The sequence below is a fragment of the Urocitellus parryii genome, chromosome 16 (genome assembly GCF_045843805.1).
Source record: "Urocitellus parryii isolate mUroPar1 chromosome 16, mUroPar1.hap1, whole genome shotgun sequence".
In the NCBI taxonomy this organism is placed as follows: domain Eukaryota; kingdom Metazoa; phylum Chordata; class Mammalia; order Rodentia; family Sciuridae; genus Urocitellus; species Urocitellus parryii.
Genome location: NC_135546.1, coordinates 22,468,028 through 22,540,116, shown reverse-complemented (window position 1 = coordinate 22,540,116; position 72,089 = coordinate 22,468,028). Strand labels below are relative to the sequence as shown.

The following is a 72,089-nucleotide window of genomic DNA, read 5'->3' as shown; positions in this document are numbered from 1 at the left end:
ATTTTCATTTTGTAGACCCTTTGGTTCTACTTAATAATTTACAATATAATGTTTGTTATTCTTATTGGATTATACGATAGATAGCATGTGTCATGGTCTCCCAGAACCCTCTGCAACCTAGTAATTATAAGATACTATAAACTAACCCTGTCCCTCCTCAGATCTTATAGCTCCAAGAGCCCATGCCACCACAACACAATTTTGATTGAATTAAATCTCTAGACTCTCATCTACAAGTCCTGTTCAAAAAGTAAAAACACAATGTTCTCTTCATATGTGAGCCTTTTGGGTCAACAAAACACCACTCACCAACATTTCATTTAACTTTATTTGGGAAAATAAATATTGAAATATAATGATAAGTTCTAGGAGAATAATATTCACAACATTCTTTATTCCAAAGTGTAAATATCTAGGTTTCATGCTTATCTCCACATTATTTTATGCAGAAAACTGGCTTCGTTTTACATATTAGAGGTTGAACTGTTTATATGGCCAGGAGGGAAGATTCAGTCCTAGAGGTCTAAGGAAAATACTAAAGATCTTCCCTTTTCTTGATTGAATGATGTCTGCAATCCTTGATGAAACAGATAAAGAATGCTGATTTCTCAATGCATCTGGCTGGGTGGCTCACTCATTGGAATCCCAATTTATTTAGTCATCTCAAGGCTCTCACTCCCTCCTCTAGGATCTGACCTGTTATTGGGAGGACTTGGTGTTCTTCAGGGGATCACCAGGTCATGCAAGATGTTAGAATGAAGTTTTATTTGTCCTAACTTGTACTTATGTGGCCTCACTTTCAATACAACTTAGAACAAAACTTCAGACTCTCACCTGTGGAGAGGATGCTCTGACCAGCACTTCCCAGTCAGGACCCTGAAAAGCTCTTTGGGACTCCCTAGTACATAGGTTCAGTGTTGGGGTTTTCATAGTCTTTCAGTACACTTGCCTGTGTCTTTCGCTTTTGCTTTCTCTCTTGTTTTCATAGTATTACTCAAGGAAATACTGTCTTGTGTGAAGAGAGTGTCTTTCTTATCTATTGGATCTGACCTGCCAAGTTGAGCAGCTGCCCACAAACTGAATGTCACAAACACATGTATGTGTTATCTAATCAGTAAGTAGTGTATCTTTCAACGGCATGATTTTTTATTGCATGGGGGAGGAAATTGAGAATGCTTTGAGTGCACACAGCACTATTAATAGTATAACACTGCTATGTAATGTTTCCTTTCTGCTCAACTTGTTAGTATTGTTCTTATGCTACTTTGTAAAACAAATAGAAAAGAGTTGTAAACCAAAAATTTTGTGATTATAGCTAGTTGTGCAGACTGCCTTTGGCAACTCTATTTACCATTGTTGTTTTGTATGGACTCAAGGTACTCTTTTATCCTTTTATTTAACCTTAATGACATTACAATTCATTGAAGAGTTTTTAACTCATAAACCTTCTCGGTATACAAATTTTCCCTTGTCATTTTTAAAATTTCTTACTCTTTTTAGGTATACATGATAGTAGAGCAAATTTTGACATATTATACATGGAGTAAAACTCATTTTAGTTAGCATTCCATTCTTGAGGTGTACATGGTGTGGACCTTCCCTGGTGGTGTATTTATATATAAACATTGAAAAGTTGTGTCTGATTCATTCTACTGTCATTTGTACTCCTATTTCCCTTTTCTTCCCTTCAATCCAACTTTGTCTAATCCACTGAATTTCTGTTCTTCCCCCCGCTTGTTGAGTGTTTTAGCATCTGTATATATTATGTATTATATGTAATGTCTGTTTCATTCTACTATCATTTCTATCCCCATATTCCCTCCACTCCCTGCAATACTCTCTACTTAATCTAAATAACTATTTTTCCCCACCCCCATTGTGAATTAGCATCCACCTATTGGAGGGAACTATTGGCCTTTGTGTTTCCGTGTGTGTAAGGGGGTGGGGTGGGGCTTATTTCACTTAGCATGATATTCTTCAACTCTATCCTTTTACCACCAAATGGCATAGTTTCATTCATCTTTAAAGCTAAGTAATATTCCATTGGTGGGGGAAATTATATATATATATAAAATCACATTTTACTTATCCATTCATTTGTTGAAGGAAACATAGTTTGGTTCTCTGGTTTATCTATTGTGAATTGTGCTGCTGTAAACATTGGTGCAGCTGTTTCCCCTCTAGTATGCTGCTTTTAAGTCTTTGGGTATAGTCCAAAGAGAGGGATAGCTGTGTCAAATGATGTTTCCATTCTGGTTTTTCAAGGAGTCTCCATACTGCTTTCCGTGGTGGTTGCACCAATTTGGAGTCAATCTCATGAGCAATGTGTGAGTGTTCCTTTTTCCCCACAACCTCACCAATTTATTGTTGCATGTATTATTAATGATTGCCATTCTGACTGAAGTGAGATAAAATTTAAAGTAATTTTGATTTACATTTTCCTAATTGCTAGATAGGTGGAATGTTTTTTCATATATTTCTTAATGGCTTATATTTCTTCTGTGAAATTGTCTGTTCAGTTACTGAGTCCATTTGTTAATTGTTTTTTGTTGTTGTTGTTTGTGTTAATTTTTTGTTCTTTATATACCCTAGACATTAGTGCTTTTTCTGAATTACGTGTGGTAAAGATTTGTATAAAATCTGTAGGTTCTTTCTTCACATTATTGTTTCTTTTGCTGAGAAGCAGCTTTTTAATTTGAATCTATCCCCTTTATTTATTCTTGATTTTTAATTTTTTTTGCTGTAGGGGTCTTGCTATGGAAGTCAGATTGTGGACCAACATTCACCACAGATTTTTAAATGGTTTCCCAAGTTCATGAATGTTTCACTTTTACTTTTTCTCTTACTATCTTGCCTTACAGATCTACATGTTCTAAAGAGTCATGAAATGATCTAGCTTCACATACAAGATTTTCTGGTGACCATTATTTTTCAATATGTAGCTGCAGATTATTTAAAAAATATATCTACTATTTCAGAATTTGAATAAAGCACATACATGCCTTGTGCAGCAAATATTCCATCAGTAGATCAACATCAAATTGATAATATATATATATATATATATAAAGCCTGGACTCAAATGCATGCACATCCAACCCAGAGTGTGGCCCATAACACTTATTCTATATTAGTTCTACACTTTAGAACCTCCATGAAAGCTGTTATAAATCCAAAGCCTGAGACTCACTCCCCAGACATTCTTCTTTTTTTTTGGGGGGGGAAGTACGATGACGAAGATTGAACTCAGGGGCACTCAACCCCTGAGCCACATCCCTATGCTTATTTTATGTAGAGACAGGATCTCACTGATCTGCTTAGTAATTTTTTTTCACTGAGGCTGGCTCTGAACTCATGACGCTCCTTCCTCAGCCTTCCAAGCTGCTGTGATTACAGGCAAATACCAGCATGCTAAGCTCCCCAGAGAGCCTTCTTGAACTGGTTGGAACCCAATTGTTCAGTATGTTTTGGCCTAATCCTCACAATTAGAGATGAAATTATTTTTCTTTCTATGGAAAATCAGGGCTACAAAGGGATTGGACTCAACAACACCTAATTACACAGCATGTCCACATTACAACAAAGGTGTGGTCTGCAATTCTCTACTGCTCCAAAGAGCTCTTCTTGGCTCCACAAAGTTGAGAGTACTGGCCAACCCTGTGCCATGGCTCATTCAGAAGCCTCCAAGGAAGTGAGTGTATATGAGGGACAGTATTCCAGGTGGCACGTTGGTGATTAATGGGCTATGCCAGGGAGTAAGGCATAGCCCAATTCACCAAAGGCACAAAACTTTCATGCGGCTGGTCCAGGATGGGGGCTGCATGAGGGGATAGTTTTCCTCCACCCTTGAAGTGTCTTTCCTAACTCTTCATATGCTGAAATACTTGTTCAATGACTTGCACTTTTTTCCTGTTTTATGTTTCCCTCTCATGTGGCTTTGGAGGTCTCATGCTTTGGCAATTATTGTGACTTTCTTCTTCAGTTTTCCAATTTCCCTCAACCCATCCCTGTGGAATTTCTGTCTGTGGATATTAGTTTTCATTGTATATATTTCCATTTAGTCCATGTTTGCAATTACTTCTAGAAAAAACAAATGTCTCATTCATTATCATGCCTGTACTAACCCTTCACATGTCGAAAATGGCAGTGTTCAAGAACTATCTTCTAATTTCTACAAGTGGAACATAAATTAGTCTGCTTGAAATGACTGTCCTTTCTTTTGACTCCACATAACAGGGATCCTTTTTAATATAGAGCTTTAATGCTTTTATGTATATTTTTATACAGTACCCAGGAGACTGAGCCTGCTTTTTACATGGTTTTCTCTCAGAGAAGGTGGAGTTGATCATGTAGGTTTCTTAGAGTGGACTCCAGCTCAGACTCTGCCTCGACTCTGACTACATTCCATCTGCCTATGATTTCTACAACATGTGACCTATAGGTCTTCCTCTTCTTTTTTAAATTTTAACATTTTACTTAGAGCTTGAGCCATAGAACTGTTACTTTGGAAAGGATGACTTACCAAACCATCACTAACCAGAAGAAGGTGTTCTCCATGTTCAAACTAGTAAAGAGGGGCCATCACATACTTCAGGGCTTCAGGGAAATTATGGGGGTGCCAGGAGTCCCTCACATCAACGTAGAGGCAATATAAGTTGTTGGACACGTTTGGACTAATTTGATTTTAGGACCAGAAGTAGAGTAATTTAAATTTCCTTATCAACATGAGAAAATAATCTCAATCAAGATCCTCTCCAGATGTGTCCAGAAAACTTTAAGAGTTTGAAGCCAAGATCTCCTGGATTGCTGTCATCCATCAGAGAAGACAATAAAATTAAGAGAGATGACATGTCCCACTGCTGCAGCCACAGTTCTGTGTTCTCCATTTGTTACTTCGTGCCTTTCTACAGACATTAAAATTACAAATCTGTAGAGACAGAACTTAAACACATCCTTTCCATAAAAGTGTTTGTGCTCTGCTCAGCTTATTCATGTGACAAAATACGTCTGTGTCCTCAGATGCAGAGTAAGTGTGGATTCTAAAAAGGGCATTGGAGGAGGAAATTCCGTCTACTAGTGAGGTTTCCCAGTAGCTTCTTTGCTTCTCAAAGAAGCAAAAATCTTTAAAAGACAATATCCTCATTGCACAATACAGAACATGGTCCTCTGAGCTCATTAGGACTGTTGGAGCCAAGAGGACCATGTTTTGTATGGTGTAATGAGGATATTGTATTCTAAAGATGTTTGCTTCTTTGAGATCCTGCTAAAATGAGTCAATTTTTCTAATAGGGAATGTCAGTTTTACTTCTTTATTTTTCAATTTAATAACTTCATGGAACATAACTTACATATGGTATGTCATGTAGAGATTTTAAACACTACTAATTTGTATACTTATTACCAGGGAATTAATAAATTTTAATATTTTGATTGATAATCTTGCTTTGTTCATAATTCATAGAACAATTATGGTTTGAGTAATTGTATATTTGGAAATCTCTAGAGGGAATTGAGTTTCTATGTTCAAAACCTCATTTTATAGAATGGAATCTCACATGGTTAAGAACTTTCAGTTGGTAAATGTCAAACAAGGGACCGTGATCAAAAGGAATTACATTAAGTCTTTTAGAAAATCAAATAAATGTGCTGGTAAGTTCCAATTCATGGTGCCAAATTATAGGCTTGTGAATATAATTCACAAGAATTTGGAAGAATATTTTTATGTATTAGTCCATTCTGTTTTAATCACTGAAAACATTTTGCAATGTATAATAATGGAAATGTGTAAATTTAATTTTGCTTAGAGGAACATTCTGGACACTTGAAAATCATCCTGCCCTGGTCACTTTCAGATTTTTTTCCAAAATTCAATTTTTTATGTCATTAGCATGCACAGATAAACGTGACCCTAAGACACACAGAGCAAGATAAAGAAGGAAAACTGAAAGCAGAACTTGACTCTTCTATCACAATATCAGTCAGGGAAAATGGACCCTCCTGCAGGATCGTGTGGATTTCTCAGTAATGAGAGCTTGGGGTCTGCAGAGAAGTGCATGGGCTCTCTCATTCCTGAGGAGGTCCACAGAACACAGTAGAGGAGAGTGTGGCTGTGGAGTCTCTAATCAAGACCTCCAGAGACCAATCAGGAAGCAGACCTGATTTTATTGTGCAGTTACCATGTATATGTACTCAGGCAGTGCCTAAGCAAAATATAGCAGCCACCAATGCAATGTCTGCTAACTGTCCTTGCAGTGAACAATCAACAAGTTGGACTCAACACATGGCCTCATGCCCAGAGCTGTGCCAATGGGGTAAGCAGTTTGCCACTCACACGCCTAGCATGGGGAGTGGCCTGCCATACAGACACCCTTAACCTATGCCCTGTATGCAGTACTCCATGCACTTGTCCCCACAGAGAAACATTTCTGGGGCTTCTTCTTTCTTGACTTTAAAGAACAATTTCTCTTCTAGTTGCTTTTCTCAGGAGAAATTTAAAATAATAGTAATATAAATATCATAGATGTAACTGTGAACCCTGAGCTGTATTTTCAAACACTGACATTTTGCAAAAGCAACCCATGGTTCTCATATCTACTTCTCACAAAGAGCTGCCATTCAGCCAAGTCTTGCCCAGGGTTTGCTGGTTGTGTTACTGGAGGGTGTGTTTTGCAGCACAGGGGCTGGGTGATGGTGTTGCCCTCTCTAAGGTGTCAGTCATTTCTCCCTAGTGCTATTTATAGATTCCCAGCACACAAGAGGAACAAGTAAGAGGTTTCTGCTGAGGCTGACATCAGTCCACTTGCGTGAAGCAAGACCAGTCACAATTCTCCATCTCCCTTTTGTCTGTTAGTGAATACCAAGAGGACACGGGGAGGGTTGGCAGTAGTGGTGAAGCTGAGCTGTGAGATGAGGACAACCCCAAGCTGTGATTTTTTTTGTGTGTGATTTTTTTTTAGAAAATTTCTTTTTCATGTGTGATCTGTTTTTTCTAATCTCCTCACTTGGCCTTTCCTTCTTCTTACCATATGTGAATTCTTCAAATGTAACATATTTCAGAAATCTGAGTTAGATTCCCTGTGATTTACATATCCTTCCACCCAGAATGCCCACTCTAGGGGGCAGCTTGGTTTCTCCAGTGCATAAAGGACATGAGTGCCCAGTACAATAGGGCACCCATGGACCAAGCTGGAAGTATCACTCTTTAGACCCTTGTTTGAGAGGTGTTTCTCAGATTACCTCCTTGATGTCAGAGAGCTTGTGTTATGTCTCATGATCTCCTGGACTATGTTGTGCCAGGCATAATGTGCACAGCTGGGAAGGTACATAGCTCAGGATTTCTGTCATCTATGAATCATTCCCATTTCCCAGGATGCTTCCTAACAACAATGGAGCCTCAGCAGGTGTAGCGACCCCTTGCCCGCAAGGAAGACGCAACTCGGGAATCTTCTTTCAGCCGTTTATTCAGGTCCCTGATACTTTTCCTCTTAACCCCTGGATGCCCCTCCCAGCCTTAATAAAGCACCTCAAGCCCCAATGCGAAGCTGCCACGTGGACTTTTCTCACAGGGTGCCAAGTCACAGCGTGCCAACTCATTCTGATAAGGAGTTGTTTGTCACAGACTACAGGGGAAACCAGCGCCATCTTGTAATGGCGGCCACAGTTCACAGAAACGGCTCACCACAGTTCCCCCTTTTTTGTTTTTATACGACAATACAGGCGAGAGTAGAGGTCCTATCCCACTGTGCAGAAGTGGCTGCATAGTATGGCTCAGCCCTAAGGAGGCGCCTTCCCCAGATCCGAGGCCATATCAGCCGACGCCTTTTTTCGTGGGGCGGGGCGTGGATAAGGTGGGGTAAGGAAGGACGTCAAACCCGCATGCAATAGGACATGCTCTCCTTGAGGTCCACTCCAAGGATCACTCAAGTGCAGTGCCTTGCCTCGCATCCTGTACCGTGACGATGGTGGACAGAGGGGGATAGCTGAGGCTGAACTGTGGCTGTGTACAATGACAAACAAGTTGACAGCACCCTGAAAGAAAGGCACGGACTTTAAAGCGATAGAGAAGCACTAGTGTGGAAACCCATCTGCGTGCAATGGCAGCAAGACCGGCAGAGTGCAAGGGCTTTCCAACACTAAGAGAACAGCGAGGAAAGACATGTCGATCCCAGTGCAATGTTATAATAACTTGGGGTGCAACGACCATGTCAAAGATTTACTGTTTAAGATGCGCAAGCCAGACTTGAGGTGAGTTGCCATTTTCTAAAGCTGCAAGAGCTTGTATGATCATAGCCTTATCGTGAGCATTGCGGGCCTTGAGGCGACAGAGAAACCACAAACAGAGAAACATACCAAAGCAACACATTGCACCAAAAACGCCTACCCCCACCCACTCTTTAAAAAAGGAAAAAGCAGAAGATATCCAATCGGTGAATTGTCCCAAGGTCACGGGATCGACACGGGTACTATTCAAGACAGCTATTTGGGTTAGTTGAGACTGGATCATGTCTTCCGCTTCCATGGACCAGTTTCCGGCCAAATATTCGCCAATGATGCGGGAAGCATTCCTGGAATCATTAAATCTGACAGAGGTTATGCATAAATGTGCACGTTGGTCAACGCAACCCAAAAGCACCAAGTCAGCTAATTCTTCTATCTGAGCTTGGAGTAAACCTATTCTTTGGTTGGCAGCTAAAATCCCTGACAAAATATGTTGATTGATTGTGTTTTGGGATTCGAGTATGATGGAAGTTTGTTGAACAACTCGATTAATGGTGGCAGCAGTTTGTACTTGATTGGCCATGGCCACTGCGGTCGTAACCGCTGCAGCAGCAGATACCGCCACGGCTGTCACTATGGCTGCTGTAATTCCAAAATCCCTGCGGACTCGAAATAGCTCAACAATGGGGAATTTTTCAGGATCTGCAGTTACCGGGATTGGGACAAAAGTTGGAATTTTCATAACCACTGCTACAGTCCAAGAACCATTCCAACACTCAGATAAGAGACAGGTAACCTTAGAACAATCTAGCATCCCTGACGAGGTGTCATTAGCCAAAAGGAACAGGAACGGGGATTGGACACAGACCATTGCAGGGGGTAATGTGGCACTATATAACAGAGAGTTGAACGAAACAGATGTAAGTCTATTTCCTCGTTCACTCTCCCCAACAGTGCCAGAAACATTAGCCAACCAGCTTTTGGCTCCTAGCAATTGAGCCAATGTAGAAATATCGGCTGAAGCCCCCCTTTCATTGGAAATCAGCCACTGAAACCAGGACCAACCCACTCCTGTAGAAGAGTTGGCACTGTTATTAAAGTCATAAACATGCCTCTTAAGAGAAGGAGAAAGGGAGAAACCTTTAGCAACTTGATGTTTCTCCCAAGAATGATCCTGACAAGGCGTAAATGTTGGGGGAAAACCAAGATTAGGGGTACAGTAAGGAGAGGCCTTGAAATGAGTGGCATGATAGATACTATTAGAAGAAGAAGGCACTGGGATTAGCACCTCGGAGATAATAGCCAAGGTAGTTATATTTAAAGCAGAGTTATTTGCGGGGGTCCCTGAGCCTGATTGCTTCCCCGAAACTACTTGGCTCAGTACGGCACTGATAATGCTCCCCGAGTCCTGACTGGACCGCAATGGGTCCTCCCAGTTAGTCAAATTTTTGGTCTTAAGGCTAATGCAATTAGCGTTCCCAAGGCTGAAGCAAAAAACTCCTGTGAGATTAACTTGAGATTGATTAAAAATGCTCTCTATGTCCCCTCTAGGAGAAGCACAGGGAGCAGACATCTCACATGAGGTAGAAAAAAGAGTAGGGAGAACACTAGAATTACCATGAACCGGCATCGGCATCGGCCATGCCCGTGCCACTGCCCACCACTGCATCGGTGTCGCCTGTACCATCGGCATCAACATCAGAGCCAGAGCACTTAGCAGGATGAAGATCCTCATCACAGGATTGCTGTGGTATCTCTTGTTGCTGGTTGGCTGGAGTCAAGACTCTTCTTGTCAGGCGTTCAGGGACCCACAGCGGTTCCGTGCGATCCTGGGGAAAAACACATACAGATCCTCGTGCCCATGTCAGCACGGGGTCGGGGCCGTTCCATTGGCCCGTAAGAACATCTTTCCACTTAACATAGCCAATCACAGAGGGCTGAGGGGACACATGTCTATCGGCCGCAGAGCGACCATGAATATCCAAATTCAAAAAATTAATGGTAAAGAGAGCTAAGGACAGGCGTTCTTTAGGAGTGTGTTCAGCTCCTATTCCCCCTTTTTGTTTTTGTAAAGTTTCCTTTAAGGTGCGATGAGCACGCTCAACAATGCCTTGTCCTTGAGGATTGTAAGGCAGACCATGAGTAAGTTGCACTCCCATAGTAGAACAAAAGGATGTAAATTGTCTGCCAGTATAAGCAGGTCCATTATCAGTCTTAAGGGATGTAGGAGCACCCCATGCTGCCCATGCCTCTAGGCAATGAGTAATAACATTACGTGCCTTTTCTCCCGATAAAGCAGAAGCGTGAATAATTCCAGAGCACGTATCAACAGAGACATGTACATACTTGAAGTTACCAAAGTCAGGAATGTGTGTCACATCCATTTGCCAGACAACCAATGGCTTTAATCCCCGTGGGTTTACGCCATAATGAGGGGGATGAAGAAATGTGACACAATGAGGACATTGTAATACTATCTGACGAGCATCTGCTCTTGAAATGGAAAAACGCCTGCGTAGCGTTAAAGCATTAACATGGAAGTTTTGGTGAAATAATTTAGCCCCCTCCAAGGAGGAAGCCAAGCATATCAAGTGATCTCTAGTGGCTGAGTCCGCACAGGCATTGCCCTGTGATAACGGACCAGGAAGAGAGGTGTGAGCCCGGATGTGCATTGGATAAAAAGGAGCAGCGCGGCTACAGATAAGCTGTTGGAGTTGAGTAAAGTAAACAGATACATTATGGGCATCACTAATAGCTCCCACGGCTTCCAGGACTCTTAGTGCTTGTACCACATAGATGGAGTCCGAAATGAGATTAAAAGGAAAAGAACACTGCTTAAAAACCTCAATAACAATTTGTAGTTCTACCCATTGTGGATTTCCTGGAGCAAATTGATGCTGGACAGGGGGAGAATCATTAATTACATAAGCTCCCATTCCAGACTTGGAACCATCAGTAAAAATATTAACAGCCCCCGGAATAGGACTGGGTGAAGTCACCTTAGGGAAAATGATGGGATGCTCTTTAACAAAATTGAGTAATGGATGGGAAGGGTAATGATTATCAATATCTCCTTGAAATGAGCAGCATAGAATAGCCCAGTTGTCTAAAGTAGCACACAAAACATTAAGTTGAGCTTTAGTGTAGGGTATGATAAGAGAAGAAGGCGACTGTCCGAAAAATTGAATGCTTTGTTGAATCCCTTTAAGTGCTAACGCTGCAACAGCATCAGGATAGTATTCTAAGGATTTTCCTGGAGACACATGTGGGTGGATCCATAGTAAAGGCCCATCTTGCCACAGTACTCCAGTAGGCTGCCGCATAGTGGCAAGCACACATAACTGGAAAGGTTTATCACTCTGGAGCCTGTATAGAGTGGCATGTTGTATAGCCTCTTCTACTTTCATAAGGGCCGCTCTAGCCTCTTTGGTGAGGCTACGAGGGGAAGTAAGATCTGGATCACCCTTAAGAGTAGCATACAAAGGCTGAAGCACAATATTAGGAATATGTAAATATCCTCTTATCCAATTAATATCTCCCAGCAGTTTTTGAAAATCATTTAGAGTTTGGAGATCCTGAGTTCTTATGGTGATTTTTTGTGGTTTTAATTTGTCATACCCAATTGTTGCTCCCAAATACTTAATAGAATCCCCCGTTTGAACCTTTTCAGGTGCGATATGCAGTCCATATTGAGCTAACAGGTTTATTAGGTCTTTATAAGCCTCATTAACCCTTTGTTCTAATTTAGCAGCCAATAGTACATCATCCATATAATGAATGATCTTAATGGAGGAATACTTTTGTCTGAGAGGTACGAGTGCCTTCCCCACATACATCTGACACATCGTAGGACTATTAGCCATGCCCTGGGGCAACACTACCCACTCAAACCTTTGATCTGGTTCCTCGTGGTTACACGAGGGAAGGGTGAATGCAAAACGCTGTGAGTCTTTAGGATGCAAAGGAATAGAAAAGAAACAGTCTTTAATGTCAATAGCAATAATATGCCAGCCCTGAGGAACAGAGGAGAGCAGAGGCAGCCCTCTTTGAATGGGCCCCATAAGTTGCATTTGAGCATTAACCGCTCGTAGATCATGCAGTAGGCGCCACTTCCCTGACCTTTTCTTAATGACAAATATGGGAGTATTCCAGGGAGAAGTAGAAGGTTGGATGTGACCCAAGTCAAGTTGTTCTTTAACTAGGTCATGGGCTGCCGCCAATTTAACCGAGGGAAGAGGCCACTGAGGCACCCAAACAGGCTCCTCGGTGAGCCATGTTATGGGTATTTGAGCCCCAGTGGCCCCTAGGAAAAACCCAGACCAAATCTGTTAAGCTTTTGATGACCTTGCATAGGATGCCTACGCCCCTGTAGGTGTTTTCCTAGTCCTAGACCTGGCCTATACCCCATATCTAGCATAATTTGTTGAGACACCGGGGAATAGTCATTGCTAAGAGTAAACCCCATGTCATTCATCAGATCACGGCCCCATAAAGAAACAGGCAAATCAAGTACATAAGGCTGAAAAGTACCATGATGTCCTTCCGGGTCCTTCCAAGATAGATGTCTACAGCTGATTTGAGGGGCTTGGGCATATCCAAGTCCTCTTAGGGATTGATCAGAAGTCTGCACTGGCCATCCCTTAGACCAGTCCTTAAGGGCTATAATGCTACGGTCCGCCCCTGTGTCCAGCAATCCCACAATAGATTTACCTTCTATGCTTAACTCCAAAGTGGGGCGATTGCTCATATTCAGTGACAAATAGGCACAATTTCCTCCGGTGGCACCAATCTCATCTCCCGTCCGTGACCTTGAGTCAGAAGGGAAGTGGGTATGCAAGCTAGGCAAAATTAGTAATTGAGCAATCCGATCCCCTGGAGAGATAGACACAATGCCCCTTGGAGCTTCCACCATAACCTTTACTGTCCCTACAGCATCAGGGCTAATGACTCCAGGGAAAACATGAAGACCTTGCAAGATAGAGGATGCACGTCCAATTAGCAAACCTACAGTGCCAGGTGGTAAAGGCCCTTTAAACTCAGTTTCTACCAATTGGACTCCCATCTTAGGTGTCAATACGAGTCTGGAGGTGGAACAGAGGTCCAATCCTGCGGCGCCTGTAGTGGCTCTCCGCGTTTCATGGGATGGCGTAGAGACGGCCATGTCTCGGGTGCGGGTGTGACATTCTCCATTGCCCCATATATTTGTGGGCCCTGGGGTCGGGGGCCCCGTTGGCCGTTTTTTGGCCCAGCTGAAATAGGCTGTCCATGGATGTCTCTCACTGATTGACACTCTCTTGCCCAATGTTTCCCCTTTTTGCATCTTGGACACAACCCCGGTAGACGAAGGCCATTGGAAGGGCCACCGTAAGGAGGTCCAGTAAAACTGTCTTTTTTGGGACATTCCCGTCTGAAATGACCAGATTGACCACAATGGAAGCATGTTCTGGCACCAGGACTGCCCCCTTTGGCAATCCGAAGGACAGCAGCTGCAAGGCCTGAATTAGTTAAAGGTCCTCCAATCTCTCTACACACCTTCATCCATGCTTCTATGCCCTTGTTTTTATAAGGAGTGATTGCTGCTTTACATTCCTTGGTGCATTGTTCATAAACCAATTGCTTGATAAGGGGCATGGCTCTATCAGGATCCCCAAAAATCTTTCCAGCGGCATCTACCATCCTTGCAACAAAATCTGAAAAGGGTTCTGTAGGGCCTTGTAGAATCTTGGTCAAATTACCAGATACCTCTCCTCTATTTGGAAGTGATTTCCATGCCCGAATGCAAATGCTGTTAATTTGGTCATATACCTCAAGAGGAAATCCTGTCTGTTGATTAGCAAATCTCCCCTGCCCCAAAAGCATGTCCTTATCCCAAGCGGGGTGTCCCGCCGCATGGTTTTGGGCGGCCTGCTCTATTGCGCCCTCTAGCATAAATGCTCTCCAGTCCAAATATTTACCCGGGGAAACACAAGCCCGAACAAGGCTAGCCCAGTCAGAGGGAGTCATGCAGTATCTAGACAAACTCTCCACCTGAGTTAGTGTGAAGGCGGCATCCACCCCATAAGTACGCACGGACTCCGCCAGGGTCTTCACAATTTTGAAATCTAAGGGTTCATGGAATCTTCCCCTATTGTCATCCTGAAAAACTGGATAAGCAAGACCCATCTCAGCATTAACAGCCCTCCATGTTTGGGCATGGAAAGCTCTCCCCGAAACACCCCCACCATACGGCGGTGGATCTGGAGGATCATTTTTCTTGAGCCCCTGTTTATTTCTGTTCCCTTCTCCCATGCCTACACTCCCTAGCTGACAAGACAGCCTCCCAAGCTCCTCCTCCTCATCCTCCTCTTTCTCTGACCCACTTTCGCATGGGGGTGTGCGCAGCGCACTGAGATCTGGATACAATCGTCTCCTCCCCTGTTTCACATTCCGTACATTCCCATCCTTCTGAGATATCTCACTTCTTGCCAGAGACAGCCGCCTCCTCCCCTGTTTCATGCTCCGCACACTCCCATCCTCCTGAGATATTTCACTTTCTGCCGTTTCTGACTTCTCCTCATGTAATTGCTCTAAAACTTCCTGTCCTTTAGTAAGTGCTTCCTGACATCTGCCATCTGTGAGGCAACTACGGACCATCTTCCAAAGGGGTATCACCCCACCCTCTAATATGCCCTGCTCAGAAGCAAAGTCAAGGTCTTTGCCTAATTTATCCCAGCTAGGTATAGTAAGGCTGCCCGAGAATGCAAACCACGGTGCGACAATATCTACCTTCTGTAAAAATCTCTTTAAAGTACTACGTTTCACTTCCAGGCCCTTGGAACGTAACAGGTCATCTAGGGCCAGGAGGATCGGACTTGAAGACGCGGCACCCATGACACAACAACAAAAGACGCACAAAAAACAACAAGAGATACCACAAAAAACAAAAACGAGATGACACAACAAAAGAAACACAGAAAACAAAAGTGAAAGTACACAGTGCAGCTGCAATAAACATGAGGCTCTCTCTTTCCTTGTAGAGGAGCTGACCCCGCTTTGGACGCGGATCCCACGTATTGGGACTATCCCTGCTTTCATAGCAGATCCCACTCACCTGGGAGTAACCGGTGCACCACCCCTGACTGACTGAAAGTTCTGGTTCCCGGGTCTCGGCACCACTTGTCGCGACCCCTTGCCCGCAAGGAAGACGCAACTCGGGAATCTTCTTTCAGCCGTTTATTCAGGTCCCTGATACTTTTCCTCTTAACCCCTGGATGCCCCTCCCAGCCTTAATAAAGCACCTCAAGCCCCAATGCGAAGCTGCCACGTGGACTTTTCTCACAGGGTGCCAAGTCACAGCGTGCCAACTCATTCTGATAAGGAGTTGTTTGTCACAGACTACAGGGGAAACCAGCGCCATCTTGTAATGGCGGCCACAGTTCACAGAAACGGCTCACCACAAGCAGGGACATTACTATAGATATTTCTTCACAACGCTACCATGGTGCATTTACACAATTTTAATCATACTTGATGCACATCATTTAGTGATGATTGTGGTTCAAAACTGGAGCTAGCAGAATGACCAGACTGTGCTTTATCCTGGCAACTACCTGTATGAAGATTAGTTCTCATTATTACATGAAATTATGTCCCTTTCTTTGAAGCATACTATCAGGAAAGGGTCTAAGTTCTTCCCAATACTGATACAGAAATTTACCATCAGAAAACAATTTTCCAACAGTTTCAAGGCAATGAACAACCCATCCATGAGTTCTTGACTATTACTGAAAATTCATGGCAACTGCACACTCCAGTTTGTATGACTGCATTTTCCTCAGCTACACTGATCTTAAATATATCCAATGGCCTGGAGACACACGTGACTAAAACATGTCATTTATTGAGTGTTAGAAAACTTAGATTGTGTAAGATTCAAATGCTTAAAATTAATTGAAGCAGATTGTGTGTGTCACAGAAAAGTGATAGAATGCAGTTTTTGGTTTTAAATTTCACATTTGTTCTTGTTGTTGAGACAAGGCAATTTTAAAAGCCTCCTCCTTTCCTTTGTACCCCAGATTGAACCCAGGGCATTTACTCATTAAACTATCACCCCAGCCATTTTTTTATATTGGGAGAAAACCTTGCTAAGTTATTGAGCTTTGGCCTTGTAATCCTCTGACTCCTGAGCCAATGAGATTGCAGGCATTCAGCCTCACCTGTAAGCATTGTAAAGTTATTTTTACATGCTAATATAGATCAATTTAAGCTTATACTATAAAAATATTTATATTATATTTGACTTACATAAAATAAATTCATAAGAATTGGCATATGCCATTTATATATTGATCTCACCAAAAAATAACTAAGGCCTAGTGATTAAACGTGAACCCTAATATATTTTTGGGGGGTTACCAGGGATTAAACTCATGGGCACTCAACCAGTGATCCACATCCCCACTCCTATTTTGTATTTTTATTTAGAGACACCATGTCACCAAGTTGCTCAAGGTCTTGCTGTTGCTGGATTTGAACTCACCATCCTCCTTTCTTAGCCTCCCAAGGCACTGGGACTATAGTCTACAATTTTTAAATTTATATTATTTTTTCTGGATTTACCATGGGAGACTGTCTTTTTCTAGTTATTTGTCATATTTCACAAATCCTGTGTTTGCACTCATATGTTGAAGCTGAAAAAGTTGATCACAAAGAACCAAAATGAGAAAAACTTTTTATATCTGTTATAAGAGACAGATGGCAAGAAGTGCCAAAAAGCCTTTAAGAGGGAAAAGTAACTCTTAGGTTTTATAGCCCATAGTTTGAATCGGATAAGTAATTATTAGACTCTGGACATTCTAAAAAGACTTCACAGATTTCAAACATCAAAATGATATTTTAGAAGGTAGAAATTGCACAGATTTGATCACTACACATGTTTGATTAAAAGGCTGCATCCTATATGTAGATACCAATTAAAAATTAAACAATAATTAAAACTTCAAGTCAAGTAGAAAAAAATAAAACAAGGATGGCTGGAAATACAAACCATCCCTCAATAGTAACCTTAAATGTTAGTAGCTTAACACACCAATCAAAAGACATAGGCGAGTAGCCTGGATTTTTAAAAAAATCCAACCATATTCTGCCTCCAGGAGACTAGGGAAAAGATAGACTGAAGGTGAAAGATTGGGAAAAAACATACCCCTTACATGAACCTTGAAAGCAAGCAGATGTCTCCATACTTATATTAAATAAGGTAGACTCCAAGCCAAAGTTAATCAAAGTAGATAAAGAAGAACATCTCATACTGCTCAATGGACCATATGCCAAAAGACATAACAATCATAAATATATATGCCCCAAACAATGGGGCACCTATGTTCAAACAAACTCTTCTCAAGTTCAAGAATCAAATTGACCACAACGTGATCTGGGGTGACTTTAACACACCTCTCTCACCACTGGATAGATCTTCCAAACAAAAGTTGAATAAAGAAACTATAGAGCTCAATAACACAATTAATAACTTAACTCATATATATAGAATACATATCAGATTGGAGGAGGAAGCCTGGCCCCACCCCACGCGCTAATCTGGAGGAAGCCTATCAACTATTAAAACCCATAATGAAACTGTTAATTATTGAATATTAACAGTTTTTCCATTTTGTTTCCATGATCTTCTTTGCATTTTAATTTCACCTTAATTTTTTACTTTGCAGTGAACAATTCTTTTGTTAATACTTTCATTTAGATTGTTTTCCCTATATTTGTGAATGGATTGTGCCTCAATTTTAACACTGCTCATTGCTACTGTATATAATTTAAGTGATTTAATGTTGACCATTTAACCCATGATATTATTCAAGTAATTCTTATGTTTCATTAGTTCATGGAAATTGCTTAGAAACATTATAGAAATAATAGTATCATCTGCATATGCTATTTGATTTTGATGTATAAAATACCATTTAATATTCTCAAACAATATTTATAAGTTAGAAAAGCATACTTTTTTTTCTTTTCCTAAAAATAAATTGATAAATACTTCAGTTCACACCATTAAGTATGAAAACAGTTCATAGCTGCCATTCAGTGGATTGAAAAAGAATTTTCCTCTGGTCATAATTGCCCAGAGGTTTTACAGTAATTTAGTAAGTGATTTGCCAGAGCTTTGCTCTATCAAAGTGATTTTTGGAAACTTCCCATATGACAAAGTCCCTCTTGGTCATGAAGTCCAATCATTCTTTTTGTTGTTGTTCTCAGTTTCCTAGGGGTTTTGAATATCTGCATCAACATCTGTAAAAAGATGGTCTGCAATTTCCCATTCTTATGCTGTGTTAGCTGGTATTTCTCACCTTAAGGAAAGAATTAGTCAATTTTCTTCTTCTACATTTAGACGTGATCATGAATTATTGGTACTGATCCTAATTACATGTTTCATAGAAATCACCCGTGAAGGCTCCTTTTTAAAAATGTGACTACTGTTTGGTTTTTTGGTGGGTCAATTTTTAGAGCTAGGTTTCTGCCACTTTGGCCTCAAATTCCTTAGCCTAAATCCTCCTCCTTCTGTGGCCTCAAGGTAGTCAAGACTAGTGGCATGTGCTCCCATATCAGCATAACTGCATGAATTTTTTGAGCAGCTGTAAAGTTAAATGTTGATTTGTAGGTCTATTTTACATTTTTTTATATCTGGGTCTACTAATGTATTCTATTGACTTCTGAAGTAATTTTCAAAGTTGATGATTATCTAGCAATTTATCTGTATTTTGTTGTTTTCCAGGCTCGAGATTTTCTTGGCAATTAACATGGAATAATGAGGAAGCATAATGTGGGAAAATGTGAACCTGGCGTTTTCCTAATTGATCTAAAATGCCCCATGAAGGATGGAGAGTGTGCACCCATAATCCTGTGAGACAAATAAAGCAGAAAAGCTAAATTATCATTTTATGTAGCCTAATACGTGATCTTGTGTAAATTTCATATGTCTTTACACACTTGTTTAATTTTAGGGCAGAATCTAAGTATTTACCATATTTAAATTAGGTTATGAGGGGTTTATATTAAATTTTGGTGAGTTGTGTAAGTTTCTTATATTTTGGATGTTGAGCTCTTTCAGACATGAGGCTAGAATCGGTTTTCACTAACCACGTCTGCTTTACATTTCATTGATTGATTCCTTTGCTGTATAGAAGCATTTTTAGCTTTATATATTCTCAGCTGTTTTTCCTTGTACAGTCTCTGCATATTCTATCTAAAACCATTGCCAACACAAATGGCAAAAAAATTCTCATTTCTTCTGGAATTTTTATGCTTTCAGGTTATATCACAATGAGATATAACCACACGCTTGTGGGCTCAATTCTCAAAATGTTGGTAGGTAACACATACTGCAGAGGATATGCAGAAGAGGAAACATTTGGACATCCTTGCCAGGAATATAAATTTGAATAGGCATTAAAAATACTATAAAGGGGTTTTTCAAAAAATTAGAACTATAGATGCCATATGACCCAGACCTTTGGAATATGCCTGTATTTTTAAAATTCTTCAGAATAGTAGAATACACAGAAAATGTACACGTGTATACAGAAGGGAGCTTATTATATTTTATCACATAATCATGGGAGTAATAGTCACCAAATGTTTGCCTACAGGATGGCAATACTGGGAAACTGGTAACAGCTCAGTCCAAGAAGCTGGAAGCTTCACAATATGAGGAAGCAAATGAAGAAGCTGTGGTCCAAAACAGAGGACTTAAATGATCCTGGTAGGTGAAAAAACAAATAACCTGATCAAAGTGGGCTAAAGACCTGAACAGATACTTGTCAGCATAGGATATACAATCAATAAATATATGAAAAAATGCTCATCATCTCTAGGAATCAGAGAAATGCAAATCAAAACTACTCTAAGATATCATCTCACTCCAGTCAGAATGCAGCTATTATGAAGACAAACAACAATAAGTGTTGGCGAGGATGTGGGGAAAAGGTACACTTATACACTTCTGGTGGGACTGCAAATTGATACAGCCAATTTGGAAAGTAGTATGGAGATTTCTTGGAAATATTGGAATGGAACCTCCATTTGACCCACCTATCCCCCTCCTCAGTCTAAGTAAGCATAAAGGTTTAAAAACATCATACTACAGGGACACAGCCAGATCAATGTTTATGGCACCATAACTCACAATACCTGAACTATGTAGCCAACATAGATGCCCTTCAGTGGATGAATAGATAAAAAAATTGGCATATATACACAATGGAATTTTACTCAGCAATAAAAGAATAAAATCATGGCTTTTGCATGTAAATGCATGGAGTTGGAGAAGATAATAACTGGAGTTAGCCAATGCCCCCCCCCAAAAAAAAAAAAAAAAAACAAATGCTGAATATTTCCCTGACATTAGGGGGCTGACTTACACTGGAGTATGCAGGGGGAGCATAGGAGGAATTGATGAATTCTAGATAGGGCAGAGTGGTGGGAGGAAAAGGAAGGGGGACAAGGATTAGCAAGGATGGTAGAATGTGTCATACATCCAAAATACATGTATGAATACTTGAATTGGGTGTCAACATGTTACATAAAAAAGATACAAAAATTGTGGTATATATGTGTATTAAAAATTGTAATGCAAAAGAAAAAAAAGAATTGCATTAACTTACATTAGGTAGAGGAAAGTGAAAGGAGGGGAATGCAGGGGATGTGGGAATAAGAAAGAGAATGAAACAGACATTATTGCTTAATGTATGTATATATGTGACTGTATGACCCATGTGATTCTACAATATGTATACTCAGAAAAATGAGAAATTATATCCCATCTATGTATGATATATCAAAGTATATAAATGCATTCTACTGTTATGGATAACTAATTAAAACAAATAAAAAATTTTAAAAAGACACAGGTAGAGCCAATGGTGCAAGTCCCCAAAGGGGACTTCAAGAAGCTTGGAGCATAAGTGAGTGACTGCTTCTCTTGCTTTTTTAAAATCAAACCTATTTAACACCAATATATATGTTCGTTACAGGTATTCCCCATGCTTTCTGACTCAGCCTTCTGGAAGCACACTCACAGACACCTGCAGAGATCTTCCACACCAATTCTCTGGGTATCTCAATCCACTCAAATGGACAGCTGCCATTAACCACTTCAACAATTGAAGGAAATAAAATCCATCTTTAGGAATATCTACCCTCCCAAGTTAACTACAACACTACCCACAACCTAAATTTCCAAAGAGTAACTCAGGAAGAATAACCTATGGTATATTACAGATAATAGAGAAAGAGAGAATTATTATTGTGTTGACACACAAATGTATCAACATACATATATAACCTTTTCAGTGTTTTTACAATTATTTTGAGACAAGGTCTTTTAAGGTGCAGAGGGCGTCACCAAGATGTGAGGCTGGCCTCAAGATAGTGATTCTCCTCCCTCAGCCTATCAAGTCCCTAGCATGACAAAAGAAATATGCCTCCACAACTCACTTATTACTCAACTTTAAAATAAGGATGATGTATATGGCAGTGTTGCCAAAATGTGAAGGCCAACCTTAGTAGTTTGGTAACATTCTGTCTTAAAACTGAAAAATAAATGTTGGTGGATCTCTGTCACTGGTAAGGCAACCGTGGGTCCAAATCCCAGAAACAAGAGAATATTCTCCAATAACACAGATAAGCTGGAGGACTTTAGGATAAGTGAGATGATCCAGATGCAGAAATACATTGTATACTCTATGTTCAGAGCCTGTAATAAAATAGAATGGATGTGTAGGAAGAGCCAGGTTGTTATCATAGAGCTTCATCAATAATATCACATCATACAATGGATATTCCAAAAGACAGCAGGATTGTGTTCTTAGTGCAGAATTTGATAATTATGAGAGATGATGGTTTTTATCATCACATAGCAATTGCAAATACCTATGGGATTCAGTGTGATGTTTATATATAGGCAGATACATATATTCATAATATCCAAACACCCTCTTCTGCCCTTGATGCCCCCCACACACTCCTCAGCCATACTAATCATTATTGTACTTGCACATGATATTATATTAGTTAACATATGAGATGTGACACTATTGTGTATTTCTTCACTTAGCATGACATCATCCAATTTCATCTATTTTGGGAACCATTAGAGGAGTTTTTATTAATGGCTGAGTAATACACCATGGTGAATATATAATGTACTTTCTGGTGGATATGTTCAAATGCTTACCTACACAACTGGCTTTTCTCTATGTCTGTATTGTTAAACATACTGTTATTCAACTTGAATTTATGTAACAAAATAAAGCAACAACTACAAAAGAATGAAGAAACTGGGAGTGGGGGCACATACCTGCAATCCCAATGGCTTGGGAAGCTGAGGCAGGAAATTGACGAGTTCAAAGACAGACTCAGCAAAATAATAGGGACCTATACAACTCAGTGAGACCCTGTTTCTAAAAAAAAAAGTTAAACATGACTGGGGAAGTGGCTTTGTGGTTGAGTGATACTGGGACCTATCCCTAGTATACCCCCCCAAAAAAATAAAGAAACTAGAAAACTATGCCCTAACCTGATTTTATCAAGTGAAAAGAAGCCAAGGCATAAGAAAAACATATTCTTTAAGTTTGTTAATATAAAGGTAATAAGTTATCTCTTTGAATTTTTCACAAAGTGCAATATTTTGAGAGCATTCAGTAGGTTATATTACATGAAAAACTGCTCTTGTGCAAATAATTAAATAAAACCTTAGCCAGGTGTGGTGGTGCATGACTGTAATTGCAGTGTCTCTGGAGGCTGATACAAAGCCAGCGTCTACAACTTAGGAAAGGACTAAGCAATTCAGTGAAACCCTGTCTCTAACTAAGTTACAAAAAAAGATCAGGAATGTTGCTGAGAGGTTGAGTGCCCCTGGGCTCAATCCACAGAATTAAACACAAAGACAAAGATAAAAAAGAAATAAGACATTAAGGCTGCTGAATATTTACATTTTCAGTGTTCCAAATATTTGACCCAATACTCCAAATTTCACTTCATCCATCAATTTATAATGGAAATCTCTAGTTATTTGTTTGTGAGAGAAAGGAGATAGAGATGTTCCTGAACTCTGCCATTCCTTTGCTAGTTTCTGTCATAAGCTAGGCAAAGATGTGCCCATTGTGATCCCCAGGGTACTGTGGCTCAGTCCTTTCTCTTCATGCAAGGATGCATCTTGAGGAGTGGATGTTGACTTGACTGCTAAAGAGGGGAAGAGGTAAAAGGGAAGTAATGTGTGTGGGTGTGTGGGTGGGGTGTGATAATGATGACTTCTGACCAAGTCCTACACATGATCATCTTTTTAAAATGTACCCAGAAAATGGTTTGTTTTCTTATATATCTTCTGCGATCTTGATCCTACAGTTAAATGTAGGGACCCTATTCTTCATACCCAGCTACCTTAGCATTGCTTTTCTCAGTTTGATGCCTCACAATTTGAAATACTTAGTCCCCCTTCCTCAGAGCCTTTACCTCATGTCTCTTTTGCTTATATTTTTAATATCTGGGCAATCCTCAAATACTAAGTTGCAGGTGAATCCACATTTGATGTTCCTCTTCCAAGGATAAGGATAGACATTTTCTCTCATTGTGGCCTCTACGTTCTACTCACAAAATGGGGACATTATACACGTTTGCAAACCTAGATATTATCCTGAGCCAACCTATAATATTAAAGTCAAGAATTTAATCCCTGGGTCTGGGGTAAGGGTTAGAGCACTTGCCTAGCACATGTGAGGCACTGGGTTCAATCCTCAGCACCACATAAAAATAAATATATAAAATAAGTTAATCTGTTCACTACAACTAAAGAAAACAAAAAAGACTAATCCCTACCAGGGTTGTGATGGCACATGCATGTAACCCAAGCTGCCCTGGAACTGGAGCCTTGAGGGTCACAACTTTGAGTCTAGCCTCACTAACTTGGCAAGACCATATCTCAAAGAAAAATAAGAATGGGATGATGATAGAGCTCAATGGTAGACCATACCTAAGTCCTGTCCTCAGGATCACAGGGGAAAGTTTTTAATTCCTATCTTTTTTCTATGAATTAAGGTCACCACAAAAAAGAAGGTGGCTTATGGATAATGCTATATTTTCTAAAAACAAGCCATGTTAAATGTTCAAGTGTTCCCATTTCTTGAAAAATTCCCAAGTATTTTGCTTTTGATATTATGGTCATTAGAACTGTCTTTAATTTTATGTTTGCTACTTACTTTCTTATGCACATAAATAACTGATGATATTAAATTTGATTACTGTTCTGAGCTCATCTGATGCTTCTAATAGTAATTAGTGAACTCCTACATTAAAAATATCCACATAAAATCCACTTCAACCTCATACCTCATATTGGAAAACCACAAAAGTTAGACAGCAAGAAACAGAAGTAAGTTGCAATACCCTTTGACAAAGGCAAAGATACTGGTCAGAATCTCAGAAAAACTATCCCCTACAAGTCAGAAACCAAGAGAACAAGACCATAATCTCCTTCACACACATGATTTTATTCTGTTATTGCTGAATAAAATTTTATTGTGTATATATAATGCATATTTTTTTATCTATTCATCCACTGAAAGGCATCTAGATTGGCTCCACTGGTTATCTGTGTAAAATGGTGGTTCCATTCTCAGATTTCCAAGGAATCTTCATACTGCTCTCCATATTGGCTGCACCAATTTGCAGTCCCACCAGCAGTATATGAGTGTACCATTTTCCCCACATCCTTGCCAACACTTGTTGTTTGTCTTCATAATAGCTGCCATAATAAAAATTTTATTATAGTAAAATTCACACACACACACACACACACACACACACACACACTCACACACTCGGGTTTTGCTTTGGTGTCCCTGGACAAGACCATGTGGAGTAGGAACCTACAAATACGATGTCATCCTACTGCCAGTTAAGAGTTTAATTGGTCCATGGGCAGGCCTCTGGGGTCACCCAGAGCATCTCCCATAAACTTGAGGAGAAAAGGGGTGTGAGGTCTAGAGATGTCAGAGAAACCTCACTGTTTCCTCCCTCCCTCTTGATAGTGATTTCTGGGCCAATAAGCTTTGCTCTACTTTGATTAAATTTTATATATTATCTAAAATCCTCTCTTGCAAGAACACAAGAGCCAGGAAACACAACCTAACCTCTATATTCCTGGGATCACAACCAGCTACAGTGTCAGATCTTTGATTGCTTTACTTATTTACTCACTTCATTTGATCTCTTTATTAATACAGGTGGACACCAGCAACTGCTCTAAGTCCTATTGGAAGGTAACAGTCTCACACCTACACACAGCATCCTAAAGGGAGACTGTTGAAACAGGAATTCTGACCCTTCATTGTTCATGAAGACTCACCCAGTATCAGAACTTTGAATATTTTATTTTGAGGCAGGGTCTTGCTAAGAGGCCAACTGTGACCTCTGACTTGGATCCTCCTGAAGCAGCCTCCTAAATGCCTGGCCTTACAGACATGTGCTACAAAACCTTGTCCTTTGCTTATTAAACAAATGCATAGCTGCTGGTTACCTCCCTCCAGTGATGTATGTGATATCAGACCCCAAACAATGAAAACCCCACACAATTCCAAAGCTCACGTCTGACTCTGGCTATGAGAGGTTATGTGAGGGGAAGGGATTCCAGGGAGACAGAGAGGGACATCAGCTAAGAAAAAGTAGGTTCTTTGATTTTTATGGCAGAAAAGAACTTCCTTTGTCAGGTGCATGGACAGACCTATTTAGAAAACATATCCACATTTAGGAAAGAACGTGAGGAGCCCGGGAATACAACGAGGTCAGTAGCATACTTGCCCTGCATGCACGAGGTCACAGGTTCAATCCCCAGCACCACAAGAAGAAAGAAAGGAAAAAAATGTGAGAAAGCTCTAAAGAGACAGCAAAAACGTGGTCTGAGGTGTTGCTATTTGGAGAAGGACATTTAAGTGGTACTGTACTAGAGATGGGGCCACATCAGACTTCTGTAAATTCTCACCCATTTTTCTAAACTTGCTCATATCATGCTAGTATTTGGGGGTCCAGCTAGCTGGTCTAGGAGAAATGCTGCATTGCAGGGAGTTGCTTTTTTTTTTTTTATAAATCTGATCTTTATTTTTAAAAATAGTTTTTAGTTGGACAGTATACCTTTATTTTATATATTTCTATTTAATGTGGTGCTGAGAATTGAACCCAGTGCCTCACAGGTGCTAGGAAGGTGCTCTGTCACTGAGCCAAAACCACAGTCCCTTGTGTTTAATTTCAAATATTTTGTGGGAATTCCTGCATTCTGGTGATTTATGAATTTTTTCCTTTGAGGTTCAGATTAACTTTCTTGTTGGTACCCCAGCATTTCTGCCCCAACCAGACATGTTCCACAGTTCTTTATGGACCTCAATGTTGCTAGAGGAAAGATTAAATGATCATTTAGTTATCAAAGCACATAGGGCAGTGTTTTCAGGAGAGAAGTCTTAAGAAAATGCTCATTATTAGATTTCTACTTTTACTTATATATTTAGCCATGGACTCATATGGATTTGCAGTGATCCACAAACCAGCAGATTTCAGAAACTTTTCATGTTGACAGCTCTTTTCAAATGGTTTCATTCGGATTGAGGCACATTTGACCGAGTGTAAACATTAAGATGCTCTTAAAGTGCTCATAAATTCTCCTGACTAGAATATTGCAGAGGGTTTTCCCAGTTTTCTTGCCACTTTGTTTATCTCATTGGTGTTGAAAAACCTCCCAGATGCAAGGAATGCACCCAGAGGCAAGCTCCTGCAGCTGGCCACTCACAGACCCCCACACCCACTGATACAATTCTCCATTCCCTGTTAATTGGGTGTCAGGTGCTGTTGGATTGTTAATTATTGGATAAAACCCAGTATTTTGCCCCCAAGTAGCCCAAGGTCTAGCTTGTTGGTTATTGGAACCACTGGGTTGGTTATTCACTTTTCTTTGCCTCTGAGCTCCATCTAGGGACGTATATTTAGTGGCACTGGTAGCTTAGGAAAATCTCTCATTTGGGTTAAGAAAACTAAAAGCAAGAATAATTTCCCTCATGGGGGAAGGAGAGTTTCTGGCCCAAGGTGTCCCCAGCTCTTTCCCTCGTTTCACCCACATAATCTTCTCCTCATCATGGACAAGACAACCATGTACTTCTCATCCCTGGATACTGGGCATGTGCCTTGACCTTCTCAGTCTTTCTTCAAGAGAAATGTTACCAATTCACAAATGCAGCAAAACTGGTTCCCCAAAGACCTGGGCTGCTGTTACTGAGAAACAAAAGTAAAAAATACTGAAAATGGGGGCTGGGACTGGGGCTCAGCCATAGAGTGCTCACCTAGCACGTGCAAGGTACTGGGTTCCATCCTCAGCACCACAGAAAAATACATGGATAGATTAAAGGTATTGGGTCCAACTCCAACTAGAAAATATATTTTAAAAAATAAATACTGAAAAGGCAATGTATCTAGCAATTAGGGGAATGCAAGTTAAAACTGCACTGAGATTCCCTTTCACTCAAGTTAAAATGGCATTTATCCAGAATACAGTCATGCTCACCCACATGAATGGGGTCCTAAGGGGAATAAGGTATATTTTATGTTTGGATAATTTTACCCCAATGGACTCTATGGTCATGTATAACTAAGAAGAACCAATAAAATAGAAAAAAACATAAAACATACTAAACAGGTCCATAGGACCAAATTGATAGCATCACAATCGGATAAGGAAATGTCTTTAGGTACATTACACAATTTTCTAAATAGCTCCCCCATTGGATGCTGCTGAAGGTGTTGGAGTCTGAAGGGAAGGTGGAGGTTCAGGGTGATGCATGGAGAACAAAGGACGCCCCCCCATCTTTCATCTACAGGAGCTGGGGTCCCAGGGGGCAGGTAACCTCGAGGCATCCATGATTAATTAAGGCAGAGAGGAGCAGGGTGCATTCGAATCTATGGAGTTATTTACCAAATTAGGAAAACCTGGAATTGGCTTTCCTGGACTCCCAATGAAACCCAAATTGTTTTTCATTAAGAGACAGACCCTGCAGCCCCCCGTAACGAGAAGTCTTCACTGTATTATGTGACTTTTTGCATCCCTGAATTGGGGAGACAAGACCAGAGCTCTCTTTGGAAAAACATCAGCTTTGTTTGCATCATGACAAGCAGGTAAGGTCTGTCTTTTTTTCTATTTATTTTTTCTTGTTAAGTGCAGAGTATTCAGCTGATACTTAGGATGCACACCTGGGCAGGGGTTCTCTGGTTTTAGGAGGAGGCAGGATCCCATTGCCTGAGATCCAGGGGACTGGCAGGAACTAAGGAAATCACCCAGGGTGGCCTTGATCTGTGCAAGGCTGTTATCCTGTGGCCACCACAGGTATTTCTCTCAAAAAGAAAAAAAAGTGGCATATTCCTGTCATTACAGTGGCTGGAGAGGCTGAGGCAGGAGGATGGGGAATTCAAAGCCAGCCTCAGCAAAAGCAATGTGCTAAGCAAGTCAGTCAGACCCTGTCTCTAAACAAAATTCAAACTAGGGCAGGGGAAGGGGCTCAGAGTTTGAGTCCTCTGAATTCAACCCCCAGTTCGCCAGAGAGTGAGGGAGCCCAGGTGCATCTGGGGTTTACAGGGTCTCCAGGTCTCTTCTGTGCTCATCTCCTTACTCTGCCTCCAGCCTCAACGTGGGCTGGAGATGCAGATTCAACACAGCTGGAGGAAAGTCAGCTCTAATGCTGCCAACCTGGTTGGAGCCTGCCAGGCCCAGTTGAGAGCCTCCACCACTGGGCAGTTCCCAAGGGAGGAAAGGCCAATTCTGCTTGGAGAATTTTGCACAGACGAACAGAGGACAAGTCAGCACCCGAAGACGCTCTGGGTGGTCTTAGTATAGGAGGAGGTCCAGGTGATGAAACTGTCAAGAAATGACTTCAATTTCCTAACGTCAAAACCCAACAGAACTTAGAATTCTGGTCACCCTAACCCTGACTCAATGCCGAGACCTCAAAAGGGAAAAAAAAAAAAGAGAAAAGTTGCACCCAAACCCTGCCATTCTTGTTTCCTCTGCCTGGAGCAGATATCACCCCCTTGTCACTCAAAAAGAAGGCTCCCTGGGTTCAGGCTGGGGAGAGCGGAGACTGACTGATTCCCTGTCCATTCAGAAGCCCCTGTGCTGAGCGCTGTCCAATCCTGAGCGTATCCAGCAGCAGGGGGCGGGCCTCCGCGCTTGGAATGGGATTTATTTCTCTGAGGTAGGCGGTTCTTCTCAGGTTCCTGCAGTTGGACTCCAGGCTTCGCTCATGCCCAGGATCCCTGGTGGCCCTGCCATGCATGGGCTAAAGCTCACCAGTCCAGGCTTGGCTGCTGGGCACCAGAAAATGGTGAGTGTGCAGTGGCACCTGGTGCCTGGACAGGGAGGCTCCGGAGGGAGGTCGGGCAGGGAGGCCGTCTGGTAGGACCAGCTGTGATGGGAACCCCATTTGGCTGACCCTGACTTCGGGCTCTCCCTGAGACCACAGGCCTGAACCCATTGTGGACAGCGTCCATCAGTCCCCCTGGTCAGCCTGGTGTGGAGCGTGACAGTGGCGGAGACCCCTCGCAGGCTCCCCATCCCCTGGGCAGCCTCAGTCCCTGCTGAAGTCCTATCTATCTGGCAGGTGAGCAAGGCTGCTAGGCGTCTTCCTGGCTGTGGTGATTGACAGGTTGGACCACTCGAAGACTCCAATCTCTGAGCCTGGGGATGGCGCACACCTGTCATCCAGGTGGCTGGGGGTGGGGGCTGATGCAGGAGAACTGTGAGGTCAAGGCCAGCCTCCGCAAGTGGGTGAGGCACTTAGAGACTCAGGGAGACCCTGCCTCGAAATCAAATGCAAAATAGGGCTGAGGATAGGGCTCAGTGGTCGAGCGCACCTGAGTTCAATGGCCAGCACCCCCACTCCCCCCAAAAAAAATCAAATTTCCAAACACCATTTTTCTGCAGGAGGGAAGCTGTGGTGAACAGGGACCTTGCCTATTCCTAAGCTAGTTTAGTGCAGTTTATTTATTTATTTATTTATTTTGGTGGTGGTTGTGTTTTGGTAGTTAACAGAAGGGTGCTTTACCACTGAGCTCTCTCCCTGGTAGTTTTTAGTTTTTATTCTGCCCGCTGGTCTAGCTAAGTTGCTGAGATTGGCCTGGTTAGGGTTGGATTGATAATGACTTTTCCGTTGCAATTAAGTGTATGGTTTTTACAACCATGTGGTTTCCAGGGTGGACTCTGTTGACGTCATGATTCCTTGATGACAATTGTAACAGTACAGCTTCATAATGCACGTGTTAGTTAATAACTTCTTCTTATTATTTTTCTCTTACAATTTTTGCTCTTATAATTCAAAAGTTTCTTGGTTAAGTTTACATATATAACTTTGTGGATGAATTTTAAGACTGGGCGTTTCCATTAAGAGTAAATCATGCTGGATTGTTTATTACTGCATCATATTTATACATAATACCACATGCATATGGCACCCGTGTAAAACTTAGCCATGGTATTTTACACTATTTTTAATCTGAATATCCCATGACTATTAATGTATTATCCTGGTCCTATGAACTGATTTCAGCAAGTCCCTGTGGGGGGGCTATCGTGTCTTTAATGGCAAAACACTTTCCACAAATAATTAAGAAGCACTTAAATTCTTTGAGTTTATTAGAATTCTTTTGTTTCCTATCTTCATTGATACTGTTTAATTTTCTCTCTGATAGGCGTTTATTTCACATTTCTCAGGTTTTAAAGATTTTGGACTCTTTTTATTCTCATTATTGAACACATGGGTATCTCCTGTGCAAATTGGCAGCTCAAGTCTCCTCCCTGAATTTCTTCTGTGGTGGATTTCAGAGTGTTGGGAACGTGAGAACCACAACTCTGTGGGCTCTTTCCTACCCAAGGGGGCTGGGATCTGCAGGGGTCTCAGGTTTTTCTTCCCCCTGAGATTTTCTTTCTTTTGGCGAGGGGACATGGGGCATAGTGTATTGAACGCAGAGCCCCTTTCCCACTGAGCTACATCCCTCCTACTTTTTATCATTTATCCTGAGACAGAGGCTGAGACTGGTCTTGAACTTGGGCCTCAGTCTCCTAACTGGCTGGGATTACAAGTGTGTGCCCTTTTGCCTGGTTCCCCCTGAATGTTCTAAATATAATGGAAGCAAAATGTCAGATCCAGAACCCCATCTCCCAGACGAAACCTGCACACATGTATCAATGAATCCCTTAAATTCAAGTCCCCTTTCCCCTTTCCAGTGCAAATATGTGTGTGTGTGTGTGTGTGTGTGTGCATGTGTGTGTGCATGTGTATTTTCCCCTCCTCTCCCAGGCCAGACACCTTGTCAGAATGTCTTTGGGCTGAGTGACCCCCTGTGGACTGCATTTCCTAGGGGTCTCATGCCCTCTGTGATATTTTCCTGGTCCTCTTTTGTCTCTGCCTGACACAGGGATCCCATACCTGGCACATCTGAGGTCTCCTGAGGGTCTGGTACATATCAGCCACCTGTGGACTTATGAACAGGTGCATTTAGGGGAAGTAGTTTCTCAGGGGAGCAGGTGACTGCCCTGCGGCTGGGAGGAGTCTCCTTATCCAGAAGCCACTTCACAAGTTCCCTGTCCTGACTTCTGTGGATCCTGGAACAGCGATGGGCATGCAGCCATTTATGAACACACTGGTTCAAGTTCCTTTGGAAATGCGTCCAGAGTGGTTGTTAGCTGTTAAAGAACTCCATTCTATTTTTTAAAATGGCTGCACTAAACTGATATTCTAGCCCCATGTGAGCAGGTCTCTTTCTCCATACCCACATCGTTGGAGGACTAGTTCCTTCACCTATTTGATAGGAGCCTTTCCCACAGCTGGAGTCGGGCTGCAGAAGGTCTCCTACTTGGCTGGTGACTGAATTCCTGATGCAATTGGTTAGAACCCAGGCTGCCTGTGCTCACTCCAGGAAGGTGGTGTGAGCCTATTCTAGAAAGAAATACGGTTTTGGCCCTTTTGCTGCACTCCTGGTGTGGATTGTAGCACATGGAAATACTCAGACACCAATGTGAAGCCCCTTCTTTGTGATTCAGGGAGATGTGCACATGCACAGTTGCCATTGCTCCCAGAGCTTGGTGGGTTAGGATGGAGTCCATGAGAAGGGGAAAATGTTGGGACCCTGAGTGTCTGGACATACTCCTTCCAGAAAGAACTGGTTAGACCTGGAGTTATTACTGAGGTAGTGGGGAGAGGGCTCAGGCAGGGCTGCTGGGTGGACTGCATTTTTCCTGTCTACCCTTAGGGAATGGCTAGGGAAGAGCTCAACTGTTAGCAACCACAGTTTGCAGATCATGTTGCAAATCCCTTCTAGGGATAAACTGCGAACCTTGAGACCTCACTCCCCTTCTGTCCTGGTCCCATGGATAAAGTGCATGACCCTCCACACCCATAGAAAAGCACTCCTTTTTCTCTCATCCTGATACTTGTGTATATCCAGCTCTTTCTTCTATGAGCACCAGATGAATTGCTTTTCCAGCTACAAGTCTTTTAGTGTTCAATGTGCTCCATTTGTGACCCCAATTCAGTCTGCCTCCACTCTGGGTGCCACTGGATGGAGGTATTCTGTCCCAATTATGTGGCACATTGCTCAAGGCAGGACTAATGCCCACGTGTCCCCCAAATTTGCCTGCCCTTTGGATGGTAGAGATTTTCTGAATGGTCCAATGCATAGGTCTCTCAGTCCATGTATAACTTTATATAAGAGGGACTCAAAACAGAAGTAGGTGTTTATTGGGTGTATCCATGTGTGAAGAGAATCCAGGAGCCTCCTATTCTGGTGTAATTTTGAAACATAATCCTCCTCAATATGTGCTCCCTTGGGATGCTGAAGTGTAATCCAGTACCACGCACATCCTGCCCCCAAGCCCTACCAGTGCTCTGCGCCTCCATTTCCCACACCTCCCTTCACGTTGGGTTGGCTTGTTTATTCACATCAAATCCTCTGCTGGAGATGGTGGCATTTATCTAGGCCTTTTCCTTGCACTTCATAATAAAAATGACATTTACATACATATGAGGTCATCTATGAAATTTCTGCATTGTGATATTTTTTGGTCCTCAAATTACTGCAATATGATGATTTTATAATATGCATTAGTGCCTGGTAATGATAGCTCCTGCTTCTGCTCTTAGAGTTCAGAATTTTTGGCTAATTTCATACCAATCCATCATTCCAGGAGAATTTTCAAACTGTTTGCTTTGGTCCCTTCTTCAATGAAAAGGAAACCATGGTGAAATTTTGATGGGGTGTTATCCTAGATGAACATGAGGGAAGCCGTCCTCTTTATAATGAGGAATCCTATCATCTATACCCAGGATGTGTAATTCAGTCTTTTATGTGCTTATCTGAATTTCTATTTTTTTCAAATTCTGCAGATGTACTATTTAAGTATGCTTATATGTGAAATGTGACATGTATGTGACAGCTATATAAAACTGACATGGTGTTTCATAGTATTTGTCAAACTCTATGCAATATGGCAAACAAAATGTGGCTGTTTGCCAGAAATGGTTATTTCCCATAGTTTATAATTTATCTATTACCAAATGGACATTCTCTGTCACCAGGCCCTGGGTCTCGGCTCTGGAAGAGCATTCTGTGTCCCCATATGGACAGGTGCTGTCGGGTCCACATCTGTTTCTGTGGACCTTCATGATAACCCCACATATTCTTCAACAGTGTCTCAATTTTTGTTCAATGTGACTTTATGGTGCAGTCCCTCCTTTCTTAAGACATTGATTGCTTTGTGATGAAGGGACATTTAGATACCTGCTATTTGAAGGGGCTGTTGACGGCTCTTGCCCGCGTTTCTCTTGTAATCTCTGTTCTCCTTTCTTAGAAGAGTTTGGTTAAAGGTGAGGCAATTGGTTTCTTTCATCTGTCACTTCTCCTTGTTCTCTTTAATGGACTCATTTGAGGAATAGAATTTTTGTTTTCATATACACAATGTATAAATTTAAAGATATATTTTCTGTAACTTTGAAAAGGACTTTTTTTCATTCGTTTTTTCCTTTTGTGAAACTGGGGATTGGAACCAGGGTGCCCTATTACTGAACACTATCCTCAGTCCTTTTAAAACTTTTATTTAAAAAATTTAATTTTTTCTTAATTTTTAAAATTTATTACTGCCTATTTATTTTTAAATTTTGGCATGGTTTCACTCAGTTGCTAGGGTAAGCTTCACAATTGTGATCCCCCTGCCTCAGCCTCCAGACCACTGGATATATCAGGTATGTAGCACCAAATGCATCCTATCACAGTTTGTTGTTTGTTTGTTTGTTTGTTTGTTTGTTTGTTTCTTTCTTTCTTTCTTTCTTTCTTTCTTTCTAGAAGTTTTTAGATCATGATTTTTTATGGTTTTTATTTTTTTTAAATACATGACAACAGTGGAATGCATTATAATCCTTATTTCATATAGAGCACAATTTTTTCATATTCCTCTATATAAAGTATGTTCACATCAATTTTTGCCATTATACATGTACTTTTTTGCATTACGACTCTTAATATACATATATATCACAATTTTTATCTCTCTTTGTATATAAGGTATGTTGACACCGAATTCAAGTCTTCATACATGAACTTTGTATAAAGATGTTCATCACATTCCATTATCCTTGCTAATCCCCTGTGCATTCCCTTTCCTTTCCACCCCTCTGTCCTATTTAGAATTCCTCTATTCCTCCCATGCTCCCCCTCCCTAACCCACTATGAGTCAGCCTACTTATGTCAGAGAAAACACTTGGCATTTTTTTTGGGGGGGGGGATTGGCTAACTTCACTTAGCATTATCTTCTCCAACTCCATCCATTTACATGCAAGTGCCATGATTTTGTTCTTTTTTAATGATGAGTAATATTCCATTGTGTATATAAGCCACATTTTTCTATCCAGTCATCCACTGAAGGGCATCTAGGTTGACTCCATAGTTTACTATTCTGAATTGTGCTGCTATAAACAATGACCCTTCTGTGTCCCTGTAGTGTTCTGTTTTTAAGGTTTTTGGTATAGTCTGAGAAGAGAAATAGTTGGGCCAAATGGTGGTTCCATTCCCAGATTTCCAAGGAATCTCCATACTGATTTCTAAATTGGCTGCACCAATTTGCAGTCCCACCAGCAATGTATGAGTGTACCTTTCCCCCACATCCTCGCCAACACTTATTGTTGTTTGTCTTTATACTAGCTGCCCTTCTTACTGTAGTGAGATGGTATCTTAGTGGTTTTAATTTGAATTTTCTGACTGCTAGAGATGATGAGCCTTTTTTCATATAATTGTTGATTGATTGTATATCCTCTTCTGAGAATTGTCTGTTCGGGTCCTTGGCCAATTTATTGATTGGATTTTTTTGGGGGGTGTTAAGACATTTGAGTTCTTTATATACCCTAGAGATTAGTGCTCTATCTGATGTATGAGGGGTAAAAAATTGCTCCCATAAACTAGGCTCTCTATTATATTGATTTTTTTAATAAAAATCTTTAGTTACAATCCATCCCATGTGTTGATACTTGGTTTTAATTCCTGTGCTATAGGAGTGTTATTAAGGAAGTTGTGGCCTAATCCCACATGATGGAGATTAGGGCCTACCTTTTCTTCTATTTGGAGAGTCTCTGGTTTAATTCCTAGATCCTTGATCCATTTTGAGTTAACCTTTATGCATGGTCAGAGAGAGGGATTCAATTTTATTTTGCTGCATATGGATTTCCAGTTTTCCCAGCACCATTTGTTGAAATGCTATCTTTTTTCCAGTGCATATTTTTAGCACCTTTGTCTAATATAAGATGATTGTGGTTTGTGGGTAGGTCTCTGTGTCCTCTATTCTGGGCTATTGGTCTACCAGCCTGTTTTGATGCCAGTACCATGCTGTTTTTGTTACTGTGGCTTTGTAGTATAGTTTAAGCTCTGGTATAGCAATGATGCCTGCCTCCCTTTTCCTGCTAAAGATGGCTTTAACTATTCTGGGTCTCTTATTTTTCCATATAAATTTTATGATTGCTTTTTTTATTCCTATGAGGAATGCCATTGGGATTTTCATTAGAATTGCATTAAATCTGTAGAGTACTTTTGGTAGTAGGGCCATTTTGATAATATTAGTTCTACCTATTCAAGATCAAGTTAAATCTTTCCATCTTCTAAGGTCTTTCATTTCTCTTTAATGTCTTGTAGTTTTCATTGTATAGATCCTTCACCTCTTGTTGATTCCCATGTTTCTTTTTATTTTTTGAGGATATTGTGAATGGGGTAGTATTTCTCATTTCTCTCTCTGAGGATTTGTCACTGATATACAGAAATGCCTTTGATTTGTGGGTATTTATTTTATATCCTGCTACTTTGCTGAATTCTAGTTCTACAAGTTTTATAGTGGAGTTTTTTGAATCTTCTAGGTACAGAATCATATTATCAGAAAATAGTGCAAGTTTAAATTCTTCTTTTTCTATACATATTCTTTTAATTTCTTTCATCTGTCTAATTGCTCTGGCCAGTGTTTCAAGAACTATATTGAATAGAAGGGGTGAGAGAGGGCCCCCCCCCTCTTGTTTCTCATGTTAGAGGGAATGCGTTCAGTTTCTCTCCATTTAGAATGATGTTGGCCTGAGACTTAGCATAGAGAGCCTATAAAATGTTGAGGTAAGTTTTTGTTATCCCTAGTGTTTGTAGTGTTTTGAACATGAAGGGGTGCTGTATTTTGTCAAATGCTTTTCCTGCATTTGTTGAGATGATCATAAGGTTCTTATCTTTAAATCTACTGATGTGATGTATTACATTTATTGATTTCTATATGTTGAGCCAACTTTGCATCCCTGGGAAGAATCCCACTTGATAATGATGAAACATCTTTTTGATATATTTTCGTATTTGATTTGCCAGAATTTTATTCAGAATAACTGTTGCAGCTTTTTAGAGGTATTGGTCTGAAGTACACTTTCTTTTCTGTGTTTGTCTGATTTTAGAATCAAGGAGATATTGGCCTTATAGAGTGAGTTTGGAATTGCTCCCTCTTTTAATATTTCATGGAATAATTTGAGGAGTATTGGTGTTAGTTCTTCTTTGAAGGTCTTGTATCCATTGAGTCCTGGGATTTATTTATTTATTTATTTTTGGTTGGTAGGCTTTGATGGTGTCTTCTATTTCATTCCTTGAAAATGATCTGTGTAGTTTAACTTACTCAGTTTGGGTAAGTCACATGATTCTAGACATTGGTTGATGTCTTCAATAATTTCTGTTTTGTTACAGTACAAATTTTCAAAATAATTTCTAATTATCTTCTGTATTTCTCTAGTGTTCATGGTGATATTTCCTTTTTCATTATGGATTTACTAATTGGAGTATTTCTCTCGTTCTCTACAGTAGCATGGATAAGGTTTTATCAAATGTATTTGTTTTTTAAAGAGCCAACTTTTCATTTTGAAAATTTGAAAAAAAAAATTAAAATGTATGGCGGCAGAATATATTACAATTCTTATTACACATATACAGTACCACTTTTCATATCTCTGTATATAAAGTAGGTTGACATCAATTCGTGTGTTCATATGTGTATTTTGGATAATGATGTCTATTATATTCCACCATCCTTGCTAATCCCTTTCCCCTCCATATTCTTCCCACCACTCTGCCCTAAATAGAATTCATCTATTCCTCCCATACTCCACCTTCCTACCCCACTATGAGTCAGACTCCTTATATCAGAGAAAACATTCAGTGTTTGTTATTTTGTGTTTGGCTAACTTCACTTAGCATTATCTTCTCCAATGCCATCCATTTTCCTGCAAATGCCATGATTTTATTTTCTTTCATTGCTGAGTAATATTCCATTGCGTACAAATGCCACGTTTTCATTATCTATTCATCCACTGAAGTGCCTCTATGTTGGCTCCACAGTTTAACTCTTGTGAATTGTGCTGCTAAAAACATTGTGACTGTGTTCCTGTAGTATGCTGTTTTTAAGTCCTTTAGGTATAGACCAGGGAGTGGGATAGCTGGGTCAAATGGTGGTCCCATTCCCAGTCACTTTGTCAATTTTTATTTGCTTCTTTTGATCCAATTTCATTGATTTCAGCTCATATTTTAATTATATTCTGTCCTTTACTGTTTTGGTGTTGATTAGTTGTTTTTCCTAGGGCTTTGAGATGTAATTTTAGGTCATTTATTGGACTTTCTCTTTTTTTTAAGGAATAAACTCCATGCACTGAACTTTCCTCTTAGTAATGCTTTCATAGTGTCCCAGATATTTGGATATGTTGTATCTGTGTCCTCATTCACCTCTAAGAATTTTTAAATCTCCTCTTTGATGTTTTCTGCAACCCATTGTTCATTCACTAGCATATTATTTAGTCTCCAGGTATAGGAGTAGCTTCTATTTTTATCATTGATTTCTAATTTCATTCCATTATGATCTGATAGAAGGCAGGGTACTCTCTTTACATTTCTGTATTGCTTAGAGTTGCTTTTTGGCATAATATATTGTCTATTTTAGAGAAGGATCCATTTGCAGCTGAGAAGAAAGTGTCTTCACCTGATGAAGGATGAAATAGTCTATGTATGTCAGTTAAATCTAAGTTATTGATTGCATTATTGTGTTCTATAGTTTCTGTCTGGATATTGTTTGGAATATCAATCCAGTGGTAAAAGAGATGTGTTAAAGTCATCCAGAATCATTGTCTTGTGGTCTACTTGGCCCTTGAACTTGAGAAGCGTCTGTTTGAACATAGATGCTCCATTGTTTTTTGGGTGTGTCTATTTATAATTGTTCTGTCTTGTTGGTGTATGGTTCCTTTAAGCAGTCTATACTGTCCTTCTTTATCCCTTTTGATTAACTTTCACTTGAAGTCCACATTATTTGATATAAGAATGGAAACTCCTGCTTGCCTCCACAGTCCATGTGAGTGGTAGGTTTTTTAATATTTATTTTTTGTATATTGACACAATACCTTTATTATTTAGTTTTATGTGGTGCTGAGGATCCAATACAGGGCCTCACATGTGCTAGGCGAGTGCTCTACCACTGAGCCCTAGCGCCAGCCTGAGTGATATATTTCTTCCAACCTGTTACCTTCAGTGTGGGAGTGTCTTTTTCTATGATATGAGTCTCTTGGAGTCAGCATATTTTGGTCTTTTTTGTAATCCAATCTGCTTGTCTTTTGATTGCTGAGTTGGAACTAAACTTTCAGGGTTATTATTGAGACAACATTTATATTCCCAGTTATTTTTGTTTATTTTTGGTGTTTAAGTCAGTTTCTCTTTGATAGGTTTTTCCTTTAGAGTGATACTACCTTTTTTCTGATTTTTTTTATTGTTGTTCATTTCCTCCTCATGGAATATTTTGCCAAGGGTGTTCTGTAGTGCAGGTTTCTGGTTGTAAATTCTTTTAATTTTGTGTATGATGGAAGGTTTTTATTTTGTCATAAAATAACATCTGAATCAAAATCTAATTGCTAATCAAAATTTAATTTTGCTGGGTATTATTCTTGGTTGGCATCCATTTCTTTCAGAGCTTGGTTTATATTGTTGCAGGATCTTGTAGATTTCAGCGTCTCAGTTCAGAAATCAGAGATCGTGATTGGTTTTCCCATATGTAATTTGATTCCTTTCTCTTGTGGCTTTTGAAATGCTCTGCTTCTCCTGTATGCTAGGTGTTTTCATTATGATTTGTGTTGGTGTAGACCTGTAGTGATCTTGTTCATTTGGTGTCCTATATGGTCCTTGTATTTGATTTCCCAATTCACACTACATGTTTGGAAAATTTTTTGGTATTATTTCAATGAATAGATTGTCCATTTCTGTAGTTTAGACCTCTATGACTTCATCTATACCAATGGTTGGTAAATTTGGTCTTTTCATATTATCTCACAATTCTTGAATCTTCTGCTCATGGTTTCTTACCATCTTCACTGGGGTCAACTTTATTTTTTCAAGATTATATATTTTGCCTTCAGTGTCAGAGGTTCTGTCTTCCAAGTGATTTATTCTGTTGGAGATGCTTCCTATTGAGTTCTTAATTTGGTTTACTGTTTCCTTTATTTCAAGGGTCTCTGTTTTCATTTTGATTTTGTTTCAAAATCTCTATTTCCTTATTGAAGGAATCTTTTGCTTTCTGTATTTGCTTATTAGCTCTTTATCAAAATGATCCTTTGCTGCCTGTATTTTCTCTCATATCATCCTTTAATTCACAAAAATTATGTACCTTCTTCCATTTATCCTGCTATTCTGACCATGGATTCTAATAATGTAGCATGTTTGTTTGGGGCACACTCTTTCTTGGTTTCTCATGTTGTTAATGCATCTTCCCTTCCAGCTCTGTGTTTTTAAGATATATAGCCATGTAGGCTTATAGTTTCCCCAATCGGTTTCAATACCTTTCTTTTTTAAAAATTTATTTTATTTAAATACACGACAACAATGGAAAGCATTACAATTGTTATTACACACATAGAGCTCAATTTTTCATATGTCTGTACAGAAAGTATATTCATGCTACTTTATGCCATTATATATGTACTCATTTCTTTCTACAATGGAACTCTTAATACCCATATATATCACACTTTTTCATATCTCTGTATATAAGTCATGTTGGCACCAATTTGGGTCTTCATACATGTACTTTGGATAATGGTGTCATCACATTCCACAATCACTGCTAATCCCCGGCCTCTTCCCCTCCCCTCCAACCCCTCTGCCCTCTGTAGAATTCATCTATTCCTCCCATGCTCCCCCTCCCTACGCCACTATAATCAGCCTCCTTATATCAGAGAAACCATTCAACATTTATTTTTGGGGTTTGCCTAACTTCACTTCTCCAATACCATCCATTTACCTGCCATTGCCATGATTTTATTATTGCTGAGTAAAATTGCGTTGTGTATATATGCCCCATATTTTTATCCATTCATCCACTGAAGGGCATCTGGTTTGGCTCCATAGTTTGCTATTCTGCATTGTGCTGCTATAAAAATTGGCAAGGCTATGACCCTATAGTATGCGGTTTTCAAGTCCTTGGAGAATAGTAGAAGAAGAGGAATAGCTGGGTGAAATGGTGTTTTCATTCCCAGATTTCAAAGGAAACTCTATACGGTTTTCCATGTTGTTTGCACCAATTTGCAGTCCCACCAGCAGTGTATGAGTGTGCCTTTTCCCCCACATCCTTGCCAACACTTGTTGTTTGTCTTTATGATAGCTGCCATTCTGACTGGAGTGAGTTGATATCTTAGAGTGGTTTTGATTTGCATTTCTCTAATTGCAGGAGATGATGAACTTTTTTTAAAAAATTTGTTGATTGATTCTACATCATTTTGTAAAAAGTGTCTGTTCAGGTTCTTGGCCAATTTGTTGATTGGATTATTGGGTTTTTTTGTTGCTTAGCATTTAGAGTTCTTTATATTCTAGATATCAGTTCTCTATCTGATGTGTGAGGGGTAAAAATCTATTCCCAGGATGTAGGCTCTCTGTTCACCTCAGATTTTTTTCTGAGAAGAAACTTTTTAGTTTGAATCCATCCCATTTGTTGATTCTTGGTTTTAATTCTTGTGCTATAGGCATCTTATTAAGAAAGTTGGGGCTGCCTAGCCCCATGTGATGAAGGTTATGGCCTACTTTTTCATGTATTATATGCAGAGTCTCTGGTTTAAATCCTAGATCCTTGATCCAATTTGAGTTGAGTTTTGTGCATGGTGAGAGATAGGGTTTTAATTTCATTTGTTTTGAAAATGGATTTCCGGTTTTCGCAGCACAGTTTGTTGAAGAGGCTATCTTTTCTCCAATCCATGTTCTTGGCACCTTTGTCTAATGTAAGGTAATTGTAATTTGGTGAGTTAGTCTCTGTATCCTCTATTCTGTACCATTGGTATACTGGCTTGTTTTAGTGCCAATACTATGCTGTTTTTGTTACTATTGCTCTGTAGAATACTTTAAGGTCTGATATAGTAATACCACCTGCTTTGTTCTACCTGCTTATAATTGCTTTAGCTATTCTGGGCTTCTTATTTTTCCAGATGAATTTCATGATTGCTTTTTCTATTTCTATGAGAAATGTCACTGGGATTTTGATCAGAATTGCATTAAATCAGTGTAGTGCTTTTGGTTGTATGGTCGTTTTTATAATATTAATTCTGCCTATGCAAGAGTAAGGTAGATCTTTCCAACTTCTAAGGTCTTATTTGATTTCTTTCTTTAGGGTTCTGTAGGTTTCATTGTATAGATCTTTCACCTCTTTGGTTAAGTTGATTCCCAAGTATCTTATGTGTTATTTTATTGAAGTTACTGTAAATGGGGTAGTTTTTCTTACTTCCTTCTTGATGGTTTGTCACTGATATACAGAAATGCCTTTTTTAATGTGCGTTAATTTTATATTCTGCTGCTTTGTTGAATTCATTTTTTAGTTCTAGAAGTTTTCTGGTGCTGCTTTTGGGGTCTTCTAGTTATAGAATCATATTGTCTGCAAATAGTGCTAATTTAAAGTCTTTTCCTCTAGTTATTCCTTTAAATTCTTTCGTCTGTCTAATTGCTCTGGCCAGTGTTTCAAGAAATATGTTGAATAGAAATGGTGAGAGAGAGCACCCCGGTCTTGTTCCAGTTTTTAGAGGGAATGCCTTCAGTTTTTCTCCCTTTCAAATGATGTTGGCCTTAGGCTTAATGTAGAGAGCCAATATGATGTTGAGGTATGTTCCTGTTATCTCACGCTTTACTAATTTTTTGAACATGAAAGGGTGCTGCATTTTGTCAAATGGTTTTTCTTTATCTCTTGAGATGATCATATGATTCTTATTTTTAAGTTTATTGATGTGATGAATTACCTTTATTGATTTCTATATGTTGAACAAAAGCTGTATTCCTGCACAAACCCCACTCGATCTTGGTGCACCACATTTTTAATATGTTTTTGTATTTAGTTTGGCAGAATTTTTTCAGAATTTTTTCATCTATATTCATTAGAGATATTGGCCTGAAGTTTTCTTTCTTTCATTTGTCCCTGCATGGTTTGTGGATCAGGGTGATATTGGCCTCATTGAATGAGTTTGGAAGTGCTGCTTCTTTCTGTATTTTCTAAAATAAATTGAAGAATATTGGTATTTTTGAATTTCTTCTCCAAAGGTCTTGTTTAACACGGCAGTGTATCCATCTGGGCCTGGGCTTTCTTGGTTGGTAAGCTTCTGATGACATCTTGTATTTCATCATTTAATATTGGTCTGTTTAAATTGTGTATGTCTTCCTGATTCAATCTGGGCATATCATATGACTTAAGAAATTTGTTGATGCCTTCAGTGTCTTCTGTTTTATTGGGGTATACATTTTCAAGATAATTTCTAAATATCCTGTCTATTTCTGTAATGTCTGTTGGGATATTACCTTTTTCATCATGTATGCTGGTAATTTGAATTTTCTCTTTGTCTTCATTAGCATAGCGTCTGTCAGAGAACCAACTTTTTGTCAAGGTTTAATTGTTTCTTTTAATTGAATTTCAGTTCTAATTTCAATTATTTCTTGCCTTACTGCATTTGCTGTTGATTTGTTCTTCTAGGGATTTGAGATGAAGTATGAGTTCAATTACTGACTTTTTATTCTTTTAAGGAATGAGCTCCGTGCAATGAAGTTTCCTCCTAGTACTGCTTTCATAGTGTCCAAGAGATTTTGATATGTTGTGTCTATGTTCCTGTTTACCTGTAAGAATTTTTATTCTCCTCCTTGAAGTCTTTTGTAACCCATTGTTTGTTCTATTGTACCAAATTTATTCACTCATTGAACTGCTTATAGAACTTGAAATAATTCAAGTTTGTCTTTTCACAAGGTGGAAGTGTCACTTTACCTGTCTCCAAACATTAATATTTTATGAATATTTTACACATTGGGAATGTTTCATGGATGATACTGGAAACTAATTGTATTAGGGATCTCAATCTATCTCATGGATAGAAAGCAGAGAGAATAGGAACCAGACTGTTTTCAAAAGCTTTTTTACCAGTCTTTTTGTCTCCCTTGTGCACAATCACCTTATGAGAATATCTTTGACAAGTCTGATTTGCATCTGGAATTTCTGCCAAATCTCACATTCACTGATTGCAGAAAACTTAGGAGTTGGGCTTTTATTCATTGCTTGGATTATGGTATATATCCTTCAGTACACTCTGATATGGAATATAAATACTGTTTTTAGACTTATGTATTTTCTTCTGAATTAGATAATGGAAAGTATCTTATTACATAATTAAAGTCACTCTCCAACATGACAGTCAGTTCTATTAACTCTTAATTCGTATTAAAAGCTGAATAATTGTTTGGTCCATGTTCTATTGATCTAACAATTTTTTATTTTAGGAGCCATTGACATTCGGAGATGTGTCTATTGATTTCTCTAAGGAGGAATGGGAATGCCTGGATCCTGCTCAGCAGAATTTATATAGAGAAGTGATGTTGGAGAACTACAGCAACCTAGTCTTTGTGGGTGAGCATAACTTTGCTTCAATATTCCTAATTATCATTATTTAGTTTTCTTCCCTTGAAGTATATCTTTTGGAAACTTCTCCACAAGAATGTGTTGCACATTTATGCTTTCAATAAAGAAGATGGGGTAGATCTTGGTACTGACAAGATAAGGTTAATGATGTTTATTTTCATCCTTAATGTTTTCCTTTGGTGGCATGATATATATCTTTCACTTGACATATGGTTGACTTAGAGGAATGCACTGATGTCAAATCCTATGGCCCACATATAGCACAGGACATAGTTGAGGTAGAGGAGGAAGCCCAAATTCAAAAAGGTTCATTGAGACCTTATCCAGCAGAAAATATTTTTTAAGAAGCTTTGAATTCTTTCTCTTGTGATTATAGAAAAACGTGTCCTGTATTTTGTGCTTTAAAATTATGTAGTATCCTGCTTTTTCTCCATACATTCAAATTAACAACAAAACACTCCCCTTGCTTTTTGAGTGTCAATATTATCTGACAGCTCCTCCATAATTTAAAAAATATTTTTAGGTGTTAGTGAATTTCCTATTTATCCATATAAGGTGCTGAGAATTGAACCCAGGGCCTCTCACATGCTAGACCAGCTCTCTAACACTACTCTACAACTCCAGCCCTTCTTCCATTATTTGCAGGAAAGTTTTGCACATTTCTGGAGACCTCTAGGTCCACTCATTGTAATACATTACTATCATAAGTCAGTTTCTCTAATCTTATTTGTACATTTTTTCACTAAAATTTCCTTATCAGTGTTCTTTCTGATATGTGTAATGGATTTTCTGTGAAGTTATCTGCCATGGAATGAATGTCAAGTTGGACAAAGACTGCTGTTTTGAGAGATGGTGTAAGTTTAATTTGAGTTAGAGGATTTGTAAAATAATACATTTGTGGATATTTACAATTTGGTTGTTTTTTTCTCTCTTTTTTTTTAATGGTGTACAGTAGGTTCCAAGTTAAGGAATGGGTTTCCTCATATTAATTAATTGCTTCACAAACTAAGATATGTATGATTCTTGTTTGTATTGCCAATAATATTATATGTGCTTTTGCTTGTATAAATATTAAGCCTCTTTTGTCCATGACTTTTGTATTTTATCTTGATTGGCTTTTGATTCTGCCCATGTACGTAGAAATTGAAGTTTTCTATCTATAAGCGTAATGGGGATTGATAAAAGTGATACTCTCATGCTGAACTACACCCCAAGCTCCTTTTTACTCATATTTGGAGAGAGGTTCTCACTAAGTTATTGAGGATGTCTTGAATTTGCTATTCAATTGCCTCAGACATCCTAGTAGCTGAGATTACATGCATGCCCATCATTTGTATATGGAGGACCTTGTTCTTATTTATAGGATAAAGACCACATTATTTGAAATGTAGCTTTGAGAAGTGTTGCAATTCTCTTTATCTTTTAATTTTCATTGTAATCAAAACCACAAAATAAAACTTACTGTCTCCAAAATTTTAAATATACATTTCAGTGACATTAATTCAAAATTATGCAATATATCTCTACAAAGTATACATCTCAAAAAATAAAGAATGCCTAGAAAGCAAGGGCTCATTTCTGTCATCTCATCACAAAACTATTCTCTTTTCTTCAGAAATCTTCTTTTTTAGTTAGAGATGTCATGTTCATAGAATTCTGCAGAATTCTTTCTGTGACATATCAGTTAACCTAGTATACATACATTTTGTAAAATATATAATTAGAATGAATTCTTTGACTTCAAAGTTCTATAGTTTCTATATTCCAATATGGCTCATCATTCTTTTCAAGGGATATTTGGTTTGTGTCCCCATGATAGCTCTGTTGAATAACAATGTAACAACACTGGTGTGCAATGTTTTTAATTTGCTATTGATGTGAGGGCTTATTGGCACACTCACTAAGAACTCCGTCTACCTGACTCCATGTTTGCATTTACAATTGAATGCTGTAACTTTTAATATATTTTTTTAGCAGGGAAATAGTCTTATTTGTATTTGGGGGGATATTTATAAAATTTAAAGGATACATTTCTCTGCAAATTTTTTTTAACAATAGGAGGTTGACAAATACTACATGGAGCCTCTAGTTTACTTTAAGTAGTATAAACATCTTTAAATTTAATCTTTCAATTTTGAACAACAGCGTGCAAAAGTGTGTTCAATCAAGTGACACATATTTAGGGATTTTTGAAAATCTCTACCACTTTTGACTTCAAATATTTATTCCATGTTGGTTACAAAATAACTATCACGCAAATATTTAGTAACATTTGTTTTAATACATAAAATTTATCTAACCAGCATAATATCCCACTTGTGATTAAGAACAGGGATTCTATAAGTCTATAGTAGTTTCAAAATATTTTCAAAGTCTTATGCTTTGCATTTACCATTTTGCTTCACTGTATTTCCCTTTTCAGTATGTGTGGATTGATGTCTCTTAGTATAACAGTGATTCTTTGTTTTCATTCAACACTCTCAGTGTTTTCTTTGTGTGTTTGGGAAGTATGAAGTACGTAGTGAATGTATTTACTCTTAATTCAGAACCTAGGGAAAGGGTTCTTTTCTCTCTTTTTGCCTCTTTTCAAAGTTTTTTTTTTAATTTAAAACGTCTCCTATGTCCTATAACTGTCTTAAACTGTGTTTTGTGTAGTATAATTTAGACAGCCCAGGTTTTGTTCGATCACTTTTGTATGTGTCATTATTATATCCCTTTGCTTTCAGTATGTGTGTGTTCTTAGATTTAGCATATCCTGTAGACTACCTGCAGTTGCAATATTTAGAGTTAATTCAGATATCCAAGTTTTGTTTTGATCAGAATTTTGTACTCTTGCATTTGCCAATGAAAATCTCTAAAAATGAAGAATCTCCTTCTCCTACTTTGTATGAGTATCAATTTGACTTCACTTTACTAAAAAACTGAATATATTTATGTGTCCTTTTAAAATTATATCATTGTTACAGGTATATATGCCTATTAACAGTATTGTTGTTATGCTTTTTTCTTTCAAATTCTATTGCAAAATTACATGTTTTATGACCCAACATTACAATAAAATAGAATTGTTTTTGCCAAGAAATATTTAAAATTTCATATGATTTATGATGCTGTGCACTTACATTTTATAATGAAAGATTACCTTTAGTACTTTTTGGAGAACAGATCCAGTGTTGATGAATAGTGTGTGTATTTTTATATGTTTAAAGTTTTCATTTTCCTTCTCTTTTGAAAGGTAGTAGCTGTGAATATAATGTCTTGGTTGATAATTTTATTCTTTCATCCCTTGAATATAGATAGACTCGAATTCCTTCCTGTGTTGTGAGGATTCGACTAAGGATTTCACAATTATATAGTTACACATTTCTAGGTGACCCAACTTTTTCTCTTGGAAGCTCAGTATTCTGAGTTTTAAAACTTGGATTAAAACCTACTTTGAGTCTTTACAACTTGGAGAAAACTGAGCTGCTTGGATGTTCATTTTTTCTATTTGCTGAGATGTGTTTATTAGTACTGGAAAGAGAACTAAAGGGTGATTTAGCACTTTGCATTTTTTACTTTCTTTGGCCTTCAAATTTTGATGCTCTAGCTCAACCTCCTATGTTGCTATGTACAACCACCCCTGACTCTTTCCGACGTTTTCTAAAGAAAGTCTTTCAACATACATTTTCTGATTATTACTATTAACAATTCTTGACTAACTTTTATTCTGTTTTTTTGTGTGTGTGTTGGTTTAGTTCAGTAAACTTCTTTTAAATGATAATTGACTATTCCCTTTGAGTGATTCATAACTTCGTCTACAGTTGATTTAGCCATGTTTTTTTTCTGTTGGTAAGCAGGAACACCTTTTTGAACAGTCCCCAAATATTCACGTTTCATATTTTTATCTTTAATGAAACAGAAGAAAGTTAGTAGATTTTGAAAATATATTCTGAAAGAGGAAAATCTTTGTGTAACACAATGTATTTTTCTCTACTATATTACTCTCCATAGTAATGTACTCATCTTGGATACTGTGAACACAAAGATGATTAGGACAATCTTCAAAGTAATTTTCTGTGTGTATTTTTATTTGATTTATATATTTCTACAGTAATGATGGACATTGATTTAATAATCCACTCCCCTGCTGATGTTATTTTTGCTGTAATTTCTTAGGTTTGCAAAATATACTCAGCCCAGTACAGTAAGTAAACATGTTTGTTATTTTTATTTATTACAGCCATGTCTTCTCATGATCCTCAAGAAATTTTCTCAAAGCAGGGAATAAAAGAGAGAGAGGGAAGATATGGAAAATGTGACTTTGACTATTTACAACCAAGAAAACAATGGGAAAATATAGGTGAGAGTAAAGTTCAAAAATTGTATTATAATAGACAAAATCAATCAGTAGTCCCTATTTATGATAAAATTTTACGGTCAAAAGACACCAGAAGCAATTAATATCTGAGGGTTTTATATGTCTTTTAGAATAAATCCACAGCCATTTTTGAACTGAAAGGCAATGTGGAAAATTTGAAATCGTCCATGCATCAGTTTTTAACTTGGCCAATTATAAAAGTAGCACTGGTTAAAAATTCCAGTCAAACATTTGTACAGAAAAGATATTTCTAAAAGTGATCCATTTGGAAGTTTCTTTATAAAATATCCATTTTTTTCTGAAACAAAGATTAATTTCTCCTTGTGCCCAAATGGATAATATTAAGAATTGTGGAAAAGTTTCTACTTCCCCACTATTGCTCAATGACAATTCTGAAACAGATTTCTGGAAAGTGCACTATATAGATAATGCTATAAATAATACAATAAGCCATGTCTCTACCCTGAGTAATGACCAGTATATTTACATTGGTGATAAAAATTATGAATGTAGAGAAATCCTAGTCCTTGTCTAAAGGAAATTTACCAAGATGAAAAATGTAGGAAAGTCTTGCTTTAGTGATCAAAAACTAGTATTCATTAAAATATTCATTGTCAAGACAAAACCTGCAAGTATAAGATATGTGAAAGGGCTCTTAACCACAGTGCAGAGCTTGCTTAATACAAGAAACTTTATAGAGAAAAAGAGCCCTATAAGTATAGAAGATATTGAGCAAGCAAATGCTTTGATATATATTTTTAAACACAACAGATACTATGAAAGTGATAAATTCTAAAAATTTAAAGAATGTGAAAAATCTTTTAGTGAAAAGTTACAACTTGTTAAGTATCAGAGGATTTATACTGAAGGAGAGACCTGTAAATGCAAAAAGTGTGGGAAAGCCTTAAAAAGTTTTTCAACCCTTACTCAACACCAAAAAATTTATTCTGCAGAGAAGACCTACCAATGTGAAGAATGCAATGCACTCAAGAACTTTACTCAACATCACAGTGTTCATGCAGGAGATATGCCATGCAAATGCAAAGAATGTGACAAAACTTCTAATAAAAGCTCAAATCTTATTTGTCACCAGTGGACACACCCTGGAGTGATGCCCTACATATGTAAACAATTTTGCAAAGGTTTCAGTCAAAAATCAAGCCTAAAAATTACCACAGAATTCATACTGGTGAGAAGCCCTACAAATGTAAAGTGTGTGGCATGAGTTTTAATAGAAACTCAAATCTTGATCTCCACAAAAGGATTGATACTGGAGAGAAGCCTTACAAATCTAAAGTGTGTGGCAAGACTTTAATCACACATCATCACTTACTCAGCACCAGCGAATTCACACTGGAGAGAAGCCCTACAGCTGTGAAGAATGTGGCAAAGCTTTTAATAGCATCTCACAGCGTAATTGGCACAAAAGTATTCATACTGGAGAGAAGCCCTACAAATGTAGAGTGTGTGGCAAAAGTTTTAATCAAAAAATAGTACTTACTCCGCACCTGAGAATCGACACTGGAGAGAAGCCCTACAAATGTACAGTGTGTGGCAAAAGTTTCAGTCAAAAATCATCACTTACTCAGCACCAGCGAATCCACACTGGAGAGAAGCCCTACAAATGTAAAGAATGTGGCAAAGCTTTTCATACCATCTCACAGCTTAATTGTCACTTTAGGATTCATACTGGAGAGAAGCCCTACAAATGTAAAATGTGTGGCAAAAGTTTTAATATATAGTCACATCTTGATCGCCACAACAGGATTCATACTGGAGAGAAGCCCTATAAATGCAAATTGTGTGGCAAGAGTTTCAGTCAAAAATCATCACTTACATAGCACCAGCAAATCCACACTGGAGAGAAGCCCTACAAATGTAAAGAATGTGGCAAAAGTTTTCATCAAAAAATAGTACTTACTCGGCACCTGAGAATCTGCACTGGAGACAAGCCCTACAAATGTAGAGAATGTGGCAAAGATTTTAATCAACAACCATCACTTACTCGACACCAGAGAACCCACACTAGAGAGAAGTCGTATAAATTTGAAGAATGGCAAAGCTTTTAATATTGAAGATCACATCTTACTAAACATTATAGATTTTATACTGGAGAGAAGTTTTACAATGAAAACATTGCATCAGTGTCTTTAAAAATAAATCAACCCTATTTCACAGTAGTTCAACACTATTTCACACCAGAGATATGATAGCACGGAAATGATATAAATATAAAATAGGTGACAGTCTCCAATAGTTGTTCACACCCTACTCGGCAACTAGGAATTCATACGAGTGAGAGGTTGTACATAAAATTTTTTGCAAAGCTTTTGGCCATTGATCCATCATTTTTGAAACACTGGAGGATTTATATCATATAGAAACCCAAAGAATGTGTCCATGACTGTATTCAAATTTCCAACATTTTTTAATTACTGACCTCATATCTGTAGCAAATGTGGAGTAGCATCTGTCCAAAGTGTGTACCTTAGATAACAGCAAAATATTTACAAAAACACCTTGACAAATATAAAGATGGTAGTAAGCTTCCTATCTATAGCCCATCCCTTGAAGTATTTGGGACCTAGGAGGGAAAAAAATCATTTAAATGTAGAAAATGGGTAATTGTTTTTGACATTTGCTGAAAATTTTCTTAACATCTTGAGCTGATATTGTAGAAATAAGGAAATACAAATATAGAATTGTGCATCTCTAAAAGAATATAATTTTAGTATAAATCAACAATTACTAAAGAGTCTCATTTTTCACAACTGGAGAAATAATAATACTCAGAGTTGATTATTTCAGAATTCTCTTAAGATTTATATGAAATTTAAAATTTAAAATTTTCAGAGCCCCTTGACCTTAGGGACACTGAGTCAGTAAACTACATCCTCAGATTTTTTTCTTTTTTATGTAGAGAAAGTTTTTGCTAAGTTGCATAGGTCCTCACTAAGTTATGGAGCCTGACTTTGAACTTGCAAAGCTTCTCACATCCCTAGGGTCAAAGCATGGTCCACCATGCAAGTTTTACAGAGCGTTTTTACTTATATTTCATAACAGATGTAATTTGTTGCTAAATAAAATGTGAATTTCTTAATGTTAACCTTGTCATGCATTTAATGATGTTATTAGGTCACACATCTCCCACTATTCACTTTGCTAATGGATCGATGCAATAGTAAAACATTCTGTTGGGTAAATAATGCTATAACATCTCCATTAATATTTCATATGTTTAATCAAGTATTATTTGGATAAAATTATTTATGTAAATTATGTACTCTCTTGTTTGTAATTATGGGAAAATTAAGAGAGTTATAGAAAGGACCTAGGGATACTAAAATAATGCCCAGGTATCCCTCGTTTTAATTATGAGTTTAACATTTCACCTTATAGAGTACCAGTACTCCCTAAGGGATCTACAACTCCGGAGAATTATACAAGCTCCCAATCAGGGAGAAAAGAAAGACCCAAGGGAGTAGGAGCCAACGTGCATATTCAGGCAATAAAGCAGGGTTGCTTAAGGGGGAAATAGTCTTAATGTTTCCTGGGAATCCACATGGTCCATAGGCTCATCTTGACTCTTGGACTGAAGAAACCATGCAATTCCTCATGAATTCTACGACTTTCATCACTGAGGTGACTATACTCACCTCTAGTGTAGGAAAAACATCACAATTTGGGACCACTTCTTTAGTTTTGGATACCCAGTAAAAAAGTATAACTAGAAACATGTAAAATGATGACTGTAAAAAGAAAAAGACATACTATAGGAGCATTTATGCCCCCATATTTTTTTATTTCATTATATATTTTGATTTTGTAGACCCTTTGGTTCTACTTAATAATTTACAATATAATGTTTGTTATACTTATTGGATTATACTATAGATAGCATGTGTCATGGTCTCCCAGAACCCTCTGCAACCCAGTAATTATAAGATACTATAAACTAACCCTGTCCCTCCTCAGATCTTATAGCTCCAAGAGCCCATGACACCACAGAGAGAGAAACACAATTTTGATTGAAATAAACCTCTAGACTCTCATCTACAAGTCCTGTTCAAAAAGTAAAAACACAATATTCTCTTCATATGTGAACCTTTTGGGTCAACAAAACAACACCCAGCAACATTTCATTTAACTTTATTTGGGAAAATAACTATTGAAATATAATGATAAGTTCTAGGAGAATAATATTCACAACATTCTTTATTCCAAAGGGTAAATCTCTAAGTTTCATGCTTATCTCCACATTATTTTATGCAGAAAACTGGCTTCATTTTACATATGAGAGTTTAAACTCTTTATAAGGCCAGGAGGGAAGATTCAGTCCTAGAGGTCTAAGGAAAATACTAAAGATCTTCCCTTTTCTTGTTTGAATAATGTCTGCAGTCCTTGATGACATAGATAAAGAATGCTGATTTCTCAATGCATCTGGCTGGGTGGCGCACTCATTGGAATCCCAATTTATTTAGTCATCTCAAGGCTATCACTCCCTCCTCTAGGATCTGGTCTGTTCTTGGGAGGACTTGGTGTTCTTCAGGGGATCACCAGGTCATGCAAGATGATGGAATGAAGTTTTCTTTGTTCTAACTTGTATTTTTCGACCTCACTTTCAATACAAGTTACAACAAGACTTCAGACTCTCACCTGTGGAGAGGATGCTCTGCCCAGCACTTCCCAGTCAGGACCCTGAAAAGCTCTTTGGGACTCCCCAGTACATAAGTTCAGTGTTGGGGTTTCTAGTCTGGCAATACAGTTGCCTGTGTCTGTTACTTTTGCTTTCTCTCTTGCTTTCATAGTATTACTCAAAGAAACACTGTCTGGTGTGAAGAGAGTGTCTTCCTTATCTATTGGATCTGACCTGCGAAGTTGAGCAGGTGCCCACATACTGAATGTCACAAACACATGTATGTGTTATCTAATCAGTAACTAGCATATCTTTCAACTGCATGATTTCTTATTGCACGAGGGAGGAAATTGAGAATGCTTTCTTTGAGTGCCCACAGCACTATTCATAGCATTCATAACACTGCTCTGTAATGTTTCCTCTCTGCTCAACTTGAAAGTATTGTTCTTGTGCTGCTTTGTAAAACAAATAGAAAAGAGTTGTAAACCAAAAATTTTGTGATTATAGGTAGTTGCGCAGACTGACTTGGGCAACTCTATTTACATTGTTGTTTTGTATGGGCTCAAGGTACTCTTTTATACTTTTCCTTAACCTTAATGACATTACCATTCATTGAAGAGTTTTTAACTCACAAATCTTCTCGGTATACAAATTTTCCCTTGTCATTTTTAAAATTTCTTACTCTTTTTAGGTATACATGATTGTAGAGCAAATTTTGACATATTATACATGGAGTAAAACTCATTTTTGTTAGCATTTCATTCTTGAGGTGTACATGGTGTGGACCTTCCCTGGTGGTGTATTTATATATTAACATTGAAAAGTTGTGTCTGATTCATTCTACTGTCATTTGTACTCCTATTTCCCTTTTCTTTTCTTCAATCCAACTTTGTCTAATCCACTGAATTTCTATTCTCTCCCCCTCCCTTGTTGAGTGTTTTAGCATCTCTATATATTATGTATTATATGTAATGTCTGTTTCATTCTACTATCATTTCTATCCCCATATTCCCTAGCCTCCCTGCAATCCTCTCTACTTAATCAAAACAACTATTCTTCCCCACCCCCCATTGTGAATAAGCATACACTTATCATAGAGAACATGTTGCCTCTGTGTTTGTGTTTGTGTGGGGGGTGGGGCTTATTTCACTTAGCATGATATTCTTCAACTCTATCCTTTTACAACCAAATGGCATTGTTTCATTCATCTTTAAAGCTAAGTAATATTCCATTGGTGGGGGAAATTATATATATCACATTTTACTTATCCATTCATCTGTTGAAGGAAACATAGGTTGGTTCTATGGTTTATCTATTGTGAATTGTGCTGCTGTAAACATTGTTGCAGCTGTTTCCCCTCTAGTATGCTGCTTTTAAGTCCTTTGGGTATAGTCCAAATTAGGGATAGCTGGGTCAAATGATGATTCCATTCTGGTTTTTCAAGGCGTCTCCATACTGCTTTCCATTGTGGTTGCACCAATTTAGAGTCAATCTCATGAACAATGTGTGAGTGTTCCTTTTTCCCCACAACCTCATCAACATTTATTGTTGCCTGTATTATTAATGATTGCCATTCTGACTGAAGTGAGATAAAATCTTAAAGTAATTTTGATTTACATTTTCCTAATTGCTAGATAGGTGGAATGTTTTTCCATATATTTGTTAATGACTTATATTTCTTCTGTGAAGTTGTCTGTTCAGTTACTGAGTCCATTTGTTAATTGATTGTTGTTGTTGTTGTTTGGGTTAAGTTTGAGTTCTTTATATACCCTAGACATTAGTGCTTTTTCTGAATTAAGTGTGGTAAAGATTTGTATAAAATCTGTAGATTCTTTCTTCAATTATTGTTTCTTTTGCTGAGAAGCAGCTTTTTAGTTTGAATCTATCCCCTTTATTTATTCTTGATTTTTAATATTTGTGCTGTAGGGGTCTTGTTATGGAAGTCAGATTGTGAACCAACATTCACCTCAGATTTTTAAATGGTATCCCAAGTTCATGAATGTTTCAGTTTTATTGTTTCTCTCACTATCTTGCCTTATAGATCTACATGTTCTAAAGAATCATGAAATGAGCTAGCTTCACATACATGATTTTCTGATGACTATTATTTTTCAATATGTAGCTGCAGATTATTTAAAATATATGTCTACTATTTCTGACTTTAACTAAAGCAAATACATGCCTTCTGTAGAAAATATTCCATCAGTAGATGAACATCAAATCTATAATATATATAAATATATATAAAATCCTGGATTCAAATGCATGCACATCCACCCCCAGAGCTTGGCCCATAACACTTATTCTATACTAGTTCTACACTTTAGAACTCCATGAAAGTTGTTATCAATCCAAAGCCTGAGACTCACTCCCCAGACATTCTCTTTTTGGGGGGTATGATGACGAAGATTGAACTCAGGGGCACTCAACCCCTGAGCGACATCCCTATCCCTATTTTATGTAGAGATATGATCTCACTGATCTGCTTAGTAAATTTTTTTTCACTGAGGCTGGCTCTGAACTCATGATCCTCCTTCCTCAGCCTTCCAAGCTGCTGAGATTACAGGCAAATACCACCATGCCCAGCTCCCCAGAGAGCCTTCTTTAACTGGTTGGAACCCATTTGTTCAGTAATTTTGGCCTAATCGTCACAATTAGCAATGAAATTATTTTCCCCTCTATGAAAAATCATGGCTACAAAGAGATTGGACTCAACAACACCTAATTAACAGCATGTCCACACTACAACAAAGGTGTGGTCTGCAATTCTCCACCTCTCCAAAGAGCTCTTCTTGACTCCACACAGTAGGGAGTACTGGCCAACCCTGTGCCATGGCTCATTCAGAAGCCTCCCAGGATGTGAGTGTATATGAGGGACAGTATTGTAGGTGGCATTTTGGTAATTAATGGGCTATGCCAGGGAGTAAGGTGGAGCCTAATTCACCAAAGGCACAAAACTTTCATGTGGCTGGTCCAGAATGGGAGCTGCATGAGGGGATACTTTTCCTCTGCCCTTGAAGTGTCTTTCCTAACTGTGCATGTGCTGAAATACTTGTTCAATGACGTGCATGTTTTATGTTTTGCTCTCATGTAGATTTGGAGGTCTCATGCTTTGGCAATTATTGTGATTTTCTTCTTCAGTTTTCCAAACTCCCTATCCCATCCATGTGAAATTTCTGTCTGTGGATATTAGTTTTCATTTTATATATTTCCATTTAGTCTAAGTTTCCATTACCTCTAGGAAAAACAAATGTTTAATTCATTATCATGCTTGTACTTACCCTTCACATGTTGATAATGGCAGTGTTCAACAACTATCTTCTGATTTCTACAACTGGAACATAAGTGGGTCTGCTTGAAATGACTGTCCTTTCTTTTGACTCCAGATAATGGGGATCCTTTTTTAATACAGCGCTTTAATGCTTTTATGTATATTTATATACAGTACCCAGGAGACTGAGCCTGCTTTTTACATGGTTTTCTCTCAGAGAAGGTGGAGTTGATCATGTAGGTTTCTTAGAGTGGACTCCAGCTCGGACTCTACCTCGGCTCTGACTAGATTCCATCTGCCTGTGATTTCTACAACATGTGACCTACAGCTCTTCCTCTTCTTTTGTTAATTTTAATATTTCACTTAGAGCTTGAGCCACAGGACTGTCACTTTCAAAAAGTTGACTTGCGAAACCATCACAACCTCCAAGAAGGTGTGCTCCATGTGCAAACTAGGAACAGAGAGGCCCATCACACACTTCAGGGCTTGATGGAAATCATGGGGGTGCCAGGAGTCCCTTACATCAAAGTAGAGGCATTATAAGTTGTGGGACAGGTTTGGACTAATTTGATTTTAGGACCAGAATTAGACTAATTTAAGTTTCCTTATCAACATGAGAAAATTATCTCAGTCAAGATCCTTTTCCAGATGTGTCCAGGAAACTTTAAGGGTTTGAAGCCGAGATCTCTTGGATTGCTGTTATCCATCAGAGAAGACAATAAAATTAAGAGAGATGACATGTCCCACTGGGGAAGCCACAGTTCTGTGTTCTCCAGTGGGAACTTCTTGCCTTTCTACGTACATTAAAATTACAAATCTGCAGAGACAGAACTTAAATACATCCTTTCCATAAAACTTACAAGTGTTTGTGCTCTGCTCAGCTTATTCAGGTGACAAAGTACCTCTGTGTTGTCAGAAGCAGAGTTAGTGTGGATTCTAAAAAGGGCATTGGAGGAGGAAATTTAATCTACTAGTGAGCTTTTCCAGTAGCTTCTTTGCTTTTCAAAGAAGAAAACATCTTCAGAAGACAATATCCTCATTGCACCATATAGAACATGGTCCTCTGGGCTTATTAGAACTGTTGGATCCCAGAAGACCATGTTCTGTGTGGTGTAATGAGGATATTGTCTTCTAAAGATGTTTGCTTCTTTGAGATCCTGCTAAAATGAATCAATTTTTCTTATAGGGAATGCCAGTTTTACTTCTTCATTTTTCAATTTAATAACTTCATGGGACATAACTTACATATCGTATATCATGTAGAGATTTTAAACACTACAATTTGTATACTTAATACCAGGGAATTAATAAGTTTTAATATTTTGATAATCTTGCTTTGGTCATCTTCATATCTCATAGAACAATTATGGTTTGAGTAATTGTACATTTTGAAATCTTTAGAGGGAAATGAGGTTCTACATTTAAAACCTTAACTGAATTTTCAGTTGGTAAATGTGAAACAAGGGACCGTGATCAGAATGAAGTACATTAAATATTTTAGAAAGGGCTGGGGATGTGGCTCAAGTGGTAGCGCGCTTGCCTGGCATGCGTGCGGCCCGGGTTCGATCCTCAGCACCACATACCAACAAAGCTGTTGTGTCCGCCAAGAACTAAAAAATAAATATTAAAAAATTCTCTCTCTCTCTCTCTCTCTCTCTCTCTCTCTCTCTCTCTTCTCTTCTCTTCTCTTCTCTTCTCTTCTCTTCTCTCTCACTCTCTCTTTAAAAAAGAAATATTTTAGAAAATCAAATAACTGCGCTGGTAAGTTCCAATTCATGGTGCCAAATTATAGGCTTGTGAATATAATTCACAAGAATTTGAAAGAATATTTTTATGTATTAGTCCGTTTGGTTTTAATCACTAAAAACCTTTTGTAATATCTAATAATGGAAATGTGTAAATTCAATTTTTCTTAGGGGAACATTCAGGACACTTGAAATCCATCCTACCCTGGTCACTTTCAGATTTTTTTCCAAAATTCAATTTTTCATGTCATTAGCATCCACAGATAAATGTGACCCTAAGACCCACAAAGCAAGATAAAGCAGGAAATATGAAAGCAGATCTTGACTCTTCCATCGCAATATCAGTCAGGGAAAATGGACCCTCCTGCAGGATCATGTTGGTTTCGCAGTAACGAGAACTTGGAGTCTGTAGAGAAGTACATGGGTTCTCTCGTACCCTGAGGAGGTCCACAGAACAGGGTAGAGGAGAGTGTGGCTGCGGGGTCTCTAATCAAGCCTTCCAGAGACCAAGCAGGAAGCAGGCCTGATTTTATTGTGCAGTTACCATGTATATGTACTCAGGCAGTGCCTAACCAAAATATAGACAGCCACCAATGCAATGTCTGATAACTGTCCTTGCAGGAAACAATCAAGGAGTGGGACTGCAACACATGGCCTCGTGCCCAGAGCTGTGCGGATGGGGTAAGCAGTTTGCCACTCACACGCCTAGCATAGGGGGTGGCCTGCCACTCAGACGCGATTAACCTATGCCCTGTATGCAGTACTCCATGCACTTGTCCCCACAGAGCAGCACCTCTGGGGCTTCTTCTTTCTTGACTTTAAAGAACAATTTATCTTTTAGTGGCTTTTCTGAGGAGAAATTTAAAATGATAGTAATATAAACATTATAGATGTAAGTGTGAATCCTGAGCTGTATTTTAAAACGCTGACAATTCATAAAAGCGAGCCATGGTTCTCATATCTACTTCTCACACAGAGCTGCCATCCATTCAGTGAATTCTTGCCCAGGGTTTGCTCCTTCTGTTACTGGATGGTGTGTTTTGCAGCAGAGGTGCTGGGTGATGGTGTCGCCCTCTCTGAGGTGGCAGTCATTTCTCCCTGGTGCTCTTCATAGATTCCCAGCACACAAAGAGCCACAGGTCAGAGGTTTATGCCGAGGCTGACATCAGTCCTAAGCCCACTTGCTTGAAGCAAGACCTGTCTCAATTCTCCATCTCCCTTTTCTCTGTTAGTTTATACAAAGAGGACATGGGGAGGCTTGGCAGTAGTGGTGAAGCTGAACTGGATGATGAGGACAACCCCAAGGTGTCAGTGTGCACATGTGTTGTTAGGGGTGACAGATCCTATTTTCTCACCCCTTATGAACAGCATGGGGTTCACACTGCATATGGGAGAAGAGATATTTCTTCCTCTCACTTTCACCATGGAATGTGCCCACCCAGAGGTTCCAAATAACCCTAACTTGCAGCAGGGTATCCTTCTCCTGTAATTCTCTCTACTTCTGTCCTGACCACCAGCTTGTGTCCACTGCCTGAGCAATCCTCACTAGATGGTTGCAACACAGATGATGGTGCATGTATCACACAGCCTCCCCTGACTTTAGTGACAGCACCATATCTAACATGACTCCTTCCTGGATCCAGATACTAGAGGGAGTCTTTACTATCAGCTCTAAGAAACAAAACTTGTGATTTTTTTTTAAATTTCTTTTTCATGTGTGATCTGTTTTTTCTCATCTCCTCACTTGGCCTTTCCTTCTTCTTACCATATGTGAATTCTTCAAATGTAACCTATTTCAGAAATCTGTGTTAGATTCCCTGTGATTTACATATTCTTCCACACAGAATGCCCACTCTCGGGGGCATCTTGATTTCTTCAGTGCATAAAGGACATGAGTGCCCAGTACAATAGAGCATCTGTGGACCAAGCTGGAAGTATCACTCTGTAGACCCTTGTTTGAGGGGTGTTTCTCAGATTACCTCCTTGATATCAGAGAGCTTGTGTTATGTCTCATGATATCCTGGACTATGTTGTGCCAGGCATAATGTGCACAGCTGCGAAGGTACATAGCTCAGGATTTCAGTCATCTATGAACCATTCCCATTCTCCAGGATGCTTCCTAACAACAGTGGAGCCTCAGCAGTGACATTAGTATAGATATTTCTTCACAACACTACCATGGTACATTTACACAATTTTAACCATATATACTTGATGCGTATCATTTAGTGATGATTGTGGTTCAAAACTGGAGCTAGCAGAATGACCAGACTGTGCTTTTTCCTGGCCACTACCTGTATGAAGATTAGTTCTCATTGTTGCATGAAATTGTGTCCCTTTCTTTGAAGCATACTATCAGAAAAGGGTCTAAGTTTTTCCCAATACTGATATATAAATTTACTACCAGAAAACAATTTTCCAACAGTTTCAAGGCAATGAACAATCCATCCATGAGTTCTTGACCACTATTGTAAATTCATGGCACCTGCACACTCCAGTTTGTATGACTGCAGATTCCTTAGCTACACTGACCTTAAATTCATCCAATGGCCTGGAGACCCACGTGATTAAAACATGTCATTTATTGAGTGTTAAAAAACTTGGATTGTGTAAGATTCAAATGTTTAAAATGAAATAAAGCAGATTCTGTGTGCCACAGAAAAGTGATAGAATGCAGTTTTTGGTTTTAAATTTCACATTTGTTTTTGTTGTTGAAACAAGGCAATTTTAAAACCCTCCTCCTTTCCTTTGTACCACAGATTGAACCCAGGGCACTTAGGCATTAAACTGTCTCACCAGCCATTTTTTTTAATTTTTATTGTTGGTTGTTCAAACATTACATAGTTCTTGACAAATCATATTTCACACTTTGATTCAAGTGGGTTATGAACTCCTATTTTTACCCCATATACAGATTGCAGCATCACATCAGTTACACGTTTACTGTTTTACATATTGCTATACTAGTGTCTGTTGTATTCTGCTGCCTTTCCTATCCTCTACTATCCCCCATCCCCTCCCCTCCCATCGTCTCTCTCTACCCCATCTACTGTAATTCATTTCTCTCCCTTGTTTTTCCCCCTTCCCCCTCACTTCCTCTTGTATGTAATTTTCTATAACCATGAGGGTCTCCTTCCATTTCCATGCAATTTTCCTTCTCTTTCCTTTTCCCTCCCACCTCGCACCCCTGTTTAATGTTAATCTTCTTCTCATGCTGTTCCTCCCAACTCTGTTCTTAGTTACTCTCCTTATATCAAAGAAAACATTTGGCATTTGTGTTTTAGGGATTGGCTAGCTTCACTTAGCATAATCTGTTCTAATGCCATCCATTTCACACCAAATTCTATGATTTTGTCATTTTTTAATGCAGAGTAATACTCCATTGTGTATAACTGCCACATTTTTTCATCCATTAGTCTATTGAAGGGCATCTAGGTTGGTTCCACAGTCTTGCTATTGTGAATTGTGCTGCTATGAACATCGATGTAGCAGTGTCCCTGTAGCATGCTTTTTTAGGTCTTTAGGGAATAGATCAAGAAGGGGAATTGCTGGATCAAATGGTGGTTCCATTCCCAGCTTCCCAAGAAATCTCCAAAATGCTTTCCACATTGGCCACACCAATTTGCAGTCCCACCAGCAATGTACAAGTGTAACATTTTTCCCCACATCCTCGCCAGCACTTGTTGTTGTTTGACTTCATAATGGCTGCCAATCTTACTGGAGTGAGATGGTATCTTAGGGTGGTTTTGATTTGCATTTCTCTGACTGCTAGAAATTCACCAGCCATTTTTTATATTGGGGAAAAAATATTGCTAAGTTACTAAACTTTGGCCTTGCAATCCTCTGACTCCTGAGCCAATGGGATTGCAGGCATTCAACTACATCTAAAGCAATTTTTAAGTTATTTTTTTACATGATAATATAGATCAATTTAAGCCTATACTGTAAAAATATTTATATAATATTTGACTTACATAAAATAAATTCATAATAGGCATATGACATTTATATATAGATCTCACCAAAAATAACTAAGGCCTAGTGATTAAACTCATGGGCACTCAAACATTGAACTACATCCTCACTCCTATTTTGTATTTTATTTAGAGACAGCATCTCACCAAGTTGCTCAGGGCCCTACTGTTGCTGGATTTGAACTCAGCATCCTCCTGTCTTAGCCTCCCAAGGCACTGGGATTATAGTCTACAATTTTTAAATTTATATTATTTTTTTCTGGATTTATCATGGGAGACTGTCTTTTTCTAGTGATTCTTCATATTTCACAAATCATGTATGTTTGAACTCATATGTTGAAGCTGAAAAAGTTGATCACAAAGAACCACAAACTAGAAAAGCTTTTTATATCTGTTTTAAGAGACAGATGGCAAGGAGTGCCAAAAAGCAGTTAAGAGGGAAAAGTAACTCTTAGGTTTTATAGCCCATAGTTTGAATTGGACAAGTAATTATTAGACTGTGGACATTCTAAAAAGAGTTCACAGGTTTGAAACATCAAAATGATATTTTAGAAGGTAAAAATTGCACTGATTTGATCACTACACATGTTCAATTAAAATGCTGGATCCTATATGTAGATACCAATTAAAAATTAAACAATAATTAACACTTCAAGTCAAGTAGAAAAAAATAAACAAGGATGGCTGGAAATACAAACCATGCCTCCATAGTAACCTTAACTGTTACTGGCTTAAACACACCAATCAAAAGACATAGGCTAGTAGCCTGGATTTTAAAAAAATCCAACCATATTCTGCCCCCAGGAGACTCAGGAAAAGACAGACTGAAGGTGAAAGATTGGGAAAAAACATACTCCTCACATGAACCTTGAAAGCAAGCAGAGGTCTCCATACTTATATTAAATAAAGTAGACTTCAAGCCAAAGTTAATCAAAATAGATAAAGAAGAACATCTCATACAGCTCAGGAGAACCATATGCCAACAAGACATAACAATCATGCCCCAAACAATGGGGCACCTATGTTCAAACAAACTCTTCTCAAGTTCAAGAGTCAAATTGACCACAACGTGATCTGGGGTGACTTGACCACACCTCTCTAACCACTGGATAGATCTTCCAAACAAAAGTTTAATAAAGAAACTGTAGAGCTCAATAACACAATTAATAACTTAACTCATATATACAGAATACATATCAGATTGGAGGAGGAAGCCTAGCCCCACCACATGCACTAATCTGGAGGAAGCCTATCAACCCTTAAAACCCAAAATCATACTTTAAATTATTGAATGTTAACAGTTTTCCCATTTTGTTTCCATGATCTTTTTTTGCATTTTAATTTCACCTTAATTTTTTACTTTGCAGTGAACAATTCTTTTGTTAATACTTTCATTTAGATTGTTTTCCCTATATTTGTGAATGGATTGTGCCTCGATTTTAACATTGCTCATTGCTACTGTATATAATTTAAATGATTTAATGTTGACCATTTAACCCATGACATTATTGAACTAATTCCTATGTTTCATTAGTTCATGGGTATTGCTTAGAAATATTATAGAAAGAAGAGTATCATCTGCATATGCTATTTGATTTTTAATGTATAAAATCCCATTTAATATTCTCAAACAATATTTAGAAGTTAGAAAAGCATACATTTTTTCTTTTCCTAAAAATAAATTGATAAACACTTCAGTTCACACCATTGAGTATGAAAACAGTTCATAGCTGCCTTTAAGTGCATTGAAAAAGAATTTTCCTCTGGTCATAATTGGCCATAAGTTTTACAGGAATTTGGTAAGTGATTTGCCATAAGCTTTGCTCTATCAAAATGATTTTTGGAAACTTCCCATATGGCATTGTCCCTCTTGGTCATGAAGTCCAATCATTCTTTTTGTTGTTGTTCTCAGTTTCCTAGGGGTTTTGAATATCTGCATCAACATCTATAAAAAGATGGTCTGCAATTTCCCTTCTTATGCTGTGTTAGCTGGTATTTCTGGACTTACAGAAAGAATTAGTCAATTTTCTTCTTCTACATTTAGACGTGATCATGAATTATTGTTACTGATCCTAATTACATGTTTCATACAAATCACCCATGAAGGCTCCTTTTTAAAAATGTGATTACTGTTTGGTTTTTATGTGGGTCAATTTTTAGAGCTAGGTTTTTGCCACTTTGGCCTCAAATTTCTTAGCCTAAATCCTCCTCCTTCTGTGGCCTCAAGGTAGTCAAGACTAGTGGCATGTGCTCTCATATCAGCATAACTGCATGTATTTTTTGAGCAGCTGTAAAGTTAAATGTTGATTTGTAGGTTTATTTTACATTTCTTCACATCTGGGTCTACTAATGTATTCTATTGATTTCTGAAGTAATTTTCAAAGTTGATGATTATCTAGCAATTTATCTTTATTTTGTTGTTTTCCAGGCTCGAGATTTTCTTGGCAATCAACATGGAATAATGAGGAAGCATAATGTGGGAAAATGAGAACCTGGCATTTTGCTAAATGATCTCAAATGCCCCGTGAAAAATGGAGAGTGTGCACCGATAATCCTGTGAGACAAATGAAGGAGAAAAGCTAAATTATCATTTTATGTAGCCTAGTACATGACCTTGAGTAACTTTCATATATCTTTACACACTTGATTAATTTTAGGGCAGAATCTGAGTATTTTACCATATTTTAATTAGGTTATGAGGGGTTTATATTAAATTTTGGTGAGTTGTGTAAGTTTCTTATATTTTGGATGTTGATCTTTTTCAGACATGGGGCTAGAATCGGTTTTCTTTAACCCAGTCTACTTTAGATTTCATTGATTGATTCCTTTGCTATATAGAAGCATTTTTATCTTTATATATTCTCAGCTGTTTTTTCTTGTACAGTCTCTGCATATTCTATCTAAAACCATTACCAACACAAATGGCAAAAAAATTCTCATTTTCTTCTGGAATTTTTATGCTTTCAGGTTATATCACAATGAGGTATAACCAAAGACTTGGGGGCCCAATCCTCAAAATGTTGGTAGGTTACACATACTGCAGAGGATATGCAGAAAAGGAAACATTTGGACATCTTTGCCAGGAATATAAATTTGAATAGACATTAAAAATACTATAAGGGGGTTTCTCAAAAAATTAGAACTAGCGATGCCATATGACCCAGACATTGAGAATATGCCTGTATTTTTAGGATTATTCAGAAAAGTAGAATACACAACAAATGTACATGTGTATATAGAAGGGAGCTTATTATATTCACTCACATAATCATGGGAGTAATAGTCACCAAATGTTTGCCTACAGGATGGCAATACTGGAAAACTGGTAACAGCTCAGTCCAAGAAGCTGGAAGCTTCACAATATGAGGAGGCAAATGAAGCAGCTGTGGTCCAAAACAGAGGACTTAAATTATCCTGGTAGATGAAAAAACAAATAACCTGATCAAAGTGGGCTAAAGACCTGAACAGATACTTTTCAGGATAGGATATACAATCAATAAATATATGAAAAAATGCTCTTCATCTCTAGGAATCAGAGAAATGCAAATCAAAACTACTCTAAGATATCATCTCACTCCAGTCAGAATGGCAGCTATTATGAAGAAAAACAACAATAAGTGTTGGTGAGGATGTGGGGAATAGGTACACTCATACATTGCTGGTGCGACTGCAAATTGATGCAGCCAATTTGAAAAGAAGTATGGAGATTCCTTGAAAATATGGGAATGGAACCTCCATTTAACCCACCTAACCCTCTCCTCAGTCTAAGCCTAAAAGTTTAAAAACATCATACTACAGGGACACAGCCAGATCAATGTTTATGGCACCATAACACACAATAGCTAAACTATGGAGCCAACATAGTTGCACTTCAGTGGATGAATAGATAAAAAAATGTGGCATATGTACACAATGGAATTTTACTCAGCAATAAAAGAATAAAATCGTGGCATTTGCATGTAAATGGATGGAGTTGGAGAAGATAATAACTGGAGTTAGCCAATGCCACCCCCCTTTATAAACAAAAAACAAATGCCAAATATTTCTCTGACATAAGGGGGCTGACTTACACTGGAGTATGTGGGGGGAGCATAGGAGGAAGAGATGAATTATAGATAGGGCAGAGGGGTGGAAGGAAAATGGAGGGGGACTGGGAATAGCAAGGATTGTAGAATGTGTCATATATCCAAAATACATGTATGAAGACTTGAATTGGGTGTCAACATATGTTACATAAAAAAGATATAAAAACTGTGGTATATATGTATATTAAGAATTGTAATGCAAAAGAAAAAAGAATTGCATTAACTTACATTAGGTAGAGGAAAGTGAAAGAAGGGAAATGCAGGGGATTTGGGGATAAGAAAGAGAATGAAACAGACATTAGTACTTTATGTATGTGACTGCATGACCAATGTGATTGTACAATATGTACACTCAGAAAAATGAGAAATTATATCCCATCTATGAATGATGTATATAAATGCATTCTACTGTCATGGGTAACTACCTAAAACAAAAATTTTTAAAAGACCCTGGTAGAGCCAATGGTGCATGTCCACAAAGGGGACTTCAAGAAGCTTGGAGCATAAGCATGTGACTAGCATAAGTGAGTGACTGCTTCTCTTGCTTTTTTCATAATCAAACCTATTGAACACCAATATATATGTTCATTACAGGTTTCCCCAGGCTTTCTGATTCAGCCTTCTGGAAGCACATTCACAGACACTGGCAGAGATGGTCCATACCAATTCTCTGGGTATCTCAATCCACTCAAATGGACAGCTGACATTAACAACTTCAACAATTGAAGGAAATAAAATCCATCTTTAGAAATATCTACCCTCCCAAGTTAACCGCCATACTATCCACAACATAAATTTCCAAAGAGTAACTCAGGAAGAAGAACCTATGGTATATTACAGATAATAGAGAAAGAGAGATTTTTCATTGTGTTTACACATAAATGTATCACCATACATATATAACCTTTTAAGTTTTTTTACAATTATTTTGAGACAAGGTCTTTTAAGGTGCAGAGGGTGTCACCAAGATGCGAGGCTGGCTCCAAGATAGTGACTTTGTAGGCAAGAACTGAACAGGAAGATTCTTGCTATAGCTTATGGGCCTGATTTCAATCTCCATATGTTTTAATTACAGGAAATGTAAAAGTTAAAAGGGAAGATGATTGATATATTGTAACGTAGTAAATGTAATTTAACTAATTGTATCACCAGAAATAATAGAGAAAAAGGAACGATGATGCTCCATCAGCCCTCTTTTGTCTTATTACCAGAAAATATTTCAGAGCCTTGGTAGGCTGATGCTGGTTTTCAAGTCTTACAAGAAATACACGCCCAGCTAGTGATACTTAAATGTGCTCTTGGACTCATAGTAGTGGGAATTTTTGCCTTGGTTTCTTTTATTGCTTCCATGGTCACAGCTTTGGTGGCCATATCTCAAATATTCAACATGCAATTTTTCTTAATAATTTGGCTCAGAACACTTCCAAGGCTCTTCACAAATAAATGTTGATGAAAGTATTGAGACTAAGCTAAATGCCTTAGAGGCTGCTCTCATGACTATAGGTAATGACCTTTCCACTTTGAAATTCAAGGAAAGACTTAAATGTCATGCTAGCTATAAGTATGTATGTGTCACTGCTGCCAAATGCAATGTTTCTTAATGGTATTGGAAGAAGGTTCAAAACCATTTGTTGGATATTTGGCAGAATAATGATAACAGCTTGGATCTTTTGGAGCTACTTCATCAGATTCAAGATATACAAAAAAGTATGTTTTATTTTTCAGATCCTACGTGTTTAGCTGATCAAATACTTAAAGAATTAAACAGCTTTAACCCTGGAAAGATTCTTAAACACTCTGCATGTTTGTATTGTTCTCATTGCTACTAATTCTCTCTTGTGTTGTAATTGTAGAATGTTGTGCCCCCAGAACAAGAATTTGGGGACTTGAAATAATGACCCATCACCTGCTTTTTCAAAGAAAGAAGGTGGGATATGTGGAGAGCCACTCTGAATGACCCACACCTTCCAGTCCTGAAGCAGGAGACTCTCTCCAGTCACTACATTTGTGGTGAGTTGGGTGTTGTCCCAGCTCAGATAGAGGTGGGTCTTCAGGTGTGGGTGTTACATGCAAGGGTTGAGTTACACTCACCTGTCCCTTGTAACCCTGCCTCTTCTGGCCTTTTTGAATCAAACTTTCTAAGAGCAAGAGTCCTTCCAATAAAAGCTCTCTTCTAAACGTGATCGCTCTCTCTCACCAGCCTCTCATGACTTTCTCTTGCCTTCCCTTATGGGGAGCCTGAGACTGAGAGTGGAGAAGCCATCCTGAAGCTTGGGGATAAAGTGTGTCTGTGTTTTTATTGGTGTCCCTGGAAATTGACACGAGTGGTTTTAAGTTCAGCTGACTCTGCAGATTGGGGATGGCAATTTGTAACTGGGGTTCAGAGGGATTACGCGTGCACGTGTGCACACACACACTTGTGGCTTATATTTTTCAAGAGTAAAAGCAAAAGCAAAAATGGCCCTGGGATGACTAGATAATCCACAAGAAAAAAAAAAAACGTATTTGGATATGTACCTCACATCATATACAAAAATAAATAAATAAAAAATGGATCAAAGGCCTTTTTGTAATAAGTAGAAGCATAAAACTCTTAAAAAACAGTTGAGGAAATTTTCATTTCTTTGGATGTGGTGATGACTATTTAATATTTGTATTTATTTTAATCATGCCACTCTTCTCATTTAGAATAACCCCCATTTAAAAATGGTATGATTTCATATAAAAATAAACCCTAATGTGAGTTGAAACTGAAATTCACTATTAAAAAATTCGCCACACTACCAGCACGCTTTCTTCATACAAGAAGTTCGTAGCATAGAAGTTAACTAGTGAGATCAAAATAACACACAAAACTCAATTACCTTTTTCTTTGACCAGGTCTGAGATGGCCCTCCCTCTGGCTCCTGCCTTGGTGGGGCAGCAAGGCTTGCTCAGGACTAGCAGGAGAGAGAGAGAGAGAGAGAGCACGCCAGAGGATGGCCTTTTATTGGGGAACAAGAAATTCAGGGGAAAATTTTATTCAAGGAAGGTCGAGGGGGACAGCATTCCAAGGTCAGGGTCAGTAATTGGTCTCAGGGTCAATGGTCTGTCACACCCCCTCACGGAAGTGCTTTCACACCTAGAGAGGGGGGGATTAGTTCGGCACTGTTTAGTCAGAACACCTCACACCCAATCAGGAGGTGCCCAATCACATGCGAGAATGGCTTCCCACATATTCCCCCTTTTTTTCTTAAAAATCAGGCGGTGGTTCACTCTTTCGAGTTTCTGCATTCTTGTTCTGAAGACTTGCCATCCTATAATTACAACACAAAAGAGAATTAACAGTAACGAGAACAATCCAATTATGTACCAGGCCGAGTGTTTAAGAATATTTCCAGGGTTGAATCCATTTAACTCCTTCAATTTTTGGTTAGCCAAAGAAGAAGGATCTGAAAAATCAGCTCTATTATTTTGAATGTCTTGGATATGGTAATGAAGTTCCAAAAGATCCAAGCTATTATTATTATTTTGCCAAATATCTAACAAATGGTTTTTAACCTTCTCCCAATCCCAGAGAGAAGCATTGTACTTGGCAGCTGTAACACACACATATTTATAATTTGCGTGGCATTTAAGCCTTTCTTTAAATTTTAAAGCTGAAAGTTCATTACCGATGTCTATAATAGTCGTCTCTAAGGCATTTAATTTAGTCTCAATCCTTTCATCAATATTTACTTGATTACGCAGAGCCTTGGAAGTATTTTGAGCTAAATTATTAAAATTTTGCATGTTGAATATTTTGAGACAATGTCAGAGATGCAGAAACACTAGATGCAATGATACAAACTAATGCCCAAACAGCAACAATTATAATTCCAATAGCACGTTTAGGTCTTGCTAGCTGGGCATGAATTTGCTGCAAGACTTGTAAACCAGCACCAGCATACCATGGCTCTGAAATATTAGCAGGTAATAAAACAAAAGAGGGCTGATGAAGTATCAGCACTCCTTTTCCTCCATTATACGTAGTAATACAATTGGTTAGGTTACATTTGTTACATGTAACAACATATCTGTCATCTATCCATTTAACTTTTACATTTCCAATAATTAAAACATAAGGAGATTGGACACAGGCTCGTAAGCCATAGCAAGATCCCTCCTTACAGTTCTTGCCAACAAATTTTGGTAAAGGCTTCTCTGTAATGTGTAAGAATTCTGAGGCAGCAATTAAGAGCCTAACATCTTTTGGAATACCACCCTCACTGTAAGTCAAAATATTACTAACAAATCCTGCAGGTGTCATAACAGAATTTTTTCATAATTGTCTCTTATCAATTTTTGGAGACCAGTCTAAAATATACCCACTATCTTTAGACACCTTATGTTGTACAGAAAAGATATTTACACAATCCATCCATCTAGGAAAGGTGCCAATATCAATTGTAGAACTATTTTGGACAGTGGGGTATCTGTGGAGGTTTTGCAGAAATGACTGGCTTGTTATGGGAAAGTCCCATCTTAATTACTGATCTAGTATAAGGTTTTAAGTCTCCATAAATAGAATAATTAGTCAGTGTAGGTCTAACAATTGCTGTCTTTTCCTCAAATGATACTTTCAGACAGCCAGCATGTCTATCGTGGGACCAACACAAAGGTAATTGGGCACTGTAGCCAGAATAATTAAATCTAGTCACAGGATTTGGAGTAATATGAGTATCTGTAAATCCTCCCATCATGAATGAGTCATTAGTAAACACTGGAATAGATTCTCCAGTCCACACAGCTGGGTGTACCAGGGGTGGATCTGGGAAATATGTCCAAGAAATGTCTGTCTGGTTCCCCTTTACCTGACAGCCCAGCAGGGCAATTACTCTTGCTACCATCAAGACTGGAGTCCTGTTCTTTCCTAGGAGTTGAATTATTCAGGAAGCCTGTGTTGTTAGCTTCTTCACGTCTTCCCATGAAATCAGCTTTTCAGCTGGCTCAATCTGGTTTCTCTTCATCTTTTTTCAATATCTCTTCCTTTTGAATGGGGGCTTCTCCGGGTCGATCTTCAGTCACTGGAATCTCGGTTCTATCTCTTCCATGTCTGATTGTGCGTTCAGGCACCCAGATAGGATGAAAAGCACCTCTGTTAAGATACAAGCATGACCTCTTCCCCACATAATCACTGGGTCTGGGCCTTTCCATTGACCAGTCTATAAATCTTTCCACAAAACTAAGCCTAAAGGCCCTGTTATTGTGGGAGACATTTGTCTCTCAGCCACAGTGTGACCTTCTACGTCAC

The 72,089-nt window shown here is 38.5% G+C and overlaps 1 pseudogene; it reads left to right on the top strand.

The window, feature by feature from the left end:
* The first annotated feature begins 29,534 nt into the window (after nt 1–29,534).
* Nucleotides 29,535–51,175, top strand: LOC144250631 (uncharacterized; annotated as a pseudogene).
* Nucleotides 51,176–72,089: the final 20,914 nt, after the last annotated feature.